Genomic DNA, 67,623 nt, shown 5'->3' on the forward strand with positions numbered 1-67,623 from the left:
CATCAAAGGCGAATGAATCAACGAGTGGTTTCATCAATTTCATTTCTTTGCTTTCATCTCATAAGAATTGTACAGAAAACCGAAATTTTTCTGCTGATAACAAATTTCAGATTTATTATTATTATTATTATTATTATTATTATTATTAATTCAAAGACGAAAAATGTCATTCGAATGAAAAAAAAAAAAAATTCCCGTATGACAAAAGAAGTTTCACAAATAAATATTTGGAAAAGAATCAAGTTGAAAAAATAACGAATTTTATCACAAAAATAAGAATGAATTTTCGTCCATAAATAGTGCGAAGATGAAAAAACAAATGGTTTCATAACTGCACGAATAAAAAATAATTGTAGTCGTACGAAAAATAATTTCAGAGATTAATTTCTATTTATGTTGTGAAAAAATTAATTAACGCGTTTCTTTTTTTTTAATAAAAAAAAGTTAATTACTGGGTAGATTTTGTTTGAATATTCTACGGGTCTGTGAGAAAATATTGCGGTTAGTAGTAAAAGCTCTTGTATCTGTCGGATCTCGCGTCGTGTACAGTCATTGAGTCGGCAAAACATTATTCCGGACCAACACGACGAAAGCGTCGTTGACACGCACGCGCTTGAGCTCTATTTTTGGGGAAATGAAAAATAAAAAATAAAAGGAAAATAAAAAAAAAACCAGAAAAACCAAGGAAAAAACAAAAAGATAGGGAAGAGGAGGGGGGAGGGTGAAGAGAGGACGAAAAAGCTTCACTGCTCAAGAGCTGTGCCTGAGCTGTGTACAAAAAAATAGGGTCAAGTGAAAAAAAAGAGAGGCAAAGAAAAAAGATGCCACACGAGAGGTGTGAATGCACGTGTTTACCGGTGAAACGAAAGAAAAAATACACACCTTGCTAAAAGCAACCCTTGTCCGAAGCTCCGGACGGAAGCAATTAACTGGAAATTATTAACCATCCTGGTGAAAAAATCGTACACTTATATTGTTGGTGTTTTTATTACTCAATTTTTTGTCTCAAATTAAGGTAACTCTATCGGCAAGTCTCAGTTCATAAGGTTTAAGACGAATTTCTGATTGCTGTAGTTAAATTTTTAATAATGGTCTGTGCAAAATTTCAGGGTCGATTATCGACCTGATTTCAGAGAAATTCATTATTAAAATCGGGTAGTTCTCGTGAAGGAATTTCAAAATTGCATACAAAAACCCAACTTCCGGTTGCTATAAAAGGATATATTTGCATAGAAATCCACGAAATGCTGGAATAAAACTGAAATTTATATACTTAAGATGTAACTCCTGTACTGCATGCTAGTCAAATGAGTGCTAAATTTTCAAAACGCTTTTAGACCAATTTTATCGTATCGATTAAATGTATTGTTAGTGAATTTGTATTACAGCATATCTTATTAAGATGTAAAAATATTAAAAATGCTAGTTTTGCAAAACCATCAACTGATAAATGCAAATTTCCACGCTGACACATTTTCACTGGCATTTTTCAAAGAATTACCTGTGTTTTTTGATCGATTTTATTGCAACAAGTCTCATTTTGTTCGTCAACTGGTCCTCTATGAATCCACCATGGAGTTGTTTTTTTAACTTGATCGTTTCACTGTTGCAGCTAATTGTTCATCAAGTGAAAAAACTTTTTCATTCATAATTTCTGAAGGAATGAATTTAAAGGAAAATCTACGTGGTGAACTCGTAGAGGATCAGTTGAGGAACGAAATGAGACTTGGTGGAATAAAATCGGTTGAAAAATCCAGATGATTCTTTGAAAAATACCTGTGAAAATGTGTCATCATGGAAATTTGCATCTATCAGTTGATAGTTTTGCAAAACTATCATTTTAAATATTTTTTCACGTTAATAAAATATGCTTCAATACATATCTACTAACAATAAGTTTAATCGGTACGTTGAACTTGGTCTAAAAGCTTTTTGAAAATTTAGCACTCATTTGACTAGCATGCAGTACAGGAGTTACCTTAACGCTCAATTATTCGATAATCATGTGGTAAAAAAATTTGAAAAAAATTGTATTTGCACATACTTGATGCCAAAGAATGTTAACACCAAATTTTATCAAATTCTGATTATTTTGATTTCGTGATCCACCCTCCTTAAGAACGAGAAAAAATATTTTTCTCGTTTTTTTGGTATTTTTTGGCAAAACAAAAAAATATTTTGGTTTTGCAAAACCATCTGCTGATAAATGCAAATTTCTATGACACATTTTCACAGGTATTTTTCAAAGAATGATCTGTATTTTTTAACTGATTTTATTGCACGACGTCTCATTTTGTTCCTCAACTGATTTTCTAGGAATTCACCTCGTAGATTTAAAAAAAATTCATTCCTTCAGAAATTATTGATGAAAAAGTTTTTTTACTTAATGAACAATTAGCTGCAACAGTGAAATAATTAAGTTGAAAAAAAACTACATGGTGAATTCGTAGAGGATCAGTTAAGGAACAAAATGAGACTTGTTGCAATAAAATCGATCAAAAAGGCAGATAATTCTTTAAAAAATACCAGTGAAAATGTGTCATCGTGGAAATTTGCATTTATCAGTTGATGGTTTTGCAAAACTAGCTTTTTTAATATTTTTACATCTTAATAAGATATGCTGTAATATAAATCCACTAACAATAATGCCAAAATTTAAATTTAGGGATACTACGCCAGTCGTTGGAGTGTTTTTTTCATTTTTATTACGATCACTACAAGTCTCAAATATTAGCAGTGGTATGACTAGATTGGAGCGATAGAGTTACCGTAATTTTTACAGATAAAGAAGAAAAGTATTTGGATTGAGAATTCTCAGACTTTTTTCATGAGATTTTTTCATTTCGGCTTGGATGAAAAAAAAAAATGAAATTTTTTTACTCTGACCAAAATTTCTAGTTATTTATTTGTTTATTGATTTTCTGAAATTGAATTGGGCGAAGGATATTCGTAGATAAGAGCAAAGTACACGAAAATATGAATTTGTTTGGGAATTCTGTAATTTTATGATGGGAAGATAATAATAATTTTTAAGCTTCTTCTTCAACGATAAATCGCGTGATTTTTTAATAATTTGGAAACTGGAATTTTTCTCCAATCCGTATACAGTCGGAATATTAAAAATTTTTTTTTATCCTTAGGAAAAAGCCGAGTTTGAATATTTCACAGACGAGTAGAAAATGAGAAAAAAGCCTTTGATTAAAAGAGTAAATGAAAAAAGGTGTTTTGTGTAAGAACAACGAATGATTGTAATAATTGCAGACGCCGAGATACAAGAATGGTACAAAGGCTTTCTCAAGGACTGCCCGAGCGGTCACCTTAGCATCGAAGAATTCAAAAAAATATACGGCAATTTTTTCCCGTACGGTGATGCCTCGAAGGTAAGACAAAATTCCTTTTTTTTCTTCTTATCTCCGAATGAATCCTTTTCCCTTTTCAGCACATTAGTTCTATTGTTAAGAATAATTTTTTTTTCCTTCGACAGATAAATTACTGTCGATTATCATTATCGTTGTTATTGACTTTTGTATTATGAACAGCTTGTAACTAATTGCTGAAACAAAAAAAAACACATACACACACAACAACAAAACGTTACTTTTCAAATTATTTTCAATTCGATTGACAACGCGACGTGGAAAAAGGTAACAATTGTCAAATTTAATTCAAGCTGGGTGCATGTCTCGATCACGTTTTTTATTCGATTCTTCATTTTTTGTACTCCAACTTTAAACGCTCACTTCACTTTGATATTATTGGCTTATTTATTTCTTCATCACTTCATTTCACTGCGATTCAAGGATTGTAAGAAAACATTTCACTCGAAATTTTTAATCCAATGCTCGATCCCTGTAAATCTTTATAATTTCTTCGTTTTTTCGTGAATATTCACAATCGTGATTTACGATCACGACTTTTACGAAAATTCTTGCAATTAGAATGCATTTTTTTTTTATTTAAAAAAATGGTTTTTATATGCACCATTTTTCACAAAAAATAAGGTGACGCGAGTTTCAAGATTTATCGATTTGACATATATTGTCCGATGACTGACGAAATTGTTTTTCGATTTTCTACAATTCAAGTGGTTCTTATAGCTGGAAAAAAATGAAAAATCAATGAAAAAGCAAATGGGATAAAAAAAATCATTTTTTTTTCGCTGTACGAACAATTCAAGAGATTTTGCTTAAGGTATTACTTGATGGAAAGCCCATAAATTGTACCTGATCGGAATTTCCGTACTTTGTGATGCAATAATAATCTAAAAAAATTCAGCAAGATTTGAAAAGTTATGAACTACAATTATCAATAATAATATTGCCCAAACGCTATTAATAAATTGTTTAAATATATAATTTTTTAACAATTTTACAGTAAACCCTTGTTTTTTTTTTACGAATCGAATGTGCGCATTTTTCTGAATGCTCATGATTTTTTTCAAAATTTTCGTGGATTTTTGAAATTTCCTTTTTTAAATTTTTAAGTGGCTCTATTTGTAAATTTTTGATCCAGTAACCTTGAGACTTTGCAAAACTGATGGTAAATATGTCTTCTAAAATATATCCAAAATTCAAATTTTTTAAAATTTGTTTCAAAATGTTTTCAAGAAATTTCAAAAATCCACAAAAATTCTGAAAAAATTCATGAGCATTCGGAAAAATACACACATTTGATTCGTAAAAAAAAACAATAGGTCACCGCAAAATTATTGAATAATTAATTGTTTAAACAATTTGTTATTAACTTTTGGGTAATATTATTATTGATAATTGTAGTTCATAGCTTTCCAAATGTTGTTGAATTTTTTCAGATTTTTATTGCATCACGAAGTACGGAAATTCCAATCAGATATAATTTTTGGTCGAGTTATCCATCCAGTTATACCTTAAAAATTTCCGTGCATCTGAAGTTAGCAGTCAATTTTGGACGTCGAAAAATAAAACACTGAAAAATCCTTAAATCTGATTTCGGAAAAAGGATCGAAATTTTGGAATGGAAATTTCACATTTAGATGCAGAACGTTTCAGCCCTGAATTTAATCTTGGTAATCCGGAGTCGACGTGACTAAATTACGAGTTTGAGAGTTCGAACGATTTTGAGATCACCAATTGCTACAGCTCACCAATTGATCAATAAACTTGACGAATCCGCGGACTTTTATTGCACGTAGCGCCTTAACGATCACAGATAGACCAGAAATGTATAAAACCGATTTCGTAGAGCATCAAATTTTCTAAAAAAAAAGTCTTTAACCTAAATTTTCTATCGTTAGTATGAGTCATGAGATCCAATCGCAAAAGGATCTTGAGGCACGTTTCTACGCTCGAGTCTGGAAAACCGAGTCATTTTTAAGCCACTCCCAGCGCTAAACTATCGAAGATAGAAAAATATCACCGAATACTTTTTTCTAGGAAATTTGATGCTCCTCAAAATCACTCTCATGCATTTTTGTTCTATCGGCAACTGTTTTCGAAGTAAACCACATGAAAGTGTCCGGATTCGTAAATTTTAATTAAATTTCGATAATTTCGATAAAATCAAAGGTTTCGCATTGTTCAATTATTACAGTTCCGAATGAAAGTTAGTACCCTCGACTATCGATGATCGGACACCCTGTATAAGTGGGTCTGACGAAAGTTCGTACCTTCATTTCGTATTCACAAAAACACGAAATACGTTAAAACTTTAGTTCGAAACTATAAAATTGAGAAAAATCGTTTTCCTTTATAGTAACGAGTTTCCTCGTTTTTCTCAGATCGTAAAAAACTATCGCAAAACTAATAAACTTTCCAGCGTTGGAAGTTCCACGTCTATATGTCTATTATTCGTTATTTTATTGCTCCAATTAAATTCGCCTCGTTGCACTGTGCATCCTCTCGGAATTGGAAAATAATATAAATTAATGTTTGGCACAAATCCATTAAAAATAGACCGTCTGAATAAATTATCGAATAGCGAGTCAAATAATCGAGGCCACTGCGATTATGCTGTTCTTGCTTAAAAATTCATTTTTTTTATGTGAAAATAAAAGTCTGTCACCCGACCCAGTTGACTCGGTTATTTATTTCACCGTTTTATAAATAGTTAATCAGAGGAATAATCGATTTTCCGAGCAATTATTCACAGCTTTTTAATGATTTCATGCCTCACGAATGATCGTGCCAAAATCTTCACCGTTTTCATTTTATTTTTTCTTTCATTTCTTCTTTTCTTTTTTCCTTTATTCTTTTTCTTTCGAATTCAGTTTGCAGAACACGTATTTAGAACGTTTGACGCAAACGGCGACGGTACGATCGACTTTCGGGAATTTTTGTGCGCCCTTAGCGTAACGTCACGGGGCAGATTGGAACAAAAACTTCAATGGGCGTTCAGCATGTACGATCTTGACGGCAATGGTTACATTTCGCGACAAGAAATGCTCGAAATCGTCACGGTACGTTGAACATTATTCGTCAATTTTTTCTTTTTTTCTTTTTCACATAAAATCGTATAGAAAAAACGTAGTGTTTTTGTTAAAAAAAAAAAAAAAAAAAAAAAAAATTGAAAAATCATGAATGAAAAACATTTTTGTTAAAAAAAAAACAGTTTTCTTTTGATAAAATCAAAAAATGTTTGATTTTTTGTTAATCTTTGGGATTGTTTTGGTTTTCTCTTTATTATTTCAGGCGATTTACAAAATGGTTGGTACGGTTATGAAAATGCCTGAGGACGAGTCAACACCGGAGAAACGAACGGACAAAATATTTCGACAAATGGACAGGAACAGGGACGGGAGATTGTCATTGGAGGAATTTATCGAGGGTGCTAGGAGCGATCCGTCTATAGTACGGCTGTTGCAGTGCGATCCAAGCGCGCAGGCTCAGTGAAGCCCTGGTCATTAACGAAACACACAAATAACGAGTCGAGTAAAATTTTCGAAAAAAAAAAACGACGACGAAACAAAACGAGTAATTATAAAAAAAAAAAAAATGTTTCAATGCTGTTATGCCCATTAGGGAAGAGGAATCGGGGCCCGGCCCAATGACCCATCCAGTCCAAAAACCCAACGAGTCGATGGTGTCATAGAGGAATTGTTGTAGCCCCCCCCCCCCCCCCCCCCCCGCCATTCCGAATCTCAATTATTTGCGAAAAAAAAGTTTCAATTGAAAACGGTTTTTCTCCGTTCGAATTTTACTACCTGACGACTCCCGAATAAACATATTCGGGAAATAAAAATTTGACTAATAATTATTATTACTTTGTGAGAAGGAATTTATATTTTATCGTTTTTTCGAGCATCGAAATAGCAAATTTTGAAGATTTAAAAGATTTTTTTACCGTTTTTTCAGACTCGATTGAAACTCTTTTGATGCTTTACAGAATAAAAAACAAAACGACCCGATCTCCCAATTTCCGTAGAATCTCTACTCTCGACCTGAAACAAAAAAAAACAAGTGTAAACGTCGAGCTAAAAGAACGCACGGGAAAGATTGCGACGAAATGATTAGTTTTTTGTGCATTTTTCGAAGGTGACATTTGAACGAAAAAAGACGAAAGCTTTTGCATCGGAAGTAAGCGTAGTTATCGGCGGCAAATAGGAAACATTGGAGCGCGTCTTCAATGAACAAAATTTCTGAAAATAAGACGAAGAGGAACAACGAAAAAAATTGACAACAGGCAGATTCGCCTCGAAATAGGGCTCGAACAAGACAAAAAAGCGTTTCAACGAAAGAACCAAACCGAAGATTCCTCCTTTGAGTCCAAACAGGAAAAATGTAAAACTTCTCTATGATCGCTCTCGCTCATTGGGTTAGATAGGCCAAAACGAGGGTACAAAAATAAATAAAAAAAGGGGGAGGAAGTTGATTAAAAACAGCGTAATTGTACCGGGACCCGAGAGGTCCAGGGTCACTGGGCCTAGCGCGCTTGCGCAGACCGCAAGCTAGTCTTTAAGGCTAGTCCAGTCGCTCCGTCTCGTCTAACGAAATCAAATAATAATAATTAAACCAACAAAGGGATTAGACAGAAAGAACAAACGAAGCTACAAAAAAGCGGAATTAAAATACGAAAAATTGCGAAAGCGAGAGAGAGAGAGAGAGAGAGAGAGAGACAGAGAGAGGGAAACGTTTTTTAGATTATCATTAATATTATAATTGTTATTATTACGACGTAATTTTTAAGGTATTTTTTCTCCCTTCGTGAATTTACATTTGTATCTTTATAATTTAGCATGATTTGCATTGGTCTCGTGAGAAAAAGAACAAAAAAACGGAAAGTATCGTTGATTTTTGTTTGACTTATTCAAACTCTTTTTTTCTTCTCTTTCATGTTGAATTAACATATTAACGAGCGTTCGTTGTCCTTGGAATTTTCTTCAGGAGGAAAATGTTTTTCCATCCTTTTTTTTGCTCGCACGACACCGCGCTGGCGTTAAAAAAGTAGCACAAATAGAGTATCGGCCGTTTCCCAGTTGTAACAACGCCTGCGATCGCCCGAATTGACTTTCCGAACGCCTTTTCTTTCTTTCATTTTTGACTGAATTTCGAAAGGTTAAAAAAAACAAACGACGAAGTTCGAACTTTTCGAACGGAGCCAACGGCGCTCAGGACGCGCGAGCCAGGCTACTGAGATGACGTTAAGTACAAATTAGGCGTTATCGGACGTGATTGAAAAAAAAAGAGGAGAAAAACGAAGAGGACAAAGAAAAAAGACAGAATGAGGAGTCAAAAAATGAGAAAGAACCGAAGAACAGCGAATAACCGAGAATGCGATATTTGTTAAATGCCGAGGAAAAAAATAACAATATTGACGAAAATAAATAATAAGAGTAAATTTAAAAGAACAACAGTCTAAGAATGAAAAACAGAAAAACATAACGAAACATAAAAATGAAACCTCTTGGTCTCGAGGCTGGCGTGCAGCAAAAACAGTGACGACGTCAGCACCGACAAATAATCATTGAAAGTTTATTATTATCCAATTAATTGTTTCTCTTTATATCAATTTTTATCAGGTTTTGACCATTATTTCTTGTTTTCTTCCGCACGAAAGCTACTGATATGACAACATTCGTGTGTATGTGTGTGCGAATGAATTTAGCTGTGCGTCAAAAAAGGAATTAATTCATTTGATCAATTCTCATTAAAATTAACGGCGTGGGAAGAAAACAAAATGGGTTTATCTATTTTATGAATGTGTATGATTTTATTTTTATCGTAATAATGCCTTACCACTCATGTCTCTAGTATTTAAAGTAAACAAAAAACAACAATCCAGCGCTCATTAATTATTAAGTCCCAGTAGGATTATTATTCTTATTATTATTATTATTATTATTATTATTCTAATGTTTTTTTTAATTGTATGAAATTGTTGCTAAGATATTGAGAGTGAAAAATAATATGCACGCGCGCAGCCTCACAGAGATATTTCAATAAAAGAACGATAAAAACAAAATGGACGAAGAAAGATACAAATTTTCCGATTTGCTAGAAAACAAAACGACAAGAAAGCCAAAACGAGTCGATCGATCGCTCATTGGCTGGTTCTTTCAACAAAGTGCTTTCTCCTTCGTGTCGCCCAAAATCTCCTTACAATTAAAAAGAAAATAGAAGAACAACCATTTTGGTTGGAGAATTTAATAAAATTTTTCATTGTGCTCTTAAAATGATGAAAAAGAAACGAAGAAAAAAGGGAACCCTAATTCTTTAATCAACGAATCCGTGAAACGTGATATCGATTAAATTGTAAGCTGGTTTCTATAATCTCGTCGTATCTACGAAGCAATAAGAGCGATAAGAGCGAATTTGATTTAAAAAAAAAAGTATGAGAATAACAAGATTCCGTAAGAAAAATTTAACTATTCATTCTGGTCTTTTATGCATACGGGAGGATTTGGCAGGAAAATGGAAAAGGGATTCTCCGAGATATAAAAGCTCCAGGAATTTCCTGTTACTTATTCCTAATGGTTTGGCTGAGAAACTAAAAAAAGGAATTTCCGAACATTTACATCCTCTGAAACTCCTTTCGTTTTCTTATTCAACGAAGAGTCGCTGGAAAGTAATGAGGATTTTTTCACGTCTGGGACAAACACATGGATTCTTTGGGAATCTCTTTTTCGCTCACTTTAACAGAAAAGCGAGGGGGGAGAGTGAGTTTTCGAAAATAAAAATGAAATATGATCGAACGAATGTGGAACGAAAGATGGGGCGGTAGAGACGAGAAACATTTCAATTAAATCTTAACTACTTGCATGTTTACGATAGAGATTAAATACACTCGTTCTAGTGTCCTTTCTCTTCTCAGGAACAAAAAAATTGAATTCAAATTAAAAAAAAACAACGTACGTAAGAATTGAGAAATGTGATGACAGTGAAAGTTAGGTTAACTCTCCGTGTTTCAAACTTCCTCGTAGTCTTTTCTTATCGAATTTCGCACGCTTTGCTGCTCCAATCGTCTCACCCAAACTTTTCTCCAAGTATTTTTAAATGATTGGGAAAAAATGGATAATACATTTTTCCTGGGTGGAATAAAAAAAGAAAAGAAATAAACGTGGTAAAATCTTGTCCTTTTGCTCTCTCATCATGGAGCTTTTTGAAGCTTACAGCGCCTGTCAGCGCCCCCTGATGACCAATCGACGAAGCTTGCTCTGCGACGATCTTTGCTAACTCAATTCCAGTGTTTTAAAAATTTTCTTTCCCTTGTTTACTTTTCGTTAATCAAACTATGTTTTTCTCCAAAATATGTACTGATATTTTCCTTGTATATTCATAATCTCTTGAAATTCGGACTTATTTTTTTTCCATTTGAGCCGTTCATTTTCAAAACTATAACACAATACTTTTTGAGCTGATGATTTTATCAGCGCTTGGGAAACTCGAATCAACTGGAAATAAGAACCATCTTTGGGATATTACGAAATTGATTCTCCCTCATAATTTTAATCAAAAAATTTTTATCTGAACGAACCTTTTGCTGGCAGAATTTTAGAAATTTTCTTATTTGTGTTTTACGCCTAACAAAATATGTATTGGAGTCGTTTTTTCTGCATTTTTAAATATTTAACAGTTTTTTCAAAATCTGTTTCCCTCTGTGAGAATGTTTAATGCAAAGATGATTTAACTGTTCCGGCTTCAAAGTGGGCAGCGAGATTTTTTATCATTATTTTTAAGAACAATAAATAATTTAGTTATTTTTTTCTTGAAATTCGTCAACGCTATTGTGATAATTTTTCAAATATCCGTAGCAATCCAAAAGTTGTTTTTTTTTTTTCGAATTCGTCGTAAATTTCCGAGTGCTAAATTTCGACGAATAAAAAAAAAAAAACAAATAAATTCAAAAACTAGAAAAATCGATGGATTTTCGAAGTGGAATATTTGCGTATCGTTGTAGCATCGTTCAAGGTGTAATATTTAGGTATTTTGAAAGAAAAGCAAAATAATCGAAATGAAGAAAAACAATACGAATACGAGCGCTTAATTGATTAATTAATTTTATGAAAAAAATGTCCCTAAAACTCTGCCACTATTTTTATCATTATTATCGAATATAAATTATCGTTAAGTGCGGCTAGTCTGGAGAGGTTTTTCAAAGGGATAAGAATAAGTATCGAAATATCGTTGCGGAGTGCGCTGTAAAGGGCGTTCGAAAGAAAATTTTTAGGCCAAGCGAGAGTAGTCCGAGTTCCAGTAACGAAGATAAGTAAAAAAAAAAAAAAAACAAAAAAAAAAACAAAAAATAATAAAAAGTGAAATAAACGAATGCACATAGAAGTACGAAAAAAATGAACATTAAAGAGGAAATTTCACTATTGGAAAGGTCTAAGATAAATAGAAGTGAAACCGATTAATGAAAACCATTAAAATAGCAAAGAAAAATATTAAAAAAAAAAAAAACGTCAATAAATCGAGAAAAAAACGTTCTCCGAACTTCCCATTTCTTCCTTGACTTTGTCTCAACGTCCTGTCACTTTATTCTCGCTATCATCGACAATGAAATTTTGTATAAACCCAATTGAAGCTCGATCGTGCAAGCAATTGCGCAAGCGAAAAAAAAAGAGAGATAGAAAAAAATAAAATATTAAAACTCCAAATCGAACGAAAACAATAGCTATATTATTTCGAGAATGTACATTCGTGTCTTAACGTGCATCATTCTTCTTCATCTTCAATATAATTCTTTACCTGTGGAATTGTATGTGTAAAGAAAAAGAAAAAAAGAAAAATCGAAAAGTCCTTAAAGATAATGTTACTTTTTGAACGAAAAAAAAATTAAAAAATAAATAAATAAATAAAAATAAGTGAAAAATAAAAATGTTTAAAAAAATGGCATTAAAATCAAAGCGTGCTTCGAGATCTTTTGATTTTTTCATTATGCCTCACTGAAAGCAAGCTGTCTTGTTGTTTCATTAAGAATGAGAATGAGGAGGGGCAAGCACCGGCAAATCAATTATGTATAAAAATAATATATATAATACGACGAGATCCAATGAGACCTCGGAAATGTTGAAAATTTTCTTTGCTTTGTGACTTATATATATATATATATATTTATGACGAACGATAGTTATTAATAGTTGTTTATTATGATGCGAAAACGAAAGCACTTGTGTACCAGTTAAATTGCTACATTAAAGTGTTGAAATTATACCCGCTCAACGTGCGTGTCTCAGTTAATTACTCGTAATTTTAGTAAATCAATGACAAATATATTGCGAGATAGAAAAAATGAGAATGCGGGGAGAAATAAAAAAGAGATCTGAAAATATGAAAAATGGGAAAGGGAAAGAACGATTTGAGGGGAAAATGAAAAATTTAGGGACTTCGAGGAGGACAAAATTCGGTCTTTATTCAATGGAATTTCGGCAAATTTGTTTGTTTCATTTGGGAAAATGGTTTTTTTTTTATTTTTTTTTGTTTCGGTCACTGTGCGATGAGGAAAATTGGAGTAAATTTTCGAAAATCGTTCGATCGCTCCAATGTTTGTGTGGGAGTTTTTGAAAATGGGTTTTTTAAAGTTTACTTCAGAGTCGCTAGCAAGCTTGTAGATAAAATGGGCCAAGTGACAATGTGCGATTTGGTTGAACAGTGAGATTTTGTCCTGCAGGAAAATAAACGAAAATATTTGGTTGTTTTGTGAAGACGATATTTGTTTTATTTTCAAAATAATTCAACAATGCTTTACGAATCTTCAGAGAATCTTCATGTACTTGAGACTGTAATAAGCGCGTGTATGATAACTGTAGTGCTGAGGCACCGTCCTGTAACCCTCGATCCATCTCAAATCCGACGTGCGTTTGAAACTTTTGTTCACGTTTTTCTCGTAAGCGGTGCGGAACATTCGCTCGCCCCATTCCTGGGCCCTCGGCTCCTCTCGCCAAACGCCACGCTCCTTCTTGTCCAGCCAGTCCATCACGTCGTTGTAGTAATTTTGCCTGTAATCGGTAACCAAAGAATTTTTTTGCTCCAAAAATCGTTTAATTCTTCATTTCTCACTCGGAGAGCCTTTTCTGAGTGAAAATCATTTTCAAGCATTTTTCATCGGCTCTGACAAATGTCACGAAAAACCGAACGATTTCGTTTCTATTTTGACCTTGAATTTCGGACTCCGTGACCTCGAGTAACGTTCGGACAGTCGAAAAAATCATCTCACGGTTTGCCTTGGCACCCTCAATCAAATTACAATATTTTTATGATATAATCATCGGTTCATGGACGAAAAATACATTGCAGTCGAATTTCGGTCAGTTTAACCTTGACGAAGAGTCGAAACTGTTGGACCAATTATCCAATAACGATTTTCGCGTTTTTATATCAAGTAATTTATTTTTTTCAATTTGTTTTTTTTTTTTAATTAATTTAAAAGTTTAATTTCTCGTGTATAAAAATCCTTTAACTTTGCAGCATTTAATTTTCCAGTTGAATCAATGATTTCAATGTTTCGAACCTTTGCGAACTTTTGAAAATTGTACATCCGATAATAAGACACAAAATATTGGAAACAATTCCTTTTTCCAGTGCAAAAGTCCCTTAATCCCTGAGCTACTGTGATAACTAAAAAAAAATCAACAATCTCAGTATTTCCAAATATTGTGACGTTTCGAAAATTCGACTTGGAGAAGCCAAAATTTTGGAGACTTTTTTATTTTATTATTGAAAAGCCCCTCAATCGAGAGGGATCGAAATGCTTTGATTTTGACTGTGAAAAATAATCGAAAAAATTCCACGTTAACCAAGGAAATTCAAAATATCTGAGATTCGATTTTCGGGTGGGGATCAAATGATGGAATGGCTAAAATTTCGAACAGCTAAAATCTCGAGTTTATAATCTTCGAATGATAATATGGAGACAGATAGATTCGACTAGAGCTTTGAATGCCGAAAATAAATACAGCAGAAACTGCAAGGTTCGAAGCACGTTTACATCGAAAATAGAATGTAATAATCGCCCATAGGACGATGACTAAAATATCGATTTTTCAAAAATTCGACTATCACTCTGTCGATTCATAAATTACTACGGTCAGCGATACTGTGAAAATTCACAATTTTGAAAATATAATAACGAAAGACCAAATATTACTGAAATCGAAATACTGAAACACCAAAAAGTCGAACAGTCAAAATAGCGAAACGTTAAAAAGTCGATCGATCAAATTAAAGAAATGCAGTGGAGCTCCAAATATACGCGTCTCACTCACTCACTTACTCAGACCGGTGATCTCCAATTTGAAACATCGCCATTTTGACTTTCGCCTTTTCGAGCTATCGCTATTCTGCATATCCAAGTTTTATAGGCTCGAAAAATTCACTTTCGATTTTTTCCTACTCTATATTCTGGTCTGTCTGTAAAACAATTACTCTCCATTTTGAATTCGAAAATATGAACTTTTGACATTCGGATGGTCTGTTAAAATTGCATTCGAAATGAAAATTATTGAAATATATATTTTCGGGTAAATACGAATTCAAAGAAGGAATTTTTGATTAAACGCGCAATCTGCTGAATAATCCATCGGGAATAAGAATTTCGAATTATTTATTTTTCTCCAAACTGATATTACAACTTTAAAAATTTCGAAATATCGACCGTTCTACAATTCAGTTATTCGACATATTGAACCCCACCCCGATTTTCCACTGGCAAAGCCACCTTAAAGAAAGAATATTCGAATACTCACCTGTAGTCGTAGAGATAACGATAATTGAGGAAGAGCGGTCGAACCCAGTGGAGGGTGTATTTGGGTTTGGGAGCCTTGGGAAAGCCGGAGATGTCGAGTCGCGGTTTTTCCACTTTTTCGGCCTTTTTGCCATCAGCGGGGGCGGCTGGTGCAGCGGGAGTTTCGACGGTTTCCGCTGGAGTTTCTTCGGTGCCGAGGTCGTCGAGATCCCACGCCGCGGGTTCGTCGTCAGCCATATTAAGGAGTTTATCGAGCTACGAAGAGTCTGTGAATCGAGAAAAATGAAAAAATCGTGGGGGCGATCGAGAGTTTGAAATGGAATATTTCACGAGGCAGGCACTTTGGTCGCGGCACCCGAGCAATGCGGGTGCGAATGGGAGCACGGGGGAGAGCCAGAAAAGAGACTTTAACTTAATTAGAATCGCAGCCGGAGCGGCGGAGAGAGGGAAGGAAAAAAGTGGCGAAAAATCGCACACCCTCGTCGGCTCTCCGGGCCCTCGGGATTGAAAAAACTACGAGAAACGAAAAGAATTTATTCGAGTTTCTGGTGGCCCTCGTCCTCCGATAATAAAGCCTCAATTTCCGTGACTTTCTTTCCCGACAAAAATGCGTCTTTTCACTCGACAGCTTTGCTTAACTTTCGCTCAAAGAATCGTGGCTCTTGAGGCTACCTGAAATAATGTTCCTGGCGACACGAAGCACCTTCGTCGACTGAGAATCGAATGCCACTTGGAAACAATGAAAGAAGCTCGACCCCCCTTAAAGCCCCGCGTGCACTCCTCACTTTTCTCACTCGCACACACTCTTCTTCTCTCAATCAGAGAAGTGCACACCTTCGACAGCTCAACACGTGTAACGCTTTTATTTCGAGAGCCTATAACATTTAAAGCACTGCCGATTCAACCCCCGCAGCCTCCCTCGATCCCTCCCCGGCGCAGCGGGATTAAAAAATAAGAAAAACAACAGCGACGAGACGAGAGAGGCCAGCGAGACCCTGGCATCGACGATCTGTTGTAATTCATCCTACAAAACCTTCCATCGATTCTTCCTGCGCAACTCTTTTATCGAGTGTGTGATCGATCCCAAGATATTTTTTGATCGTCTGAGCCAATACGAGGTAGGAAGGTCGGTTCTCTATACACGATCGTTGCGATTAGTCATTGGTCTTCCACTGGCGAAATTCGAACAATTTTCTTCGGAATTCTATCGAAATTTATTCCATTTAGCGAATTAGAATAGAAAAGAAGGCTTTGGTATTTTTTTTTTTTTTTTTTTTTTTTTTTTTTTTCAATTCGTTCGTGAAGTTTTTAGATTTTTTATATTTATTTTGGGTTTTTTATTTATTTTTATTTAATGTTAGAACTTTTTTCATTTTAGATACTTGACTTCCTGCTCGACGACAATCGGCTTTCGTTAAGGTAGAATACAATCCCCGAAGGATCGTATTTTATGGGTCTCTAAATTGGATCGATCTTTACATGACAAAAATTAACACCGATAATTTTAATTATATATTATAATTTAAATTGAATCATTTATTTATTTATTATATTTTCATGTGTAACAAGAATTTTTGGAATTAATCATACAAGTTGAATATTAATTAATTTATTAACTAGACAATTATTATAAACTTTATATTTCACTTCTTATTTAATCATTAATTTTTCTGTTATAATAACATTAAATATTTAAAATATTAATATTCAATTGAAGATATTATTCGAAATTGTAAATACATTTTTTCAACTTATCTTTTGGCGGATGAAATTACAAGCCATTTATTAATCGGGGATCAATTACTGACCGAACCCCAAATTTCATTCGTCCCTGGCGAAAATACTATTGTTTTTTATGCGAAAAATCGCTTTAGCGAGCGCAAAGGGAAAGAGACACGAAGGAAAATGGATCAAGAAAAAAGTACTAATAAAAAGGCAGAAGGCTGTGGCAGGAATGGCTCGAGCCAAGAAGAAACAAAATGGTGAAATAAGCAAATGTGTGATTATACGAATGCTCACTATTAATTTCGTTCAATCATTAACGCAATATATTTTTATTATTTTTCACCAGAGCTTCATTATTATGCTCAATTGTTATTGTGTAATTTTTCATAAACTTCGTAAGAAGCGTTCATTTGTTGTATGGAATAAAGACAAACGATTTTTTCCTGTCCCTGAAACCCTGTGATTTTTCTTCATATTTAAACCTTTCACGAACCAGAATATTTTACAAATAACTGGTTTTAAACGACAGTAAAGTAAAAGTGCGTGCGAATAGATTGACGAAAATTCGGGTCAGGTTACCCAACATTTAAGAATTAAAACTTGAAAAATCGTGAAATTTATATGGGAGCTTATGGAGATTCCATCAACACCACATTTTATTCAATAATTCATGTACTAAAAATAATTTTAAATTATTGATACAAACTGACTCACTGGTAGAAAAAAATTGAAGGAATTCATAGCGACGATAAAAATAAAGGGTTGCCGAATGCTTAAAAGAGATATTAACGATGGAAAAATGGCAGAAACAGAGAAGCTTTTCCCATATAAAAGCGACTTCCCAGAGGTTAGGAATCGGTCCAAATTTCGAGTGCCCCAATTTGCGTCACCAAAAAATACGGTCATGCGAAAGGAACACCTTAAATACGTTTATCTCGATGACCAGTATGACGAATTCTTTAAAATTTGATATGCGTGTGACTACTCATTTAAACTCTGTGCAAATTTCAAAACTTTCTTAAGAAAATCGTTTCGTGCAGGAACTACCTTAACGAATTATTTTGGAATATCAAATGTGAAATTGTTCTTTTTCGAAATATGCCAACACCCAGAAATAACGATCCTCAAATGAGGATTAAAAAAGGACTGCGAATGGAATTGGGAAAAAGCATTTCATGATTTTTTTGTCCTTTTTTAATCGAATAGTCGAGTGCAAAACTCCTCGAGCTTGTCTGCGAATTCACGTTTTTCATAGATGGCTCTAATAAATCTTTGTTCTCTTTTCAAAGCTTTTCGAAGGCTTACAAAAATAAAGGGGCACCTGCCAAAGTTTTGGCCAAAATTTTGTGGCGAAACGCATGATTTGAATAAAACAGAAAATATAATTTTTTCACGAATTCAAACGAAGCTACCAGCAGTCGAGCTTTTTATTTGTCTTTTTTTTTCATATTTGTCCCTCGGATCCTAATGAATTGCCATAAATAAATGCAGCAACAGGACGAATAACATTTTGTAGATTTTTCTGTGAATAAAAACAGCAAAATCGAGGTTAACTCTTCAACCAAAGTGGCAAATAATGAAAAATGAAATTTTTCAGATTACAAAATAATTTTTTAATAAAAAGTTCAAATTTTCACATTCGAAATTCTCGGCTATTTTCACGTTAAAAACTAATAAAAAAACTACGCTTCCAATAATTCCTGGATTCGTTGGAATCTACAATGACTAATTATGAAGGAAAATGAAAATTCGTATCTGATTATTAGAAATTTCAATGTTTCACATTCTTCAACATTTTTTTGTATCTCCATACTTTCAGGGAGAGTTTTGAGCTCCAAGTTTGCGCTATAATTCTCGGAGTGTCGGGGGTAAAAAAAGTTAATGGAAGTTGACGCCGGAGCCAGAAATAATAAAAGTGAAAAAGCTCATTTCAGGCACGGCCCCTGGTCGAGTGCTTCCGGAAAAATGTACTTGATATTTCTTTCTCCATGCGCGCTAATGAAACGTCATGCATTATTCGCACTCTCGTACATTATTCTTCTCAACCGGATAATAATTTAATGGGAAAAAGCAATATGCGATGAAAGACGATCGTGGTCGATGACACTAATAAAGAAAGCGATTAAAAATTCGTCGTGCAAAACATCGATGATCCCTGGGGATGGCAATGATTCGTTGAAATTTGTCCGGATCTCTTGATGCATCGAAAATCGAGAGCGACAAATTCTCTCGCACATTAACTGAATTAATCGCGGATGGAACGAGAGACTTGAGCCAATGCTACGTGCCGGATAATTGTATTTGACTTTTGTTCCAGCCATAAATTCACCAGCACCGGTGTAATCGAATATTCGATCCTACGAGTACGTCGTCAAGCCTCAATTGTCGATGGACACACGATCGAAAATTCGAGACAATATTTGTTCGACAAATCGCAATTTCGCCGAATCCACATTTTCGGTTTTCATGAAAATTTCATCATTCATTTATCGACGATCTTTCGAGGGTACCAAGCAATTTTTTTCGTTCGAATAACCATGGAATCGTTGCTCAAATATGGTGTCAAACAAGTTTCGTGCTGCTGAGGGTCCAACATTTTTTCTCTAGTTTTTTAATGCTTCATGATAAATCAAAAATCACGTGAAAATATTTTACGTTATTTTCATTGATAATACGTGATTATAAAAATTTTTAAAGTTGTAAATCGGAGAAATCACAATTTCGGTTTATTAAGGTACTTTGATCTTCATTCAAGAAAAAAAAAGACACAAAAACAAAATTTTTTTTTTAATTTTGATCGAATAGTGTTGTTCATGAAATATATTTGAATTTTTCGGCTAACAGAAGTTTGGATGCTTTTCAAAATCAAAAAGTGTGAATCGATTATGATGAATCTTTGATATTAAAAATCAGATTCAAGCCAGGTTTGTCATTTTACGGAATTTTCATGTTTTGCTTTTAATGAAAGTGCATAAATGAGTGGAAATATTTTTTTGGGGTACTGAGCCTGAAAAATTGGTGAGTAAAAGTATCGATAACTGATGAAAACGAATCAGCAATTTGGAGATTATACGAAAACGAATAAAAGTTTAATAGGATAATAAAAAAAATAAGTAGAACGTTTTTTGAGATTTTTTTAATGTAAAAAAATTTATTTCGATTCAAATGATTCGAATTCGATGCAAGCTTGGATGACATTTGGACGAATCATCGACGAAGAAACACATTTGAAAGCGATTCTTTACAAAATCGGATTAAATTCTTTGAAAATTCAGCCATGAAAGCTTCTTTTATTCCTCTTTCCAGTTCGTTGAATCCGCGCAAGAATTAGCGGTAAATAATTCGCGTGTGATTTACAGCTCCGTTGGATTGAAAATTCAACATCAATGAATTCTTTTTCTCGATTAACGAAGATTTCGCAGTTTTAATCTACGTACACCTGACAACGAGCGGAGTAAAAAAAATTTTTTTTTTACGCTTATAACAAACCGATCGACTCTGTTTTTCTTAATTTCTACCAATAACGAAGGAAAAAGTCTTCAATTGTATCTTGAAACGATTCCACACAAAGCCAGCATCCGAGGCGATTAAAACAGACGTAAAACTTGAATATTTTATAATTAACAACTCAATTAAATTAATAAATTTATACAATCCATCGTTTCAATTCCCAATGTAAATGTACCAAAAGCGAAATTTTTTAAAAGTAAAAAAAAAAAAGTTAAATTAAAAAAAAAAAAAAATTTTTTTAAGGAAAAGAATTATTTTAATTCCTTTCACAACCGAACTACGTAGACGTACATAAGGAATGTATATATAGATGGATGTGGAGAGAATGAGTGGCTGTCCCGGTTGAAAAATTTCGCAATGACATTCCAACACTGACACCCTAATCTGGTTTACTTACTATAAATCAATCAAGCGTGTGTCTTGTCCGAGATGAATCGAGGGAGATGAAGTTTTTAGCAGTGACAGATCGAGCATTGTCGTGTATACAACGCACATCGTCGAAAAATCGCGAGAGACGTGAATGAAAAAAAAAAAAAAAAAAAAAAAAAAAAAAGGCGGTGAGGATCAGGGGGAAGAACTGAAAAATGGCGTTAGCATGGTTCGTGGAGAAACGAAGGTAGAAAAAAAGTCGAGAAAATACGAGCGAGAAACGATTTTTTATTCGCGTCTTTTTATTCCATGGCGCACGTTTTGCACATACGAAATGCGAGAGTAAATAAATAATCGAGGAAGTGATGATAATGAGAAAGTGGCGGTGAAGAGGAAGAAAAACGGGCGAAAAATGAAAGCGAGAGAGAGAGAGAGAGAGATTCGAATGCATTTTTGTGCGTATGCATTTTCCGTGAACAAACGACTTTTTCAATCTCGTTCGCCATATTCATTCGATCGGAATATTTTATTGTTGGGAGGAACCATCGAATGTTTTGAATGGTTTTACGTCTCGTGCATTCACAGCTCGAATTTTATTCGATTCAGTGACCGAATTTTCTTTCACGTTCAACAAACGTCCTTTTCGTTACGTAAAATAATAAAATTTTTTTTTTTATGCAAGACGAATTCACTACTTTAAAAAATTTAAAAAAATGTTTACAAAGTTCACGGGGCAGCTTGGTTTCTTTGGCTTGGGAACTCCTCAAATGTCTCGTCGAATCGATTTTGAAAATGAAACAGCACAGAGCGCGTGATATTTTTTCAATTTCAAGGAAAAACATCAAAAATTCAATTCACGAAATGTTTTCAAAGAAATAAGAAGAAATTAACAAATCGATTTGGTACGCAGTGAAAAAAACTGTTGTGGTCCAATAAATTTTTCTATACTCGTTTGGAAAAAATTATTTTCAGATGATAATTTTTGACGAATATTCGAAAGATATTTTACTGTACGAATATTCATCTGGCTCGAGTGAGACTTTGAAGGAGAGAAATTGAAAAAAAGTAAACTTGTGTTTTCGCAAAAGAATCGATAGAATTATTGCATACAAAAAGGATCTGCTGGTTGATTATTTATTGAAAAATTTGTCCATGGTTTTTGAATGATCGAGTACCGAAGTTTCGAGCCGGTGAAAGGTGTCGCCGAAAACTGCAAAAAATATTGAAAATAGAGAAAAAAAAATCGTCAATTATGCCATAAAATATTTGGATTTAATAAGTTTTTTGTTTGTTTTTCAATATCGTTTAAAAAGATACACTCTTCTTTCTTTTTTGCAGGGATCGTTTTTTCTTGGTTTTTTCTTTGGGGGCTGAAGTGATTTTGGATCGTGCAGGCTCTTCGGGTGGTGTCTCGGTGATGAGGTCATCAGCAATGATGGAATTGATGCGGGCGCGTCTGTTGTGAATGCCGTTAATTAATCCAGCGGGATCTTGTTCAATTTCCTCCATTTTCGTCCACGTGAACGGCCTCATTTTTTTGAGCCTAGATTTTTTCTCTTTGTTCTCCAAGATGATGGCCTGGATTTTCCGACTTTTTTCTATTTTCTCGGCCATTGTTTTGGCCTCGACTTCCGGCGGATCGTTGTTGTCGAATTTAGTCGCGTGCTTCGAAAATGCAATATTCGCACCCTCGAGGGTCAGTTTGGCCCGCTCGATCTCGGCGTTCATGTCGATCATGTCGAACATTTTTTCCTGCATGTCTCGCCTCTTTTTTCGCAATTCAGCGAGGTCGCGCTCGAAAGCCTCGGTCTCTTGCTGCTTTAAACGACGCTGTGACATTATTAATTCATCCACGGTAGATCCGTCGTCCAAATTGGAGGGACTCTCCCCGTCAACGGACTCGTCGAAAAATTCCTCCATATGGGAACCTCCTACGCTTCGGGAACCTGGAATTATCATTTTTTTCATTTAAACATTTTCTCTCCCTTCGCTACTCACATTTTGTTTTATGAGGTCTACCCTAATTAGACGCCAAAAAAGAAACTATTTTCACGAATTTTTTTTCGTTAGTATAAATTAAAATATGGATATAAAAAGTGTTAGGACTTAAGAGTACACCCTTAAAATACACAAAACAATTTTTCTTTGTATTTATTTTACTCAGTTTTCGTACGGAAAAATGGAGGAGAAGACAGATTCAAAAAATGGGTGTACACCCTGTTGATAAAATCTCTGGAATGTTCGGAGAAAAAAAAAACAAAAATGCGCTTAGATTCAATAAGCGCATATCGTACGATTTTTTATTTTTTCAAAAATGACAAAATTCCGGCGATTTTTCCAAAATCTACGAAAGAGCAAGTTTTTTTTTCATCGTTTTTTTTTCAAAAAAAGCAGTTCCGCTCAAAATTTCAAAATTTGTGGGATATGCGCTTTAGTTATAGTCATAAAAAAACATGTGGCCAAATTTTGGTAAGGATCGGTTGAATAGTTTCGGAGATTCGATCAACGAGCCGTCGGAAAACTTAATTTTGAGAAAAACGTGTTTGATCTTTATAAAATTTTAATATATGATACTTTTAAGTACGTATACTTTTGAAAAATGCAATAAAAAAATGAACTTTTTGAAAATTCCAATTAGGGTAGACCTCTTAATAATCGAGCAATTCAACCGATTTTAATCGTCTACTCGAAACGACTAAGTTTCATTTTTTATTCATTGACTATTTCATCCAATGAATAAAAAAGTGATAATTCATTTGATTTTAACTGCGAAATAAAGAATTTTTCATGACTTAAAGTGAGTTTATGAGCCAATATATCCGATGACGAAAAAGTGAGGACTCAATTAATTTGAAAACTGAGAGAGAGAGTGAGAAAAAAACTTTTATTCTGAAATACGATGAAATTGGCATACGAACTTATAAGAATTTCAAATGGGATTAAAACTCCATGGAATCAAGATATTCAGATTAAATCTGTTTCTGTACAAAACAATGAATTTTTCAAACGTTTTTTCAAATACCAAAATCTCCAAGTCAAACGTAAGAATAAGGTCGAGTTGTGCAAAGAAACAATTGAAAAAACTATTCGTTCCAAGTTTCAAAACGACAAAATTATTTTCAATATTTTTCGCACTTCACGTTCTTTCTAATAATTTATTTTTGTCATCATTTCAAAATACTAGTTCACTGAACATAAAAACAAGTTAAAAATGAATTTCCGTTTTCCGGACCCCAAACTCTAAAGTGAATTCGTTGAAAAATTTTTGTCCCCTTTTCAATAATTTCATAAATAAATAAAATCAAACAAATTGAACATTTTTTTATTTTAATCCCATAACAGCAGTCCATCGTTCACTCGATATTTTGCAAATTAAATAACCGAGAAACGAATCAAATTTCTTGTAATAAAAAAAGTAAACGTACCTGGTCGAGTGAGAAAAAAAAAACGTTGGTAAGCATGCTTCTATTTTCTTCTACAAATCCGAGTAAAAAAAACACATCCATCCCACGAACAAGGGTCGAAATTCAAGGATCCTATTAGTGAGACTACAGTATGAGAAACAATACGAAAATCATGCTTCTGGAGAGGGCTGAGGGAGGAGGAGGCAGGGTAGTGATCGCAGCGGACAAATGAAGGTTAAAAGAAAAAAATAAAAACGTCCAAAAGTGTGGTGCACTTGAAGGAATCATCATTTATTCGTATCAGAATATATTTCATATAGGAACTATACGTATTTGATACACGAGTATGTAAACATGTATAGACACATATATATGCGAAAAGACAACAATTTAATGCTGTTGATAAATAAATAAATAAATAATAAATAAAAGTTCGTGAAAAGATGGACGATAAAATGGTGATTGGATGGAATAAATTCACCTTTGCAGCTAGCAACTCTGCTCACTTCCGCACAAATTGAAATTTTAATAGAAAATAATAACAATGAGACTAAATTGTTGTTGTAATAATCGTAATATTTCGGTTGTGGTAAAGTTGAAAATGTTCGTCTCAACTGGAAGAGCGATGGATTTAAATGAGTATTGCAGTGGCTAAAATTTTCGAATGACTTTGGTCACGGTAGGGTTTTTTTGAGGAGCAAAGCGAGCGACGAGCTTTCTAGAAATTGCACGAAATAATGAGTACAATAGTTTGGGAAGGACGAAATAGGATGAACAATGGAGGAAAATCAAGGTCGACAAAAGATGGTCGTTTCTTCTTGTTGCTTTTCTTATAAGTTTGTTTTTTCTTCGTTAATATATTGAACATTGTAAAGTTAGAAATTGACGTGTTTTTCAGCTCGTACGGTGAGCTTTTTGCTGCTGACGGATGATTGTTGTTGAAGAAGGTCCTCAGAGCCGGAAGTGGCAGTTTCGTTGACGAGAGCCCTGAGGGCAGCGCTCCTTCGTTCCCTCTTGGCCTGTCTTTCGGCCATTTCTTCCATTTCGCTTTCAAGGTCATTGAGTCGAGCTTTGGTTTGTTTTGCGCGTCCAGCGGCTGCGCTACCAACGGCAGAGGTCAAGTGGTCGTCATCGACGAGCTTGGACCATCTCGTCAAGGCCGATTTTTCCTCGCTCATACGATCGAAAGCTTCGTCATTGAGGAGCTTTGAGCGACGCTTGAAGCTGATTTCGGCCTCTTCGAATGCACTCTTCGCGGCTAATCTAGCGTTCTTATTGATCTCAACTTCCGGTGACTCTTCCAAACCGAAATTAGTGTGGGCCTTAAAGCGACGCGTCGTCGCTGCAACCTCATTCGCAAAATCGTCCGCCAATGTGCGACGAGTGCTCCTCTGACCTCTTATGTCGTAAACCGTTTCCTCCTCGTTGTTGTTATCCTCTATTCCGGCAATCCTGTGAGCCCGGGATCGCGGGATATCGTATTCGAGGTCAAGGTCACGCAGGGACGAATGGGCAGCCGACTGATCTCCGCGACTGCCTGGAAATCATCAAACAACAACAATTCAGGAGTCCGGGATTTTTCGACAATATTTCGATTGCTTTTCCCTTTCTATTTACTGTTAATTCCGTTGTCATTGTTTCATTGTTTAGTATTTTTCTCTTTTATCCAATTAATCGGTGGGTTTAGCTCCTTCACATTTTTTCATCTACGCCCTCACATTATTATTATTATTATTATTATTATTATTATTTTAATCATAATAATCGTTAGTTCGACATTATTCAACTCTTAACGATTTTACCTCATTCATTTTGTTTGTTTTTTTGTTTGTTTGTTTGCGTTATTTATGATCTTCGTCATATAAATATACTCTGGGGATTACTTAACTTTTCACATTCTCATATAAAAGGTTTATCCTGCAGCTCTTTATGAGGAATAGTAGGAGAATTAATGCGCCTCGTCGTCTCAGCGTCGTTCGACAATTTGAACTTGGCGCTATGCGAGCCTGGCGGCGAACATTTGTACGATACAGTATGGCCGCCCGAGGAACAATTCAAATAAGCGCGGTAAACTTTCTGGCAGAGATACATGCGGGCTCGTTGATTTTATCGTTACATTTTTATATCCACAAACTTCATATTCTTCACCGATTTTATGATTCTTCGACGCTCAATCTTAAATGCTGGAAGGCTTTTGTGTGCGCACGTCGTTTTATCATTGATCGAGGGCATTTAACAGGGCAAGACCGGGAACGGATTTCTCGAATGTTTTTTTTTTTTTTTTTTTTACAGTGAACAATTTGAACGATCTCGAATATCCATCGATTGTGGCAATTGAATAAAAAATTAAACAAAATGGTGGCCAGTCGTTTGAAAAAAATTTTGAAACTTTGCTCACTTTTTTTTAACGTACAAAGTTCAATGGAATTCAACGATTTTTTCATTCTGTTCAAAGCCCTCGAGCGCAAACGGATCTCGGTTGGAAAAAAAATTTCGCATTTCTTTGTTTAAGGGGGCTCTCCGGTGTGTCTTTCTGCTTGTTCGTTTGATAATGCGGTTATACATAATCATGTATCGGGCGGTTTAGAAAAGAAATCATCAATTTTATTCAATTGCTTCAACAAGACAAAATGGCGATACAGTGTGACAATGCTTTTAAATATATTTTTTATATACTTCGATTTATTATCTTTTTATATCCATTTTAATGAAACTTTCTGCGCACGGCATTCCAAAGACGGACTAAGACAGAACAATTGTTGCAGGAAACAAATGAGAAGAACAATCAAGGCCAACAACGAACATTCAAAATACTAACTAAATAAACGTTCGGCTTGCAAAACGAAACATAAATATAATTCTTTTTTTAATCCATTGACAGGGGTGGCTGGGAAAAAAAATCTAAAATAACGTGCTAATTTGTGTATACAAACATAGAGAATTTTGAATTCACATCGTTCGAGCCAAACTAATCGAAACAAATTAAATCGATAATTAATGAGTTAACTGTGGAGCTAAATTGATTTTGTCGAATCATCGTGAATTTCGTTAATATCCTCTCAACAATTTCATATCAACGAGATTGTTTGGATTCGAAGATGGGAGATTTTGAAAAAAAAAAAAAACAACAAAAAAAAACCAAAAAAAAAAAAAATTTTACAAAATAAAAACATTCTAAACACAGAGACATTTATCATATACAAATATACTGAAATATATGTGCATGCCATTTTATACACATAGATTAGAGTTTATATGTATATACTCTGAAGAATTCATCTCAAAACCACTTTGGAATACGACTGAGGATGTTACCGATGTCGCTACGTCTAGCTGCGATCTCGTCCGCGAACGAGGTTCTTGGCTCGCTGAACAGAGGACGCGAGCTGTACTTTCGATCTAGATGATCTACCATCGGCTTGTAGTAAGATTCACCCTTGTCGTAGTTGCATCCGTAGACGCGGGTGCGCGGTCTGCTGAATATCGGCCTCGACATCTCTTTCTTTATTCCTTTTTCTCTCTTTTTTTTTTCGACGACTGCTCTCGCTCTACCAGCTCTTCGTGCCTCGGGAGCTTCGCGATTACTTCTTCACACCCTTGCGGCTCGGAGGTCTGGCCTGGGGAAGAAAAATTCCAGGGTTGAGTGCGATCGGATCGACGCAATTTTTCATCACGAGTTTTCATTTTGTTTTCGATTTTTCAACTTTGCGTAAAATATTCGTACAAAATTTTTCATTTTCCGAAAAATTTTCGAATTTCTTGTTTTTTGGGATTCTTTCTACTCGGATATATCAATAAAAAAAACTTTGATTAACCATGACATTCCATTTTATCAGTAGATATCATATTTTTCACTTTTTATTGGCTAAGATGCTTTACAAGCAGATTCATGGTCGGAAAATTCAATCGTTATTTCAGTTTTCGAAAGGTTTTTTAGCTTTTTTTGAAATTTTGGCATCTCCAGGCTGTGACATCAAGTTTGAATAATTGTGAACAAATTTAATTACAAAAATTAATTTGAAGAATTCGTAAAAGAAAAATGTTGTCAAATATGATAAAAAATTGCACAATGGCAAGGTGTAAAATATTTACAGAGCTTTTAAAAGCCGCGAAACAATGCTTCTCATTGATGTCGTCTTCAGAAAAAAAAAAAAAACAAAATGAATTTCACGAATGGCAGAAAATTAACAACGATCCCAAAAGTAATTGGAGTCAATTGACAGATTCTTTTAAAAAGATTCAACAAATTATATAATGATTGTTCGTTTGTCATCGGTTTTTTCGAATAGTTGTTAATTTTTGTTTTTTCACATTATCATAAAAAATAAAATGTCTTCAAAATTTTTTAATATTTTCAAGGCTTTTTTGCAAATTCTTCAAATTTTGGTTAAATTTCGACTGAATAAAAAAATGTTAATCGTAAATCAACGGAGGAAACATTTCCAAAATTTATTAAAAAATCGACAAATTTGTATTTTCGACTTTTGGAAAAAGTTTTCATTACAAAAAATGCAGTTTAACGGCAAGCGACTGATCCTTGATGAATCAATGAAATATCGAGTCAAGCAAAGCACAAAAGTTGAAGAATCAAAGTTACGCAAAAAATGGGATTAAAAAGCGAAAAAATAGGGGAATCAGAGCGAGCAGAAAGAGTTTTTTTTATCTCGTTCTTTCTCACATTTGATAGCTTGAGGGGCCAACTCGCGTCGAGTGCGCGGGAGCGCTCTAGTCGTTTCAAAAATAGACCAAATCTAATTTCGTTCGGCAGTGTGTAATTCGCCGGAGACGTGTTGAACAAGGAAGAAGATTTGAAAAAGCGACAAAAGATACGGAGAAAGAGAAAAAAGCTCGAAATTCGCGGACGATTTGTCAAAATGAAGAGCAGAACAGAAAAAAAATAAATGAAGCATCGAAAGAGCGCTCGCGAAACAGAGGCTCCGCAATTTTCATTGCTCAGAACCGATCGAACTATTTTCTCCATTTATTCATAAAGAATTAGCAATAATTTGACGGAAAATAGGGAAAAATCGAAAGTTTGCATTTTTCACGAAAAAAATAAAAAAATTTAATTTTTAATACGAATTTTGTGATAAAAGTTTCAACTCGAGCCTCGATAATTGATTTTTTTCTTATTTTTTGAATTTAGCTAATAATCGAAAATGAATTTTCATTTTTTCCATTCGCTATTTCGACTCGATTCTTAGTAGATTTTTTGACATCGAAAATTTTGACGAAAAACGTCACAGGTTTTGAAATCCAAACAAGCCTTTTTTTCACTATCACAAATCTACGCTTTTGCCACTCTCATTTTTGTCGTTTTATTTGCCAATGACGTATTACGAATATTTACACAAGACGAATATAGAAATGCCATTAGCGTGCTTCACCGCTTGATTTTTGAGCCCTCCCCAAACCGCGGGCATTTCCACTTGAGAAATGAAATCGAATTTACGCGTGGGTAAAAAAAGACTAGTGACAAGCACACGTGTTCGCAGGAGGACGATTCATTTATTCGTATTCCATTGGATAATAGAAATTGTGATTTTTTGGAAAATGAATTTTTAAAGCAAACTTTTCATTGCTCCAAGTGAATTCATTTTTCAAAAATCGTCAAAATAACATAAAAATGTGAAAATTTTAAGTGGCTCAATATTTTTTTTGTTTTTTATTATTTCCTCATTTTTTATTCCATTAATAATTCATCCATTTCATTGGAACATTTAGTGATGTTGTGGGAATAAATAATTTATGCTTTTTTCATTTGAATTTATTGAATTGGCCAGTTATTTCGTTTGCATCTGCATTTTCGAAGGTTTCTCAAATAAAAAGTTGTTTTTAAAAAATTTTTCAAACGGAAAAAATGTATAAATTGACATTTTGGATGTTTAAACGAATATTGAAAGCGATTTTTGGATTTGAATAGTTAATTTTTTGAAAAATTTTTGTTAAACAATATTTTCGGATGAAATATTCATGGTTTTGATGATTTTTTAATCGATCGAGAGCCAAGAATTTAATTTCCCATTAATATTGTTTTTATGACAAGAATAAAAGGCAGATTTTGAAAAATAATTTGATTTTTCGATTTCAACAAGACTTTTCGAGTCGGACGAACTTCGTGCAATTGTTTTTCGACAAATTTATTGTTGTCGATTTATTGAAAATGACAAATTTGAGATTCGATCTTAATCGTGAGATTGGAGGGGGATATTTTGGCGTGGACGAAACCGATTGCGTAACGCGTTAACAAACGGGGTGCGAGAGATCGCGAGGAAGAGAGAAGGAAAATCCTCGTGAGCCACGGGGCCGCGGTGACGGACTCTGCCAAATTTAGACTTGAGACAAGATTTTCTTCAAAATCTCAGCTTGAGGATATCGATTACAATGGACCGCGCGCGCCAAACACGCCCAAACAAATGATCAATTAGTTTTTAATTTGACTCATTATTTTGCATCCCAATGAAGAGTCAAAGCCAACTAATCGGTTTAAAGTCAATGAAAATAATCGTCGATTTTTCAAAAATTTCAATTTATTCCGAAAATTCGAGCTAATTTGAAAAAAAAAAAAAAAAAAAAACAACTGCATTTATTTACATTTTCGGAGCTTTTGAAGTGAATCCTTAAATTTTTGAAAGTCAATACGCTCAGGACAGTTGAAGAGCAAAACAAATTAGTCGCTGTCAATTTTAAGTGTCAAAGTAATGACACGACAAATAAATAACAATAAAAATTAATTTCTGGCTAAGCGAACCACTCAAAAAAGTAACGTACCTTTATTCGTTCGGTTAACAAAAGTCAAATTCGAAAGAAAAGCACAAAATTCACACGAAAAGAAAACCAATTTTCATTGAACAAAAAAGCATCACCACAGGGAGGATTTATTAAATTTGTTATTAAGGTATGTATTTACATTTTTGTCAATATTTTCGTACCTAATATTTGTTTTGAAAATCTAGTTGTTTAAAAAAAATTTGTCTTTTTTTATTTGTATTTGAGAGTATTCCTTAAAGTGTGCGATGTCCTCGGAAGTATCAGCGCGACTCCCACGGTTTGCTCGAAGACGCTCTTTCGCATTTCCCACTCCGCTAACCCGGACGAAAGCTCTTTTACCCCTTCCCGAAGAACTCCACAAGAAGAACGAGCAGAATGACTTATGTGTCTATACATCTGACCAGACGAAACTCCGTTTTCGACAAAACTAGTCCTGACCGAGCGATTTTTAGAGCGAACTCGTTCAACGGCTCCCGGAAGAACTAGTTTCGCCTGGAATCGCGGAAATTCGTTCTCGGGCGAAACTAGTTTCGACTGCTCGATTTCTCGATAAATTTAGTCCGAAGGAGGGAAATTAGTTTCGTCTGGCAACAGAAAACTTGAGTGCAGGCAAAACTACTTTTGACCGGCACAAATTTCGGCTGAGAATCGTCAGTGCCTCCCCCGATTGTTAAAGAAAACTGGTCCGGAGTAAGAATTTACGAAAAAAATGAAATTATTTTTTCAAATTATTCGTCTAGACACTGGAAAACTTTTACCGTGAGATGGAAGCCGATTCGAGGGCCAAACTAGTTTTGACTCGCCGGTTTCGAGCGACGGACCAATTTGAGGCTAATGAAAAACTAGTTTTGCCTGAAAACGCGTCGACAAAAATTGCGACGAAAATCTCGAGGAAAAATTGCTTTTGACTGGGCAACATATTTGCTCGTGAGAAAAGGAGGAAATTTTAGGAAAAACTAGTTTTAACCGGATGGTTTTTAAGTTTGGACAAGGGGGAACTATTTTGGTCGGAAGATCGGGTTTGGCCTGATAAAGAGAAAGAGACCCCGGTGGAAGGGAGAATCATCGTTTGAACGAGGTATGCGTTAAATTGTAGTTTTAGTTTTCTCAACTTGTACAGCCTTCTCTCTTTACCGAGGGTCGAATATAGGCAGAGTTTGGTGCTACCGGACAGTCTTGGCTCATTTTTCCTTTTGGCACTCTCTTACTCGAGGCTTGTATTCACTTTATGCATAGATTCTCTTATTTCCTAGCGTTTTTATGTACCTTGGCGTTATTCGGGGGCTTTGTCACCGTTGCGAGCCTCGTATTCACTTGAAAGTCGTTTCCGCAGTGACCCAGAAAATAACCGGGTACCGATTTTCGATGTTTCTTAAAGTAGTTCGGCCGTTCTATGACTAGTCAAGTTTGCAACTACTTTAGATATGTTCATTAAATTCAACTCTGAATTATTAATAAAATTAATAAACACTTATATTGATAGCATTTTTATCACTAAAATGTAATAAAATGCTTTAAAAATATCATAAAAGATGAAATTTATACTTAAACTTGACCATGCAGTCAATGATTGAGTCAGTACCAGTGACACTCGAAATACACATAACCTAGGCAACATGTTTATTGTGCAAAAGAAAGTTTATATCTGTGTAATCGCACCAAGAAAAAGAAAAAAGAAATGGTCAATTCGTTAAAAAAAAGCGAAGCTACTAGACGAATCAAAGCACGCGAATCAGTCTCTAAAATAAATTTGATGAAATTCCCGCTATTCCCGAATTTGACCGAAGTTCAATCAGCTGTTACCGGCAGTCCAACTTGAGGACGTAAAAGGGGTTCGTACTAGTCAATGGATAGTCTTTGACCATATTTTTTCAAAGAAATTACCACGGGCAATCATATATAGCACAATATTATTAAGAAATCTTGTAATGATTTTTTAATGGTAAATAATATTTAAGTTCATTTTATTACGAAAAGGATTTTATGCATAGTTATTAACACGACTCGGTGGTGCAGTGTGAAAAGTTTACGTTTGACAACATCAGACGTAGTCAGTTGACAGCTGAGGTTAGAGCTTACCATAACGACAAAAAAGTTCCGTAGAGCATTGTACAAATGTTTACATTTATAGGTTGTGCGACGTTGCCACAACTTCACGGGGTTATGAACTTCTGAGGTTTCTTGAGCATTTGTCGTCTTTAAGGAGTTTCGGTACAGGCGATACAATGTTGCTATGCTAATCCATGCTAAAAAAATTTAAAAATTCAAAAAGTTCAGAATTTTATAAAATTTGGGTGAACATATTCTTTAGTGCCAAATTTGACGACACAAATTTTTTAAGATTTTTCTTCTACACAGTTATCGAGTAATTGATCACTAAAGTTCACGTGTATAAGCATAGCGTTTCCATATATATAGGTATACATTCCGGGCATAAGAAATCTGCTTTAATGCGTAATTACTCGATAACTAAGTAGAAGAAAATTTTGAAAAAATTTGTGTTTTCGCACTTGATGTTGAAGAACATTATCACCAAATTTGATCAATTTCTTAATATTTAGACTTCTGTACCGAAACTCCTTAACTTTATATTTCTAATTCAGATGTCCGTTGACCCCCCCTTTTTTTAACGAACCGTTAAAATCCTCAGGGTTCAATGCATATAATAGACGTTTTTTATGATTAACATCTGATATTAAAATACATGAAATGTTGAGTTATGCAGGCTTCGAAGTCATTGTGGCTCGACACGTAAAATTGTGTTCTTTTGACTAAGAATATTTCGATTAAACAGTCGTTAAAAGACCTTGAAATTTCACAGAGATTAAGTTTTAAGCTTGGATTATAATATATGAAAAAATTAGAGTGCCGTCTGAAATGGAGCCTAGTGCTTATACACCCTTAATGACTGACATTCGCTTTTGAAACGTCAAAAACTGAAGTTTTTCATGTTTTCTTTCTTAAAAGCCCCGGCAGGTAATGTTTTTAAAGAAACGGATTCTGTGATAAATTTTCTTCGCGATATAAACGTTTTCCGAAGCTCGAACAGCGTACAATTTTTTCACAATTAATATTATTGTGAGTTCTTCCATAGGGTACCGTGTTAAAAACTCAAAATTGTAAATGAAATAATTCAAAATTTCGCCCTGTAACAGGACCCCGAACTGTGCTTATCGGTATCAGGGGACCTTAAACTATCATTTATCGCAAAAAAGTGCGGACCTTCACCGTACTTTATCGAACGGTCAAACTACTTTAAGAAAGTTAAGCAAAAAATTGTTAGATCTTAATGCAAAAGTAATTCATACAAATTTTTAAGGTCCGAGGTGGGTTGTAACGCGAAATATCTATAATTATTTTTTCTGCCTCGACAAGCCACGTTAACGCAGCCTCTTATGAGAAATCACGGAGTAGCCGTACATTCCCCCCCCCCCCCCCCCCTCCCATATCTCTGTTATTAATGGATAGGCGATGGAACAAACTTTGGACAGTAGAGAAATTAAATATTTCCAATAATTTATCTAGCTTAAAATTTGTCGAAGGTGACTTATGACAGGAGAGATATTGCAACGTCGCATATTCGAAGTTATGTGCTAGTAATTCGATATTAGAATGTACGTATCAGCAATGTATGTGCAGATTGGAAAACGTGTTGGGAAAGTTTTTTTGCTAAGAAGATATGAGTCAGAATGAGTGTCAATATAATAAATTTACAAACAAATTGTGAAGTACTCTTTTATTTCGATACATATTTTCGTATAGACGCAAAGTATTTTGTATTTTTATTTTTGAGGTGAATGTAAAAATATTTCTATTTGTTGATGAATATCTTTTGAATGTACTGTTTCAAGGAAGACTGAGGTTACCGAAATCATTTTGGAGAAATTAAATGTCGAGGCTGTGTAAAAATGTAATTTCACTGCGTCAGTTGAATGGGATGAAGTCCATTAACACTTTTTAACAATTTTTTAACTTAAAACTTTTTTGCTTATATCAAAAAAAGAACAGATAGTTTACTGACTTAAATGACAAATAATCACCGAAAATATGTGGCTGCTTCACGATCATATGCAGAGGCATAGAGCTCAATGCATCCAACCCAACCGCTGAGTACGGAGAAATTTCGCAACGTTGCCAAACTTTGTCTTTATTTCAACGCAATTTTCAATAGGATATTAGACCTTTTTTTAAAACTGTTTTAAAGTAATACTGAGATAGTGATAAACCAGTGGAATTTTTATTTCAATTTTATAAGACCGAAAAGTGTCTTAAAAACTATTTTTTATTTATAATTTTCAAATTTCGCGCGGGAACGCTAGCCGCCGTGTTGTTTCGGTTTGTGACGTCGTTAGTAAACAAAACGATTGCGAAAGACCAAGTAACAGGATTTGTGAAAATAATGAGTCATAATGGTATATCATTGGTGTTTTGTGCCTGAATGCAATAATACGAGTGTATAAAAATGCCACAAAAATTGTGGATTCATCGCCACCATCAACGTATTTATCATTGGTAGATTTGTACTTCTGCTTTCACAAAACCGTCTTGCATCATGCGATTTTAATAAAATATATGATAAAAGTCCACAAACGTGCACAATAACTTGTAAAATTTCAAAATATGTTAATACAGAACGCACGATAAGAATCTAGATTGTTTACTATCGAAGTGACGTCACGTTGGAATCCAATATGGTGGATGGCGTTTTAGACATTTGAAAAACAGATGAAGAAAGACGATTTTTAAAATTGAATTATCAAATTTGCATTGCATTTTTATGAATAAATATTGACGTTTCTTGTTTACTTTTTACGAAATCTATCATAAATGTGCATTTTTATATATTTTCTTACATGCTATAAAATACCCTACAACCTTAAGTGATAATAAACGTATTTTTGAATAATAATTAATATTACATTTGACACACTTGAAAATTTTCGCATTTTTCATCTGAATGAATAGTAATGATAGGTGGCATTGCTGACGACACTCAATGTACTAGCACAAGAGCTTCGTCTCTTACCCTCACCTAAAAATATTTAGCAACAACCTTAAAATTAATATTTGGTTTTCAAATAATCGATGGTTTTAGTTTTTACTTCCTTGCCTTTGGTTACACGAGAAAAATCATCAACAGCATAATGTGCTTGAAACCCTTGTATATTCAAGCGCTTAAAAATATTTTCTTATTTATTGTGTCTAGATATAGATATAGTCGATTAAAAAAACGAAATTTTAGTTTTTGGAAAATATCTGAAGAACTTTTGGAAATACGAAAAAAAGCGTACTGATCAAGTCGTACAGCATCGTGGAATTTCCACGAGTTTGGCTACTGCAACTAAATCCAATAATCTTCTGATACCGGATGTTTAAAGTGAAACCGATTTTAACGATGTATAAGCACTAGGCTCCATTTCAGATGGCACTATAATTTTTTTGTATATTATAGTCCAAGCTTAAAACTTAATCTCTGTGAAATTTCAAGGTCTTTTAACGACTGTTTAATTGAAATATTTTTATAGTCAAAAGAATACAATTTTACGTGTCATGTATAGCCACAATGACTTCGAAGCCTGCATAACTCAACATTTCATGTATTTTAATATCAGATGTTAATCATAAAAAACGTCTGTTATATACGCATTGAACCCTCAGGATTTTAACGGTTCGTTAAAAAAAGGGGGGAAGGGGGGCCAACGGATATCTGAATTAGAAATATAAAGTTAAAGACGACAAATGCTCAAGAAACCTCAGAAATTCATAACCCCGTGAAGTTGTGGCAACGTCGCACAACCTATAAATGTAAACATTTGTACAATGCTCTACGGAACTTTTTTGTCGTTATGGTAAGCTCTAACTTCAGCTGTCAACTGACTACGTCTGATCTTGCCAGACGTAAACTTTTCACACTGCACTACCGAGTAGTGTTAAGGAGGCTCGGTCGCGAATGCCTGCGCAACAGAAAAAAATAATTTTTTAATATCTCATAGTTAGATTATCAATAATGACATGTGCAAAATTTCAGATGGGGTCATCGACCATTTAAGAACAAAAAAAATAGTACACGGGTCTTATTGGAAGAGTCACTCTCAAAACGCGTGTCCTAAAGGATATATGCACTTACGCAACAGAAATAAACAAAAAAATAGAGTATTGTTCTCCAAATCGTAAGGATTCAGAATATATCAAAAAAGTTTGGAGTTATCGACCTATCTAAAAAGATATTGACTGTTAAAATGTCTACAAACTCGATGTTCTGGGACGTTTCGTGACGGTGAGGCGATGATTCCGCAACGTCGCAGAAATCAGATGTTCAGCACAGCGCTGAAGCGCATGCGCGATATTTGGAGCATCGACTGTCTAACCTGGAATTTGTGAAAAACACACGCACGTCCGGGCGTGTGTATACGCGTACATAGAGGTTAAAAAACGAATTAATTGTATAAAAACGTCAAGTTTTAACGATTAACACACAATTTATATACTTATTTTTCAACAATAATAAATAATGTTATATATCACAGGTACTGAGACCGAAAAAAAATCGTAATAGATCGTTGAGTATTTCTGTATGAAATCAAGTCATTTTCAGCTGTTGAATTATTTTCTCTATATTTCGACGTTGCCACTTTTTTGTCAGCAGGATCGTAACGTCAAACTGTACCTTTTTTTCTGTTCTTTTTTTATTGATGTGTGACTGATTATTTCTGTTTTAAATGATTAATAATCGTTTTATAATGCATTGTGGTAATGCAAATATGCGCATTTAAAAAAAAAACGGGGTGCCCCGTTCATGCACCCACAGAACCCGGCCCTACGCGACCGAGCTTCCTTAATAACTCTGTATAAAATCCTTTTCGTAATGAAATGAACTTAAATATTATTTACCATTAAAAAATCATTACAAGATTTCTTAATAATATTGTGCTATATATGATTGCCCGTGGTAATTTTTTTGAAAAAATATGGTCAAAGACTGTTCATTGACTAGTACGAACCGCTTTTACATTCTTGGGATATTTTTTATTTCGATTATATTTCGGTCCAGTAATTTTCGATCGAATCCTTCCAATATTCTAATTACAAGATCTCCATGAGCCTTGGAATCCTTGAAAATTGATTTCTCCTATGAGTGATGTTTTAATAATTTTTTCAAGGACGATAGATGCACCAGCTTGAGTGCTTGATTTGAAATTCAGATTTAGCGATGCCAGCAGCGTCTGGGCTGGAACTTCCTTTTGTATAAAATACTTTTTTTCATCATTTTTATCAACGCAGTGTTGAATACGCCATTTTGAATTTTATATCCCTCGATAAAAATACGAAAGAACATTTTTTTTTTACATTTTATAGAAAAATCAAGTTGCTTTTGCAGCGTTTCTCTCAGACTGAGATTTTCAAACGTTGAAATTAATTTGTCACTTGGTTTCCGCTCGATCCATGACAAATTTATTATTCCTCGTACAGCCCTTTGCAAAGTCCATACGTATAAATAAATACATATATGCACAATACCGTTAGTCTCTTGAGTGAGACCTCTCCCATTTTATTTTAGCTTTTGTTATACGACCGCGCTATAAACTAGATCATTGCTAGACGACCTCACGCAGTAGGCTCTTCGTTACTTTTAGAATGGCACGAGTTTGTGCTCCTATAATTATTCAGTGCCTTGTACAATGACGAAACAGAAAAAAAAAACAAAAAATAGCATCCGGAATGTGCATCGGTGAAGTGCAGTAAAATTTAGCGTATTTCCTTGCTTTCCAAGTACTATGAATTTTTCTCTGCAACTACAAACTGTAGATTTCATCAAGTAGCGGAAGGGATGAGAAAAAATTTCGAAGGGCCAATATTTTGACGGGGGACTATGTCGATTGGGTAGGGGAAATTTGATTTTCAAGTTGGGAGTATTAAACTCCTCCATTTTGGGAAACTAAACACGAGGAATTGGGGAAAAATATTTTCAGTTTCACGTATTTTAATAAAAAATCGAAATCGATTTTAGCGTTGACGATTACGACAGAATTTTTAATTTAAAAAAATGTTTAAGGCATGAATGGTGTGTTGGTTTTTGGAAATAGAAAATATTAGAATTTTTATTATTGGACAGAAAAGACATATTTTGAACGGTGAAAATGACGTTTTGAAAATATTCGGAATGTTGAAAAACAAATGATTGTATGAACTTTTGAAATAGAGGAAAAACGAAAAGAAAAAAATCGTAGTAGTTTCACTACGCAGAAGAAAAAGAAAAAAAATACAAAAATTTAATTAAAAAATTACGATTTTTTACGTCTAAACGGTTCATAAAAAGAGATTAAATGTAATTATTTTTTTTTATTTTTTAATTGAAAATTAAAAAAAAAAAAACCCAATATAAAAAAATTATTTTGAAAATTCATTGATTTCGGAGTTTCTGGAGTTTGTGGAAGGTATGCAGAAATTGTATAAGCAAAAGGGAAGTGAGCTCCAATAAAGTAGCCTTCAAAATAAAATATAGAAGGAAAATATAAATGTTGAACTTGAAAAATGATCATTTCCCTTTTCTATGCCAATTGCAAACGAAATTTTCGGGTTATTTACGTGGATGCAACAAGTGCTCGTGCCTCAAATGACAGTTGACAAAAAAAGAACATCTGCACCGATGCATTTCTTATGCAAAAGCAATAAATAGACACAATAGAACGAGAAGGGTAATTTGGATGAGCACTTTCAAATATTGGTATCTCTGCCAAAAACAAATGATCTCTCATTCCGTCGTGCCATTCGTTGAATTAATGTTATTATCAAAATGCGTATCTCTGTGTTGCAATATTCACCTCTTTATTCTTCGTTAACATGTATTAAAATTGTGTGTATATACATATAAATTTGTTTTTGTTAATAATAACATTGTTTAAATATCGAAATTACGAACAATTTGTATTTACAGTAAATCGACGTTTCTATGATTCAGGAATTCACAGCGGTGGAAAATACGAAGATGCAAAATCTTATTTGAGTCGGTGAACAATGCACATGATTTCTATTCTGGATACAGAAATTTTTAAAACTATTATTTGGTACCATTTTCAGAATATAAACAGAAAGAAAAACAGCAAGAAAGTTAGCAGTTTTGTAGATTGATTTAAAATATTAGCTGGATTCAATGATTTCACACAATGCCGACTCAACGGTGAGAGTCCAATCTTTCTGTCTCTATTCCAAATTACGTCGAAACATCTCAATCCCCAGAAGTATATTAATTTTCAAATATTATTCTCCAAAACACCATTGTTCAAGAAATTTCTCTGCTTTGTTATAATTATCATGAAATAAAACTGTTAAGCCAACTATTACTGCTTCAATATTTAGCGTAGGCCCAGTTTCAAAAAGAATTCCAAAATGTCACTGCTTCAATGTTGTTATCACTGGACAAGGGTAACATAGAAGAAGTGAAATTATGAGCAGTCCCAATTCAAGATGCCTCGTAGGGGTTTGATGTTGAGAATTAAAAAAGACAGTTTGCGCGAGCCCTAGCGCAGTCTTCCACTCTAGAAAAGTAATAATTTACAGTTCTTTGTTGTTTTCAAATTGCTTTCAAGGCAGAGCGAATACCATCCTTTTTTTTAATCGAGAATTGCGCAATTTTTCATGTTCTCTGATGAACAGCGATAAAATCATTTACATTTTTAATAAGAACTAGTATAATAGTGGAAAGAAACTGATTATAGAGATATTCAAGAGGAACATTAATTTGGAATATAGAAAAACGATGAGAAAAATTGTTACACTGCCCAAAATTCTATGGTACACATGTCTGTAGATATAAGTACATTTCTTGATTAATCTCAACGAACTTAATGTGCTTTGATAATTGAGGTGCGTTGAATTCACAAATACTAGATTATTTTATAGCGATGAAACTCTCTCAAGCATCGAAATAGTTGCCAAAACATTATAGACATAAATATTGGAGGATCCTCGACCTGCACCACACTCAGAGACTTTCCACTCACCAAAAATAGTCTTTGTGCTTTGTATCCTAATTATAAATGCACGTTCATTCGACGTTGTCGACGCTAATCAATTGACGATTAAGATGTTGCAATTGTCGACGCGCTCGGACAAAGCGGCAGATGCCAAAATCAAAGGCGGTGGTGTTTGAATCATTGTGATGCATTGAATCTTTTGTTTCTAATTTCCAAGCAGAAGCCAAATGTATAGGTAGCTCTATGTTTCAAAAACTCACAATTTTATCAGAACGAAACGAATGAACAGCAGTGAAACATCAACAATCGTAATTTTTCAAAAATTGTCAATAAACGTTTCTTTCATTGCATTCCAACAATGCATGGTTGGAGTCTCCACAATATTCTTTATCGATAAAAATACTGTACAACTCTTTTGGTTGGAATATAGACATAGATTTGAGTTTACAAAAAGAAATGTTAATATTCGATAATACTATCTCGATTTCTGAGTTTCTGTAGTAAGATTCTGCGTTCGCCAGGAGATTCCATCGTGAGTTAAATTCGATTTTATGTATGGAACGATCCAAGTAAGATACCATCGGTCTCCAAAAACTTCGATGACATTTTTTCTCCATCCAAGATTGTATTTTCTGACTCCTTTGTTTTTCTCATTAGCAACAGTTCCAGAAAGAACGAGATTGAAGTGATAATAGGTGAGAACGCCGGCAAAGCACATTCCGATAACGGTGACCATGTAGAGCATGAGATAAAACTGTTTTATCGAGGGATCGAATCCAAAGACAAAAAAAGCAAGAGGAAACACTATTTTGAGGAGCGACATTGGAAAGTCAAAGTCCAATTTCCCCCAAATGAAATAATTGTTGTAGAAGAATGCATAGGCTGTTCCAACGAACAGATAAAATACAAACATGAGGAAATAACGGTGGTTGTAATGACCGACGCAGCATCCAGTAAAAATGCAGTGATGATCACGCTTCAGAATGCAAATGTTGCAATTAGGGCAGTGCCACGACCGAGGCGGTGCTACAGACTCGCAGACACTGCAATATCTCCAACCATCCTCAATTTTCGCTCTCTGCGTTGGCACAACTATGTATCTTGTGCTTGTGTCGCACAAGACTGTATAAGTGAAATTTCCGACGATATTTACCATAACGAAATTACCAAATACGAAATGAACCACATAAGGCAATGTGCCAGGCTCGAAAAGTTCTGGCAAAACTACCCATAACTCGAACCAATACAAGAGCGGAACGATTATTAAAACAAATGTCATTGACACAAAATCACTTAACGTTTTCGGCCATATTTGTTTACGGATTATCATATTTCTCATTTTTTTTGTTCTATTTTTTGTAACGATTTCGATGACACTTGACATTCAAGTTGACATTCTATGAAATTTCGAAGGTTATGTTTTTGTTTTGTAGCTGTTTGGCTTCTGCGCTAACAATGTTTGGTTTTTGAGGTTATGTCTTGACGTTTCTGTTACTTTTGCCGAATTATACTAAAGTCGACACTCGCTCGCATGTTTTTTGAAGTTATGTTTGCATTATGAAGAACAGTTTAGACTATTTTACGGATATAAGCACACGATTTTCTTTTGCTTGAGGTTACTCGTGATTTTTTTGAATCTCGTGATTTTGTTCGACTTTCAGTTATTGATCACGGTCACCAGATGCCACAGCAGTTTGGTTGCTGTGTTGTTTGTTGTGATGGTGACAGATGGTAGCACATGCTTTTTCGAATGATGCATACTTCAAATTTCAAGAAATCTGTTTCGTTTTTTTAAAAAAAACGTTACGACCAAATTATATATTTTTCATGGAATCCTTCTTCTATTATTTTAAAGATTTCCAAAGCAAAAACCACATTAAACTGTAAGAAATTTGTGTAAAAGTTTATGTAAACAATGAGAACAATCTTGTGTAGAATTGATTCTATTTCAAAGCCAAAAATCATATTGAAATAACGCAGAATTTACAATGGAACAATTACTTCGAAAACTTTCACATCTTCCATGGCAATGAAATATAAAAACGACCAATCAATTTTTCAAAATTATAGCAACCATGGGTGACATTTTTGCATGGAAGAAATGTTGAGAAAGAGCAAAAATTTCGTATTTTCGCCAGACAATAAAAGAATTTTGCACTCTGTGATAAGTCTCAGTTGATAAGGTAGGAGGTAAAAAATTATAGTTTGCCTATCAAAGTAGTCGTTAGATAGCGCTGTACTGAAAATCCCCAATGTTGTCATTCGTTTAACCCTATGGGAAATTCACGAATCGTGAAGACGCTTGTGTCGTTCACAAGTATCGTCGTACGTCGTACTTGCGCGCACGCAGAGGCGAGAGTAGTACGCGACTAATTTTTATGGCATATTCATGTTGACCGCATGCACGAAGATCTCGCGTCATCGAAAGAAATATAAAACACGTGTGAGTGTGAGTGTGTGAGAGAGAGAAGAGAGAAAAAAATCAAGAATCGGAGTAAAAAGAGATAAAAAAATTATCAATGTCTGACTAATGAAGCAACGCGTTTTATTTTTAATTCCATCATCAATCGCGTCCTCAATCATTTCGTGACGATAATGTGTGATTCATAGGCTGCAATTCTTGGTAAAAAAAACATCCCATTCTCATTTAAATCCCCACTATTTACCTCATGCTACAATATATCGGGAGAACATTCTGCAGAGCAGAGAACGTGGTAAAACGTGTTAACACGCGATAGTTTTTCTAGTCGTTCGTTCAACTTTGAATAACAGTCCATAAGGATCTGAATACATATCGTGTTTTTATTTTCGTTCTTTTTTACCGTGTGTCAGTGAACGGCAAACGAGTTTCGGGAAGAAGCGGCTGCTCAATCGTAGGCCGGGTTTGGGAAGGGCGGACAGCGGGGCGAGGGGAATTTCCACCGTGCCCAGAGACCGGCACGCGCGCTTCGTCTCTAAGCACGACCGGAATTTTTTACTCTCTTACTTTTTTCACCCAGGCAAGGCTATTTTTGAAGGCCTGAAGGTCAAGAAGATTTTTAAGTATATAAACTCTTATATATGCGTTAGCTTTTGAAAAAAACCTTCATCAATGTCATTTAATTTTTTTTCATTTCTCGTGAAAAGTGTGAAAAATGTCAACTGCACTCCTCGCGGTATTCGCCGTTGTTCTTATAATACTATTCAGAATATTGAACGTAAACAGTTCGGCTTTAAAGCCGGTTCTTTACTGTCAAGATAATGCATTCGTTTCCACAATCCTCAAGATTGCACCTGTTATCGCCGAGCCGTAAGTTTTTCTATCAACATAATATATAATGTTACATAATATTGCTGTAAGCTTCGGAGTTCTGTAATCAGTTTTATATTCGTTTTTCCTTTATTTTCATTTTGAGAAACCTCAAAATTTGATTTTTCAATCCTCATGTCTACCAGGACATATTTGAGTCTGACAGTTCCGAGAAATCAACTTTTTATCGTTATTTCAAGAAGTATACTATTGGGTCTGACAGACCCGACAAAAATTGCTTCGATTCGAAAGAAGCACAAACTCGCGGTGTTTCTGATGAGACCATTTTTTGCCGAATTATAAGCGCTTTGACACGACGTACCAAGCCCATCGTTGCCGGGTCTCACAGACCCAGTAGAATAAGGGTACAACAAAATGAGTGTATTTCTACGTTTTTCCATCGTCCTGGGAAACCTGTATCGATGAATTTTTGATGTGTCTATTTGAGCTGCTACTGTAATCGTCTAGTTTGATCAATGACAACGAGGGGTGGATTAGATCGATAAATTGCGATGTCTAACCTCTCGGTATGCGTACGGTCGTTTTGTACAGTCACGTCCAAAACAAGTGGAACACTATTTTGAATTATTTTATGATTTTCAGTGTTTCATTTTCGGCTTTGAAATTTTTGTTTTTTCTTTCTTTTGGTCCGCTCGCTTTCAAAAACCGTTCGGATTCAGCCATTTTCAATGCAACGAGTCACTTTCGGTAGCTGACAAAATTTGCTATTAATTGTTTTTGTGGGTTTACAAAATTCTCTCCTTTTAGAGCGGCGAATGTTCGGACTGTCAAGGCTCGAGACGGGTTAATTGTTCCCTTCGTTTTGGACCCTACTGTACGTGTAGAGAAGCTAAATAATCTGCTTGCCGCACACGTTTTTAGTTCCCAACACTGCCGTAAGGTTCATGAATAGCGTAAGCTCGTAGGTTTTACAGGATAGTTACACAGGGCTCGGTTTTTTCCATTTTCATTGGCAGAATCTTGGAATAACTTTGGCGACGAAAAATAATTTTACCGAGACTAAGCGAATTTTTCTAAATTCACTTAGTCTCGTTCGGCGGTGCTAAAATAAATAAATTAATCTAAAAACAACGAAATATCTTGAAATATTTTTTAATTGAGTGTTTTTTTATCTACCATTTTTTGCACTTTCAATAAAAGGCGACAATAATCCAAATATTTGACCAACGTACTCGTCGAAATCACTCAACATTTTATAACCTATTGCCAAGTTTTTATAACCTATAACCAAAAGTTTTTGGCGAAGATTGATTGACTTATTTATTTTTTTGTAAAATATCACTCTCTTTACTCATTTAATTATTTTTTTGAGGGATCGACGAATATACTTGTTCAATATTTTTCGTCGAGGGAATTTTTATAGTCTTTCAATGGTACGTTAGAGACTGGACAGTCAGCAGCAGTCTCTCTTGTGTTTTTCTGGTTTCCGGCTTTTCGGGGTCGGGTTCATACGAGAAGAAAAAACTGCAAAAATTCGAATAATTTAGAATCGGTTGTTATGTCTGCTAGAGATTAGCAGGCAAAAAATCGCACGAGTCGAAACGGGTCAAGGTTCCGAAAAAACAGCGTACAGCCCAGCACGCTTTTAGTATCTGACGCCACCGTATCTTTCATCGCGGTCACTCATTTTCACAACAAAGAGGACAAAAATGGTGGCCATGCGACACGGATTCAAAACAAACGGTTGAAGCTTAAAGTTTGTTGTGTTTGTGAAGTTTTTAATAATGAAAAGAGAAACGAAGGCTTTTAATTATTGAAGAATATTTAATAAATTAATTTCATTCGAAAAATCGATTATTTTTGGTAAGGTTTGCGACTCACAATGGAAATGAAAAATTGACAGTTTTTCTTAGCCTGCCTGTACGAAGATGCTTCACAAAATTAAATACATTCCTCCTTTCAGGGGCGCGGGCTCGAAAATCGGACAGCAATGGAATATAAATCATTTTGAGTTTTGAGGTTAACTTGACAATAATAAAAGTGGCATTAGACGAAGACTCGGAGCGATAAATATTTTTCATAGTATGTAAATTCACAGTAAAATCGAAGTCCTTTATTTTTAAACTACAATTTGAATTCTTCAAGTTTGGAAAAAGTATTGTTCAATTTTCGTATCTCGGAACTGCAGATCAAGGTCAATGAGCTTAAGGTAGATGGGTGAATATTCGCTATCCAAGATTACGCGATGATATTTTTGGTATAAGCAAAAATGAATACGTACTGAATAGATTTGCAAAATTTCGACGCTAGTTACCGTGTAGTTTAGCAGCAAATTAATTATTGAATATCGACTTTTCTCTGACACTTGTCACTCCGGCATATGAAAGCCGTGCACACATCAAAAGTTAATGAATTTTTTCGTTAGTTATATCCAAAATTTCGCAAAAAAAAATCGATCGTTGTATTTCGTGGATATTCAAGAATACATGAGTATTTTAGTTTTTAAACCTTACCATTGAAAATCGGCTGAAATATGAAAAAATATCTGATGAGAAATCATTTGGATTACACGACAAATGGATCAGTAACGTTTGACAACGCTGCATTCAATATACGTTCGCATGTGACGTCAGTTCGATTTTTTGGTCATATTTTGTCGTTCGTTAGCTTCGCCACGTTTTTTTGTAAATTTTTACAAAACGACGATTTTTATCCCGGTAAACTTTTTGATCGTTCATTGTTTCATTTTCCTCCACTGCAATACTACTTTGGACAGTAAACTCACTTCATAACCTATAAAATTTGTGAACAAAACTGACAGCGTGACATCAACAGCAGCGGCAGCAGCTGCTGCACTACGCTAGTCAAAATGAACTCTTCAGACGTTTTTTTAATAATAAAATTGTATAAAAATGTTGGTTCTTTACCAATTATATTTCTAAAATAATAAAATTATTGTTTTCAAGCAAGTTTCGTCTTTTGAAATTTTCGAAAAATATAGTTGCTGCAAAAATCACGTAGCCGTTATCCATCAACCTTAAATATTTCAAATTTCGTCATTTTTTTTATCCCTCCATCCAAATTTTTCCAACTGTTTTCTCCGTTGGAAACCAGAGCGCGGCAAGCAGCGCTATTTTTTTCGTGTCCGAATAATCTCCAATAAGATTTGACACTCGATAAAGTGATTTTGAAAATCGAATAAAGCCTTAAAATATTTTTACACTCTCATGCAAAACAGAGTTTTGTAAAAGCACAAATGTCGTTTGAGCATCATGATTCCTTGACCGCGTGTAAAATCCTTCGTTCTCGATTGGAAATCAGCCAAACGTTTTTTCTCAACGAACTTTTTATGTCTACAGTTTTTTTTTATTTCATTTTACTTGACGTTCAATTTGGACTGGTAAAAAAAGCTGCATGCTCGTTTCTCACGAGTTCCATCTTGCTCCGCGATAAACCATAATGACCGTAACGCTTCGCGTGTGCATGTGTATGAAACAAGATAATGCAGTGTAACGATCGATTAAGGTATCGAGGCAACGAGGCCAAATAGTAGCAAACTATTTTTTCGCCCTATTCACTCAATCAATATGCATGTCTCCACAGCGCTACCTCGCTCAATTCGCGTCGATTCTGATCTCATTCTATCATGAATTTTTTATTATGGGTTTTGAGCATGACCTTGAAAATAAACAATTAAATGAATTTCTCGAGTTTCACTTCCCTTAGAATTCCGAGATTAATTATTTTATTTTCGTTTATTAATTCCAATTAAATTCAATGAATTTACACTAGGCTCAGCTAGTTGGACAATTTTCGAATTTTAAAATCGAATTGTTGGAAATTTTCGAATTTCGAAAATAAAATCAAATTCCGTGAATTTTCATATAAATAAAAAATGGCAAAATCGACTAAGAATGCTGATGAAAATTTTGCTTTTCTCGTCAAACTAAACTTTTTATTCAATAAGTCACAAATTTCAGTGAATGAAACATTGGAAAAAAAATGCTGCAAATTAAAATTTGCAAATTGCTTCCTCAAGATGGTCAAGATGCACGATGCTCAAAGCTTCCTCTATGAGAGGCTATATTTTTCATTTTGCTTTGAGCATCGTGCATCTTGACCATCTTGAGGAAGCAATTTGCAAATTTTAATTCGCAGCATTTTTTTGTATACAAGGAAATATTGTATTTTCTCTACCTTTTTTTACGAACTTTAATTTATCTCTTTGTTTAAATTCATAAAAAAAAACTAAATGACGAGCCATAAGAAAAAACAGTTTGCAACTTTCAATTTTTATCGTTTTTCTATTTAAATTGAAATTGAATAATTCCGAAAACTTTTCTGGAAAGTATAGAGGAAGTACAGACTTATACATAATATCTTACAAAATTTCCAAAAATTGAAGCCGTTAGACGATTTTTTTAAAAACTCATGTTTTCGTAAAATTCAAAAAATCATAAAATTTAAACCGCTCAACCGATATTCCCTAAATTCAATACCGATCTTCCTATTATGATAGTTTATTTATAAAAATAAAAAAATTATTAATAAATCTTAAAATTATCGAAAGTTAGAGCGTCGAGACCCTCTTTATGAAAAATTTAAAACGTCGTAGGATTCGTAATTTTTTTTACAAATTCTGACAAAATTATCAGAGAATGAAGAGCTTGTATAGATTAACATCTGTGCAAAACGGTAGCCCTGTATCTCAAACTGTTTCCGAATTATAAGCGTTTTAATTTTGCAGTGCCATGACATACACACACACGTGCACACACATACACACACACACATCCGGACATTTTTTCTAGAAATGATTTTTCGATGTTTTGGGACATTTTGAGCACATTGACATTGAAAACTGGAAAAAAAAAAATTTCCATCATCACAAAGTTTCCTTTATGAGGAAGCAAAAATCAATTTTGAAAAGTCACTCAAAAATTCGCTTCCACCGGACGAAAATTTAACAATTTTCTGACCACGAATGAAACATTTTTGAATTTACTGAGTTGCTGCTCTCATTTTTTTAGCTATAAACCCACGAGGTTGTGGGGTTTCAGCGGGCATGTACAGACCGTAGTGCACAGTATTATTGGTCGAGTCAGGTGTCCATGGCCCATAGGCGAAAGAGTCGTTATCCCTCTACCAGATGAAACTACTCTCACGTATGATCTTTACCAGCCTCTCACAAACGTTCACGAAGGTTTGTTATAAATCGATAAATTAATCCACCGATAATCCGCAAATTTATTATTTTAATTTTTTTGATTGACAGTTATCAATTATTCCAGTAAACTATACCGATAATTTAAATAATAATTTAATATTATTAATAACCGAAACAGAAATATAATTATTGAATTAAATTAAAAAAAAAAAACAGCACATTTTTATTGAATCGTACAATTCTGATTGAGCTTTTTCAAAAAATTGTTCAATTTCATTTCAGAAAATAAAAATAAAAGTTTTTGAAAAAGTTGTTCATTCAATCGCTCCAAAGTTTCTCGACTCGTGGAGTACGGGGAAAAATGATGATAAGGCAGCTTTAAAGCGTCGTTTTTTTTTTTAATTCCAAGAACGCCGAACAACATTTTATGAAAAATGCACACAGTCTTTCCGGTGGAAATGTTAGGGCAGATAAAATAGCCAGGAGTGCGTTTTGCTTAAAACTATTCCATGGGCGATCGTTAGCACAATAATTTCAATGAATTCAATTTTTTTTTTTTCGTCAATTGAATATTCGTTAATATTGAATATTTGGTTGAGATTTTTGTCTACAAAACATTGAAATGTTGAATTTAGAGGGAAAAATGGAAAATCTTTGTAAAAGTGTGACGAATTTTTAGAGTTTTTGAAATTCCAAAATTCATTCTCACACATTTTAGTTGGCTTTTTGGCTCTTTTGTTTCTTGTCCGAATAACTCATTGCATTCGCTTTCGAACATGGAATTTTACGAAGATATTTTTATGATCATTGATAATATGCAAAATAAAATGAAAAAAGAAAAATAATTTGAAAAAGTTCGAACTTTTAGTCGATAATTTGATGGTTTTTTGGTGTGAACGCTCTCAAATTCGATGGAAAATTTTATGTCTCGATTGAAAAACGGTGCAATCACTGGGGCCGATGCACTCGAGAGATTACACGAGAAGACTTTGGCAACCGAAGCAAAACGATAGTTGCACTTTGTTCTAACGAACGTTAATTTTTTTTCTCGATCACTCGATTCGGTTTTTGAATGGCAGTGAATTTTCAACTCGTTAAATTCATAAATCGGAAAAACATTTTTAGTGCTTTAAGAAATAGTGAAATATTCAGTTTTCGAGATGCTTCGAATATTTTTTTGTCCAAAAAAAAATTAATCTGCTTTAAAAATCATCAGTTCAATGCAACGCGATTGGAAACGAATGATTCATTTTTTTTTCAGTTACAACCCTATTTATGAATCAATGGAATTTTTTCACACTTTTGTTATAAATCGAGCGGAAAAAAACTGTATTTCCAGTGCGTTCGTCACGAATAATTTATTTTTTTTTTTATCTCTGTGCTTAAAGTCGAGCGAAAGAATTCAGATTACTCGGTTTGAGCGCAGCGAAATTGTTTCCATTTTAAAAATGATTTCATTACATTTAATTTCGTCAAAGTGAGTAAAAATTGACAATAAAAGTATTCGAAATTGGCTGAAAATATTGCATTCCAATGAGCTAAAATTCAGTCATTCGAATTATTGGATTTCACTTGAAAATTTGGAGTTAAAATAATGTAAATAACGATAATTTTTTGCTCGATTGAAGTACTGTTTGTGAAATGAAAAGCATGCAAATATGATCGATTTTCAATGAATTCACACCAACCATTTGTTCGTTACAGATGACATAACGATCGCAATTTGTCCGGGGATCGGGAACAGCTCTGAAAGCGTGTACATTCGAACCTTCGTACATTTTGTTCAATGTCACGGATATCGTTGCGCTGTACTCAATCACGTTGGTGCTTTGTCGAGTGTGAAGGTCACCGCACCCAGGATATTTACCTACGGTTGGTAACACCAATTCGTTCGAATATTTTTGAATAAAGATAATAATAGCTTGTTATCAACGACTTGAGATTTTATCAATCATTTTTTTTTGTTCACAGGCCACACCGATGACTATCACGTGATGCTTTCACACCTTGTGGAAAAACATGCTGGCACTAGAATCGTATGCGTTGGTTTCAGTTTGGGCGGAAATCTTGTTACGAAATACATGGGCGAACGTGGCGGAAAAACTTTGCCACAAATAATTGGTGGAATTTCTATCTGCCAAGGCTATAACGCGATCGAGTACGTAACCACTGGCCTCCTTTTTCAATCGGAGTTACAAACTTTGATGAATCTTTGCCTTTTGGATTTTCAAGAAATCGAATATTTTTCTTACGGAAGTGACTGGAAGCACAGTATTGAAAAGGAGCCAACTCTGCTGCACTTTTATATATTCGTATATGACAGCTTCGGAATTTTTTCTTTCATTTTTATTTAATAAACTTTTTTTTTTCATTTTTATTGGTTCTTGTTATCTCTGGAAGAATTTCGTCAAGAATATGCTGTAAAACAAAGTTGAGACAAGTACATTCACTCCCCCCAAAAGGAGGTTTTACTGCAAAATCGATTAATGACACGAAAACACCATGAAATGTTGGTACGAGAGAATTTGAGAAAAATTTAAAAAATATAATCATCGTACGAAAAATATCAATTTAAATTTGTCTGGAAAGTGAATTAAAATTTTAGAGAAAAGGATCAATATAATATCAATAATGATCGAAAGTTATACTTAAAATTTATCCATTTTCTGTAAAGAAATCTTTGTCCAATTAAAATACAGGCATTTTGCAGTAGAGCTTTTCTACATCTCAAAAATATTTATGAAAAATAAGCATGGAAGGGTGCGTCATGTTTCGTCGCGACCGTTTTGGCGCGGAAGTTTCGGCGCGGGGACGTTCTGACACGAGAACGTTTCAATAAATCAAGTTGTTTCAGTTTCGATAATAAATTCGTTTCCGTGATAAAATAATATCTTGAGCACTTTTATGAAAAAAGCGTTCTTCACAGAACGAAGAACAACAGTAAATTGGTGATGTGGGACCGAACAGTATACATTGCTACATCCGTGTTATTGCGAGAAGACTGCATGTAGTCTTTCTAAATCGTATGGAGGTCAATTCGCGTAGAATCTTTTTGAAAAACAGTATTCACGTTTCTCCCATTCGAAAATAAATCCACTGAATAAATATGGCATTCCATGCCAAATCGACCATAATAAAATAAAAGTTATTTCGCAGAATACGAGATGAGATGGTACTCATGATGATTAACTTAAAATTTTAATAGTCATTGTCGGGGGGCTTCGCCCCCTGCGACCCCCGTCGCCCGCGTTTCAATATTATGCGAGTATTTAACATCGACAAAGTGTGTGTGGGTAAACGGAGATGGATCGCGTTTGCTAACTATTTATTACCTTTAACGTGCTCGAAATAGTCATATGAAAAATTTTGGTTTCTATCTTCAGTGACAAGGAAAATATTCTACGCATAAGAAAAAAATCGTCATTATGATCGATATCGTAAAAAAATAAAAAAACACGATGGATTCGATAATTCGATCGCATGGGCGCGGCCGTACAGCCGCGCCGAACCGGTTGCGCCGAAACGTCCTGCTCCCGCATGAAAAGTCGTATTGGTTCGAACAAATGAAAAATGTAAATTGAAAATTAATTTCGTTTTCCTTTCTGTTGGCTCTGGTTGCTCAAGATCGTGTCTCATCTTGTGAGTTCAAATCTGATGTTTTCTTGACTAAAACTGTGAGAAAAGAAAACACTCGAGGTGATGGTTTGATTCATTCGACGTTTTGTGCGTACGGCCTCACGCCCACAATTCTGTTGGATGATTCACATACCCAATAACTTTGGATGATTAATAAAAATTGTCCTGTCGTTATGACCCTTCCAAATTCTCCGTAGGAAAGAAAAAAAGTGTTTGAAAATATATTCAGAGTAAAGCTTGACAAAATTTTTCGTGACCAAAGTGATGTTTTCTTTGCCAGTTTTTTTTACTAATTTTAATTTCTATCCGTTGCGGATGATTCCGACCGAAATTATTGCGTACTTTATACGTATTTTTACTCGTTCTTTCTGTGACAGATTTGGACAGCTCGGTTGTCGACCGAACAATCAACGTTAAAGCATTCATCGTTCTAATGTTTTTGCATGATTCGAGAGACGAAAAATCATGAAATTTCTTGGATAAAACGGTTTTTATAATAATAATGATAAATAATTTTTTTAAATCCTCTTTTTTTCCAGTGGTACAAAGTTCCTGCTTAATTGGACGAATTTCAGACGTTTCTACCTCTACATTATGACGGAGTCAGTTAAGAATATTATTCTACGACACAAAGATGTACTTTTATCTAGAGAAGTGCAGCAAAGATTTGGCTTGAATGAAAGAGATATTATTTCGGCGGCTACATTACCAGAGCTTGATGAAGCTTATACAAGAAAGGTAATCGAGACCACCAATTGGTTGAAATTAAACGGGAACGGGAAGCAAAATCCTGAAAAATCCACCATTTCCTACATTTTTCCCTCATTTAAAGGAAAAAAAACATGTAATCATTTGCTTGCTGGCGGGATAGAGAAGAAAATTTAGCTTTCGTTTTTTTTTATTTGTCTATAAAAAACATTCAAATATCGAGAGTCCAAGAAACTTTTGATCGGTGAAGTTTTACCACACGAAAATCAAGCAAATTTTAATTTTAAATTAAAGAAATATTCAATTTGAAAGAAAGTTTTAGTTGTTTTTGTGTTTCTGTCAAACAACAAAGTGTAAAATCAATCGACAACGTCCATTTCGTTTATTACTTTACTCAATGATTTTTGCAGGTACACAATTTTCGGTCCGTCAAGGACTTGTACAAGTGGAGCAGCAGTATTAATTACATAGGCAATATTTCGATTCCGATGGTCTTTATGAACGCCCTGGACGATCCACTCGTTCCGGAAATGCTTCTCGTACCCATCCGAGATTTCGCAGGTACGAATTGTGATCCAACAGCCAAAATGGAGTAGCGTGACGTACCCGGAAGAATAATCTCGTGTCAGAGTTTTTTTGTTGGTGTTTCAAAAAAAAGAATCAACTTCCACATATTTAGCATATTCACGATTCAAGTGTTGAAAAAAAGAACAATTATTTTCATTCAGAATTATGTTCGGTGACCCTCGAGGTTACTCAATATTTATATCCTCCAAGCGATGTATCGGCGACGCAAAAAAAACAGAGTTGTAAAAAATCGTTTCGATAAACAGTATTGCAAGATTCTTTCAAACAGATGAAACTTGAGAACGATTTAAAAATTTCCAGGAGAACGTCTTTAACGTTTGAATGGAGGAAATACTGAGTAAGATATTATTGTATGGAAAGGCGGCGATCCAGAAATATAAAAATTTACTGGATTATTCAGAATCCAATTCGCGCCACACCAATCGTCGTTTCTCAGGTCGCATTAAACGTTTCTAATGCGACTGAATATTCATGGGCGTTTTAAATTTTGCATATTATTTGTTGACTTCATCAAATCACAATCTGAAAACGCATATGCCAAAAACACTGCAGGTTACATTAAGATCCGTGGAACAAGAAACGGATTGAACTCAGATTAAATTTGTGGTACGTCATACCGACATCAACATTCTTTTCCTCGCCGAGAAATCAAATTTATATAATTAATGGTTTGTTACCGATAAAGTGTCTTTTTAACGATAAAATTTACAACTCTTAATTCAAAAATTTTACTGCGGATTGGATTGAAAGAAACTACGAGGAACTCCTATGACTTTGGATTAGATTTTTTTGTAAAGATCGTTTTGAGTTTGTGAATTTTTTTCACAGTAATATCGGGAATAACAACGATAATATCTGAATTGTAATTTTTAAAAATTTTAACGAAAAATTGATGTTTTACAGAAATAAGATCTCTCATTTGTCGTTATTCTGTCAACAGCGAAACACAAAAACGTGTTGTACATTGAATTGGCACACGGAGGGCATCTCGGGTTCTACGAGGGAGGATTGATTTATCCAAATCCGATAACATGGCTCGACCGAACGATAGTTTCTTTGGTAGGATCACTGACCCTGGTGCACGCCGATCGAACGAAGGTCTCTTAACCGCGGTCGGCGAAACGATCAATAAGATCGAGAAAAATCTTGCGGCAGTTGAACGACGGGAGCGGAAGAGAGGAAAAATAATTATTAAGTACCTGGCCCTCCGCCGAATTCCAAGGTTGTCATAATGCTCTCTCGAAACGTTTCTCCAGGGAAAAGAAAACGAAATACCGCAAAAGAAAACAAAATGAGAAAAAGAAAACCAAAAATTACCATGAAACTCCGTTATTACCTCCGAACGCACGATGTTTCAAAAGTGACTGATATTTAACTTTGGGAGCAATTGTCCTTGTGCCCTTGAAACTTTGAAACGACTTTACTCGCATTTTTTTCATCCTCCGAGAGAAGAAAAATTCATCTCGAGCATTTATCCTTCATTGTCACACAAAATTCGATCATTAAATCCAAGTTTCGATACTTTATCACTTTCCCCTTAACCATGATTATCGACCTTGCATTTATCTCTGAAAAACCAACACCGCGTAAGAAATCTATGGTATTTCTGCCGGCTCGTATTTTTTTATGATCGGAAATTCCAGGTTTTCACAATCATATTCAAAAAATTCTTCATAAAAACTTTTGTTTCCTTCTTTTTTCACGTTTCAATGTTGATCGGACATATTTAAATACGATAATATATGTGTATGTCGGGAATATATAACAATTATGGGGAAAAAAATGATACGAAATATAGAAGACAGGCCTAGAATTGTTATAAAAATAATAATGTGTCGCATTGGAAAATAAATATAAGGATATTAAATATTACAATTTTCGCTTTATTTAATAGATGTTAATATTTATTTCATTCGAGATATTTTTTTTTCGAAATATGAATATATATATACGTTTATGTAAATATATAATTGTTTGCACATTATTGTTTTTATGATGAATTTTTAATAACCGGTTTCGTACTTAGAAATGGGAAAATTGAACGAGAAACATTATCGCACGATTATTGTACTGGAGAGAAAAAAACGCGTTATGTAACAATTCCGTAAATTTCGAACTAAAAGTTTGAAGTTTCTTGATCGTTGAGCGGAAAACGGTTAAAAAAAAATAGTTAAATGTTGTTTTATTCGAAACATGTGTAAGTTTTAATTTCGAAGTATTGAAAATTTACTTCCATTTTCGTCGTGAAATCTGGTAAATGAATTTTGGCTTACAGAATGACTCGCAGACCGCACTTAAAGTGAAGAATAAAAATTTCGTTTTTTTCTGAAAATAAACGTTATTTTCCGGTTTTTTATCCAGCTATTAAACACTGTAAACATTAGGGTGGCCCTTAATATGGGTAAAAAAAAAATTGATCGCGCCGCCCCCCAAAACGATTCCAAATGATAAAAAAAAATCTACACAAAGCCGCAGCTATATCCGGTGAGAGGAACACGTGCCTGTAAGCATGAACTTGGATTCAAATATCAATTTTTCTTCATGATTGGAGAAAATTCGGTCTTTTAAATCTGGTTTATGTGTCAATTTTTTTTTCTACTTTCCAAAGCTATTGTATATTAGTATTCAATATCCAGATCAAATAATAAGGTCTTCCATACTACACTAACGCAAAAAGATAAAGGATCTAAAGATTTTTCCGAATTTTTAGTAATTTTTAAAAATGTTGTATTTCAGTGAAAAATGATCGTATCGAGGTCTAAAAAAACGCATTTTGAAGCTTCAAGTTTCTATTTTCAAGATCTTATGACGAAAAAAATGCAGAGCTACATGTTCTGCGCAATTTTGAGAAAAAAGTGCGAGAAAAAAACAGCAAATTTTTATGCTTTTTTATCAATTCCACAAGCGTAGATTTATTTTTTTCAACTAAGCCATGGTATGAACCGGATAGCTGGTTTATTAAGCTTCAATTTGCTTTTTTAAAAACTTGGGTAGGACAATTTTTTGCTGAGATATTGAACTTTGAATCAAGAACTCTTTTGTCTTTGATCGACGATATCTTGGCAAGCAATGGTCGCACAGGAAATTCAAAGGCAGTTCTGAAAACTAGAATGAATGTCCTACAAGATTCCGTTGCGATCTTGAAGATGAAATTTTCCATTCATTCCAGTTTTCAGAACTGCCCTTAAATTTCCTGTGCGACCATTGTTTGCCGAGATATCGTCGATCAAAGACAAAAGAGTTCTTGATTCAAAGTTCAACATCTCAGCAAAAAATGGTCCTACCCAAGTTTTAAAAAAAGCAAATTGAAGCTTAAGGAGGGTGGCTACACTCGTCAAAATGATAAGAAATTGATCAAATTTGGTTATAATGTTCTTCAACATCAAGTCCGAAGACACAATTTTTTTCAAAATTTTCTTCTGCTTAGTTATCGAGTAATTACGCATTAAAGCAGATTTCTTATGCCCGGAATGTATACCTATATGTATGGAAACGCTATGCTTATACACTTGAAATTTAGTGATCAATTACTCGATAACTGTACAGAAGAAAAATCTTAAAAAATTTGTATTGTCAAATTTGTCCCTAAAGAATATGTTCACCAAATTTTATTAAATTCTTATCATTTTGAAATTTTTAATGTATTTAAAATGGTTTAGCATGGCAACATTGTATCGTCGGTAGCCACCCTCCTTAATAAACCAGCTATCCGGTCCATACTATGGCTTAGTTGAAAAAAATGAATCTACGCTTATGGAATTGATAAAAAAGCATAAAAATTTGCTGTTTTTTTCTCGCACTTTTTCTCAAAATTGCGCAGAACATGTAGCTCTGTATTTTTTTCGTCATAAGATCTTGAAATTAGAAACTTGAAGCTTCAAAATGCGTTTTTTTAAACCTCGATACGACCATTTTTCACTGAAATACAACATTTTTAAAAATTACTAAATCATGCAGAAAAATTGATATTTAAATCCAAGTTCATGCTTACAGGCACGTCTTCCTCTTACCGGACATAGCTACGGCTTTGCGTAGATTTTTTTTTATCATTTGGAACCGTTTTGGGGGGCGGCGCGATCAATTTTTTTTTTACCCATATTAAGGGCCACCCTAGTAAACATTCTGAGGATAAATGAGAAAAAAAGATTCTAAGATTATAATTCTGATAAGAAATACGAATTGAGAATCGTCTGCTGTGATTCAAAACCTGAAATTTTTCGGTAGGGTTTCTCGAAAGTATTGAGGAAAAAATTGTAACAAAGTAGTTCGAAAAACTATTTTCACATTGTTCAAGGAAAATACTTGGAAAACTGGAAATTCCAATACTTGTAAAAATTTTTTAAATCGATCGTAAACTCTCAAAAACTCACGTGGAAATTACTAAAAAATACAGAGGATTTCATACTTTCTTATTCAAAAGAAAATCACTTATTCGTACTTTTTTACAAAATGATTTTCGTTTTATTTTGACCATTCTATAAAATAATCGATGCAGAAAAAGTTTTCGGAATCGATTTTTCGATAAAATTTCAAAAAACTGTTGCCCAATCGTTGTAGATTTCGTACAAAAAAGATTTTCAACGTACTTTAAAAAGTTTACACTAAATTTCGGGATCAAAGTATTTTAATGATTTCGTTGAATCCTTTTTTTCTCACTTCTTGGATAAACTTGAATTTTCAAAAACTCGTTGATTCAAAAAAATGCAATTTTTAGTCTTGAATCTTGAAAATTTAGAAGAAAAACAGTGTCGAGAATTCAAAATGAGTTCGGAGAGTGTACGAAAAATGTTGATTTAAAAAAATTTTCTATGCAGCCACTTATGAAAAGCTTTAACTTCTAGTGAAAACCTCTCGTTTTGCTCAGAACTGTACGATTCAATAAATGTTTAGTCGTCACTTTTTATCTTGAAGATTCGCCTACGATACAACGATATTCTCCCAATCTCTAAACAAACACTCGAAAGCAAACCCACACAAAAACAAGAAATTCATATCTTCGATTATACGTAATCTAATGAATTGAAGTGTGGACCTTTTACACGAAACACGAACAATGAAATCACAGAGACGATGATTTATCAAGCGAATAGTAGTGAGTAACAATTGTGAGCAACGCAAGTAAAATAATAATAGCGAGAATCATTTTTTATGATGTTCAAAAGCGGTAAAAAATTCTTGTTTACCTTCGAACATTTCAGTACGAAATACACTGGAAAGAAACGAGGTTTACCTATGAAAAAATGAAGAAAAAAAATCCAACGTTCATTTGAGATAAATCGAACAAACAAAACAAAAGTCTTCAATTTCGAAAAATGAAGATTCATCGAGTTGTTTTTTGTGTTTTATTTTCGGTTTCAGTCATTCATAAGTGCTCACGCGAAGGACATTTCTTTACACTCTCGCTCTCTCTCCCCACACAGTCCAACAACCGCCGAAGTTTTTGTTGAATTTATAAGACATTACAAATTTTAATACTTAAGACGACGTGAATAAATGATATCGAACCAAAATTGCGTCTGTACAAGTTTTTTTATTCGATTATTTCTTCTTCAGCATCCTGGATCCTTTTAAAATGTAGAGTTTGCGAAAAAATTCAAGATTTGGCTGTCAATAAACTCGCTGGTATTTGTCCATTCAGCAGGAAAGCGAAAAACGTGAGCGTGTACGAAAAAGTATCACGTTCCAAATCGTCGATGAAAAGAAACTTGCTGCATTTTTGATTCAGAAAATTACTGCAGCAGAACTAGTAAATTGTAATAAAAATAATAATAAAATTTTGAAATTTTTTAAAAAATTGTCCAAATTGAAAAATTCAAGAATAGCTAGAAAATTTTTGCAAAAAATCACACGTGTTCTTCGGTTGATTCTAAACATTTTTTACCCTATACAATTTTTTCGTCAAGTCGATACTTTTCGAGAAAAAAAATTATGAAAATTTACATCATGCTGTTTCGCAAAAACTATCATCTTGGAAAAATTGTGAGAGAAAAAAGAGTTCATAATCAGTGTTCTGGAAAGGTGAGACATCGAGGGTACCTGTGCTGGCGATAATATGGTTATTCAAGTACAGCCACTATATCCAAATTTTATTTGAAAGAAAAAAAACGTCAAAAATTTTTGACTTTTTACTTAAAAATACAAAAATAATAAAGATTTTAATTTTATTTTACAAAATAAATGCCAGATTCTGGAAGAGCACCCTCGATAACCCTTCAAACAAGATTTTGAAGAATTCTTCTTTTTTTCCATAGACTTTTTTTTTCTTTCGAATAAATTCTACGATTACAATCACTTGACTGGAGAGATTTGTTGAGATCAGAATGGAAGAAAATCTTTTGCAGGAAACATTGCAGGAAATAGTATTGATAATATGAACTCATTATCATTATTATATGATGATTACTACTTCAATATTTAATTATATAATAATTATTATAAAAATAGAAAATAATAATATAATTTAATAATTAGTGAATTATTTGAGCAATTAATTTTTAAATGTTATTCAATTTATTTAATCTTAATAATAAATTATTTTGATGACTAATTAACCCATCGATTGATCAATGTTTCTCTATGAAATAGGAAAATTAAAAAAAATGGGTGAAAAATAGTTTTTATAACGAGCACACGGAATTGTTTTTGTTCTGATAATGTGCATGCTGATTTTTAAACTTCGAGAACAGAATGATGCGGATTTATGAAAGAATGTTGGTAATAAGAATAATAAACATCAAATTTGATACTAATTTTCGTGAGAACGGGAACAAAGTGTAAGAATGTTGATTCATAAAGAATACAAGGGAATATTTGGAGGATCCGAGCGGAGTGGAACCGAAGTGTTTGCACTTGAAAGACAGAGAAGGCTTTCATGCTCCTGTGCCTCAGGGCCTCAGTCTTAGTCAAGCCTGTGAGCGGATACGGCGGAGTGATTCAACGTTCACGGGCTCGTCGAGAGGTCATCGAATTATTCATCGTGAATAACTAAGTTTTTTGTATTTTTTATTTCGTGGAATTATTCCCAGTGTCGAGTATGAAAAAATACGAGTTTCTAGTGACGTTTTTTTTTCTCCTTGCGAGCTTAACGAGTGTTAAATGCGCGCCCAATTATTGGGCCGAAAGAAGGGCCATTATTGTGGCTGAAAATATCGTCACCCTCGGAGGTCGGCTTCCCTTTGAAAAGGGAGAACGAATTCCCAATGATGTTTTGATGCAGGCGAAGAAAGCTGAAATTATAGCAGGTCGTTATCATTGTTTATAGTGTCAATTAAATATTATTGAGATTAGTAAAAAAAATCAACAAATAGGAAAAAAAATCGAAATAAAAAAATAGAAAAATTAAAATAAAAATACAGCTACAAAGTTATATTGGAGCTGTTATTATGATAAAACGTTTAGTAAAAATGTATTGGAGAGAAAAACAATTTTTTTCTTACATAAAATAGTGTTATGAATCATTGAATTTTTTTTTCTAATTTCTTCGTTAAAATATTTTTCAAAATAGTATTTTATAGATTTTTTTTTGTTCGGTGGGCTGAAAATTTTGTGAATTTAAAATTGTACCTTTCAACAAAAAAGTTACGAAATTCCTTCAAATATTCTCACGTATTTGGTAAATTTTTAAACTCGTATTACGTAGTAATGTAATTTGATTATCTGTCGTAAAAAATGTTTTTTTCTTCGTTATAGAAAAACTGTTGGTTAGTAAAATAAAAAAATTGTGAGCATTGAAAATCAACGATTGTGTAGTCACAATGCTGATTTTTTCTGACTACTAAGATTCGAAATTCAACTATTATCGAAATTTCAACAAAGATAAAATAGCTCACAACGTCATTTACAATAGACATTTTATACGAGTTGAGATATGAGTGATTAGCAAATTGTAACGAAAGATTACCGTGGTATCATTAATTTTTTCATCTGTTAGAGTGATTAAAACCTTTTTTATTATTATCATTATTATTATTAGATTATTAATACTTTATTATTATTACTTATTATCAAATTATTTATTAGAATAATTAATATGTGTGAATCTTTTAGGAACAATAACTCTAAATAAAATGGGTGTTTTGAGTTATTATTTAATACGATTATTGAAAAATAACGTTGAGCTAAAAAGTCATGTTTCTGATGACCGTTTTGAGCTATTTTCGGTGCTATAAATTCTCCTTAGGCTCTTATCATTCGATGTTATCTTAAATATATCAAAATTGACCTCATTTTTTATTTCACTATTTGAAAAAAATCCCCAACGTTTATACCGTTAACTCGAGAAATTTGCGATGGTCGATAATGCGATCTATCGAGTGTACTGTAGTTATGAGAATTTTAATTGGCATGTGAGAGACTCCACTGTTGACGATGAATTGTAAATAGGAACGAAGATTTTTTGTTCGTATTGTTACACGCATGTGATTTAACAGGTATGGTAATAAAATAGTTAAGGAGGTTGGATCACGAAATTAAAATAATCAGAAATTTGGTAATAACATTCTTTGGCATCGAGTATACAAATACCATTTTTTTCAAAATTTTTTACCACATGGTTGTCGAATAATTGCGCCTTAAATCGAAGTTCTTATGCAAGAGATTTATAACTCTGTAAATATAAATGTAAGCTCTATGCTTGTACACGTGAACTTTAATGTTCAATTACTCGAGAGCTATGTAGTAGAAAAATCTAAAAAAATCTATATTGTCATATATATTTTTAAAGAATACGTTTACCAAATTTTATTAAATTCTTATCATTTTGAAATTTTGAATGTTTTTAACATGGTTTAGCATGGCACCATTGTATCGTCGCGATCCAACCTCCTTAAATTAGCATCGCTTCATTTTAATCTGCGTCATTCGATGCTTTTTGTCGTTAGAGGTATGCAGATTTATTTAGCAATGATGCTTCATTCGTACACTTCTTGGCAGCAAAAATTGTCTATTGAGTAACGAAACTATTTTTTTGCAAGTTTCATTTTTTTTTTTCGAATTTTCCATACAAACTCGTCTCGATGTTTTTTTTGAATTGTCATTTGAAAAAAGAAATCAAGGCGTTTAATTAACGCACAATCGTATACCTCGACCTTGATTATCAGTCGTTTATGCACGGATATAGAGATATGCCTAAAGAGAGTTATTTTCGAAGATCGAAAAGTCGAAATAATGACTAAATAATGACAAAATAATGAATAACTAGGCACGTTTTGGCTTAGTAGTTTTTTTCGGTAATTATGCAGTTCGGCTACTTTTCCGAAAATCAATGGAAATTTTTTTTCTTCTCGAAGTTATTGATTGGACTATAGTAAGTGATATTTCGTCGGGGGAGGCTAACATTTTTCATAAAAACCATGAGTTATGGGGTTTTGAAGTTGTTGGAAAAATGCGGGGATTTGGCGTATATCAGACTATTTAGGAGTTCACATTAGGGCAGGTGGGGACACACACACACACACACACACACACACACACACACACACACACACACACACACACACACACACGCACGCACGCACGCACGCACGCACGCACGCACACACGCGCGCACACACACACGCGCGCGCGTGCGCGCGCACAGAGTAGAAAAGTAGCCAAACTGCATAATTACTGTTTTTTCTTCCACCGATGAAGAATAGCGATATAAATTTGGATTCAACCATCAAGATCCATTGTAGGTAAGATATTTTGGTCGATGGTGATTTTTCATAATGGACATATTTAGGAATGGTGATAGATTATTATAAAAAAGAGATTTAATTTTAGAGTCTTGAACATAGCGGTTTACCCTTAAAGATTGCTATTAAGATACTCCAAGTATTTTTACCAATTTTTTAATTTCATTCAACGATGTGTTTGAAGAGACAAATCAATATTATTTGTCTGTATACGGCTTCTGATTTATTATTCGAATCAATATCGATAATCGGCATGATGGGAAGCATTGGGATATTTTTCTCGATAGCGGATAGATGCCGCATGACCACTATCTTTGTATTCACCATGAATAAAATACAGTTGCATATTCATGCTGAGTGTACTAAACCAAGCCGAAGTCAATTGGCCAAATAATGATTTTACTAAATTAAAACGAAAGTTCGATGGGGTGCTGTAATCAAATCTCATTCCACGTGTTGCTATTTCGTGTATTAATAATCTTCGAAAATGATTTTTCGTCCATTTTCACCGAGCTATATTGATTCGGAAGAGCAGAAAAACCCAGCCTTGCAACAATGTTGACACTGATGACCGTTGCACAGTACACTTTATACAGTAAACTGTTAGCTCTGTCTAACAGAAGCAATGTTGATGCGAGGCCGGGTGTTTCTTTTCTTTCGAATCAACATTGCTCGGTTCTACATTGCAGTACTGTGATTCGTGAAAATTGTTATGTGATTCGTAAAATATTGTCTAATGTTAGAGATTTTCAAGAATTTCAGAAAAGTGCGAATATCTCAGAAACTATGAAATTTTTACTAAGCCCATATGTGGGTTTTCCGCATCTTCATGACCTGCCCTGTCACCACCAGCAATATTATCGTTGGCTTTCGGGACACCCTAAGCACGTAAAGTGGGAGCCCGTAAGACGATGCACCTCCCGCAGCCTCCCCTCGTAAAATCATTTTCAGTTTATGAAAATATAAATGTAAATTTGAAAAATCAATAAAAATAAATATATGCAATATATTTATAAATTTTTGTTGTTGTGTAATATTTGTCAGGTCGTTGGTCGAATCTTTTGGGAGCGGCTAGGCTCGTGGAGATGAAAAATTCGATTAAAATAAAACAAAGAAGTTCCTGTGATTCTGCTTTTCTTGGGGCACGGCTTGATCTTGTCCTTTTTTTTATTGTTTGGTTAGAAAATCACGTTTTACAAACATGGACGACACCGGTACGTAAATATTAAAATCTTAATGGTATCGACTTTATCGAGACCCACGGGCGACGAACCGAACTCATTCTCGTTTCTCCGGATACTGCCCTCCTAGGCTTATTCGCCTCGCACCCTCCCCTTCTCCAGAGTGTGAATACACCCGTCGCGATTATCGGCGCTACAATAATTCGCTAACATTTTGCTTTAAATTTTTTTTATGAAACCACTTTCATTAAAAAAACCTATGAAGACCTTTCAATATAACAAATTTTTTATATTCATTTTTTCCAAAACTTGATTCAAAGAAAGAGAGAGAGAGACAGAGATCATGGTAATGCTCATCGAACCCAATAAAATTGGCCGTTTTCGGATACATTTATCGCAATTTGAAGCTATAGAAATTTTCATTTCATTCAAACTTGTGCTTTTGATGAATTTTTGTAACATTCTCTTCAATTCATGTCACCATACTCAAAGATGCAGAGTGGAAATACTCAACACAGGTGTCGATGCACAAAATTTTCAAAGTTTGCACATTGCTGACAAGGTCCAACCAGAGAAAGAAAAAGTATAAAGCTTGTCAAGACCAACAGAATTGCTTATCTTTCAATGCTTACATTGCATTCTGAAATCAGAAATCCTAATGCCATCCAAAAATGAGCCACCGATGACTTTTTGTAGCATTTTTTATAATCCATATTACCTTGATCAACGATATGAAGTGATTATACACAGCTCACATATCAATGCACAGAATTTTCTAAGTTTGCAAGTATCCACTGCAGTATAATCATCTACATTTCGATACCAACAGATAAAGTATCACAGACTTTTTAAATTAATTATGCTAAAATTAAAAAAGGAAAGCAAAAAAAAAAAAAGACAGCGCAATTAAAAGTCAATGGAATTCAAAATTGTTTGATGTATCTGCGTTTGGTTTCAAAGACAGCAATTTCATACCTATTTAGAAATAAGCAGCTAAAGACTTCAGTAATGAATTTCTTAGTTCATGTATTAAAGTCAAAACCAAAAAGGGAAATGATTGCCACACATACCACTTCGCAGAAATATTAAAGTTTACAGGGACTTCCTGCATACCAATAATATAAAACTTTATTTTTGTATGACCGACATTATTGGCTTCATGAAAAATTCCAAAAGTAAAATTTCGTACGCCAACGTTTCATCAGTCCAGAAACCAGCAAAAGTAGTGGCTGTCGACAAAACCGTAACTACCGAACCGATTGATGTGAAACTTTCTGATGAAGAGATAGTAATGGAGGTTGATGAGATCTATCAAGCAAAAAGTTACGAGGATGACGATTCCTTCCCAGATGATGGAAGGGAATTCCCTCCCCAAACTTTCAACCAAGAAGAACTGAATGATCACATACGAAATTTAAGACTGCCGAAAGATGAAGAAGAATACTTGACGACAATGTTGAAAAAGAAAAATTTGCTATCAATAGAAACATTAGCTTACTTTTATCGTGACAGGGAAAAGGAGTTTCGGCAATTATTCTCAAACGACGAAGAAAATTCATTGATGTACTGTTCAGATGTGAAAGGCTTGGTAGATAAATTCAAACCGAACATATACAAAAACGATGAGTGGAGACTCTTCATTGATTTGTCAAAAAGAAGTCTCAAAGCCGTTCTACTCCACAATGGAAACACATGTGCTCCTATTCCAATAGCTCACTCGACAAAGCTGAGAGAGAATTACGAAAATTAAAAAATGGCATGGAAGATAATAAAGTATTCGGAACATCAATGGCAAATTTGTGGTGATCTCAAAATTGCAACACTACTCTAAGATAAACAAACGTGTTTCACAAAAAATCCCTGTTTTTTATGAGATTAAAGGACAGTAGAGACAGGAAAAAAACACAACGTTCAGAAAGGGTGGCCAACAAGAACAAACTTCGAAAGTATGCATGAACGGGATTACTAGCCACCGGATTCGGATTGAGCCACTCGAAATTCGTAAAAAAGATTTTTAGCCGGTTTTTTTTCCATGAAAGCAAAATTTTGGAGACGTACGAGTTAAATAGACTCTGGATTCGGTTTCAGCGCCTTAAATACAAAAAAGCGCGTTCGATCTAGATCAATAAAACTTTTCCCACACCCATGATGGCAATTTGTACCCATTTTTAGCAGTTTTTTTTACAGTTTACTCGAAATTTTGAGAGTGTATCAGCCAATCTGACCTGAGATTAAAACTCGGTGCATCAAATTACGTGAAAAACACCTACGAGTAAGGACAACGATAACTTTTATCATGCTTTCGACGGCGTTTTTTCGCAACTTTTGCAGTGTTTTTTGAATTTAATTAATATTTTGAAGATATATTGGCCAATCTGACTCTGAATTCGGATTCAGTGGGTCAAAATACGTAGAGATTGATGGGTCCGGTTCAAGGTACAGACCAAATTTTTTTTGTGTGCTGGTATTATTTAAAGATTTCATTTGAAAAGAGAATTAAATTTTTAAGA

General features: G+C 34.1%; 5 protein-coding genes across 12 annotated transcripts in view; 2 read left to right on the plus strand and 3 right to left on the minus strand.

Moving 5' to 3' along the window:
* Nca (neurocalcin homolog) overlaps window positions 1-13,117 on the plus strand; it is a 114,829-nt gene extending 101,712 nt beyond the window's left edge. Inside the window, exons 3-5 of the mRNA XM_043432469.1 lie at window positions 3,262-3,380; window positions 6,245-6,433; window positions 6,666-13,117. Coding sequence (XP_043288404.1) covers window positions 3,262-3,380; window positions 6,245-6,433; window positions 6,666-6,866 — 509 coding nt within the window. The 3' untranslated portion in view covers window positions 6,867-13,117. The remainder of the gene's footprint in view (window positions 1-3,261; window positions 3,381-6,244; window positions 6,434-6,665) is intronic.
* On the minus strand, window positions 13,106-15,983 carry fln (flightin). Its single transcript, XM_043432470.1, has 3 exons — window positions 15,829-15,983; window positions 15,158-15,422; window positions 13,106-13,411 (listed from the first exon to the last, which is right to left on the minus strand). Exons 2-3 carry the CDS (start codon window positions 15,391-15,393, stop codon window positions 13,168-13,170), a joined length of 480 nt encoding a protein of 159 aa, XP_043288405.1. The 5' UTR covers window positions 15,394-15,422; window positions 15,829-15,983; the 3' UTR covers window positions 13,106-13,167.
* Window positions 15,984-21,880: 5,897 nt separating this feature from the next.
* LOC122418068 (uncharacterized) lies at window positions 21,881-31,253 on the minus strand. Of its 2 annotated transcripts, none has more exons than XM_043432080.1 (3): window positions 31,097-31,253; window positions 27,480-27,781; window positions 21,881-22,706 (listed from the first exon to the last, which is right to left on the minus strand). In XM_043432080.1, the coding sequence occupies exons 2-3, from the start codon at window positions 27,658-27,660 to the stop codon at window positions 22,066-22,068; spliced, it is 822 nt and encodes a 273-aa protein (XP_043288015.1). In that variant the 5' UTR covers window positions 27,661-27,781; window positions 31,097-31,253; the 3' UTR covers window positions 21,881-22,065. The 2 variants fall into 2 exon arrangements, with proteins under 2 accessions (XP_043288015.1, XP_043288013.1); XM_043432078.1 differs by lacking the exon at window positions 21,881-22,706 and adding an exon at window positions 24,430-25,701.
* Window positions 31,254-39,738: 8,485 nt separating this feature from the next.
* On the minus strand, window positions 39,739-42,575 carry LOC122418146 (probable palmitoyltransferase ZDHHC24). The gene has a single exon (XM_043432205.1). It carries the CDS (start codon window positions 42,291-42,293, stop codon window positions 41,385-41,387), a length of 909 nt encoding a protein of 302 aa, XP_043288140.1. The 5' UTR covers window positions 42,294-42,575; the 3' UTR covers window positions 39,739-41,384.
* A 652-nt stretch (window positions 42,576-43,227) lies between these two features.
* Hydr2 (abhydrolase domain-containing protein 2) lies at window positions 43,228-56,594 on the plus strand. Of its 7 annotated transcripts, none has more exons than XM_043432166.1 (8): window positions 43,228-43,352; window positions 44,036-44,198; window positions 49,190-49,362; window positions 51,031-51,198; window positions 51,298-51,484; window positions 53,502-53,700; window positions 54,081-54,231; window positions 55,199-56,594. In XM_043432166.1, exons 2-8 carry the CDS (start codon window positions 44,044-44,046, stop codon window positions 55,363-55,365), a joined length of 1,200 nt encoding a protein of 399 aa, XP_043288101.1. In that variant the 5' UTR covers window positions 43,228-43,352; window positions 44,036-44,043; the 3' UTR covers window positions 55,366-56,594. The 7 variants fall into 7 exon arrangements, with proteins under 7 accessions (XP_043288101.1, XP_043288099.1, XP_043288096.1 ...); XM_043432164.1 differs by having other exon boundaries at window positions 43,232-43,352; window positions 43,742-44,198; XM_043432161.1 differs by having other exon boundaries at window positions 43,235-43,951.
* The last annotated feature ends 11,029 nt before the right edge of the window (window positions 56,595-67,623 follow it).

The sequence above is a fragment of the Venturia canescens genome, chromosome 11 (genome assembly GCF_019457755.1).
Source record: "Venturia canescens isolate UGA chromosome 11, ASM1945775v1, whole genome shotgun sequence".
NCBI classification, from domain to species: domain Eukaryota; kingdom Metazoa; phylum Arthropoda; class Insecta; order Hymenoptera; family Ichneumonidae; genus Venturia; species Venturia canescens.

What these genes read in the sequence shown, in the direction of transcription:
- fln (XM_043432470.1), bottom strand. Translation starts at nt 15,393, where the DNA reads ATGGCTGACGACGAACCCGCGGCGTGGGATCTCGACGACCTCGGCACC. An exon ending in CGTTATCTCTACGACTACAG is followed by an intron (nt 13,412 to 15,157) that starts GTGAGTATTCGA and finishes TACCGATTACAG; the next exon opens with GCAAAATTACTACAACGACG.
- LOC122418068 (XM_043432078.1), bottom strand. Translation starts at nt 27,660, where the DNA reads ATGTCGAGGCCGATATTCAGCAGACCGCGCACCCGCGTCTACGGATGC. An exon ending in AGCTAGACGTAGCGACATCG is followed by an intron (nt 25,702 to 27,479) that starts GTAACATCCTCA and finishes GATGATTTCCAG; the next exon opens with GCAGTCGCGGAGATCAGTCG.
- LOC122418146 (XM_043432205.1), bottom strand. Translation starts at nt 42,293, where the DNA reads ATGTCAAGTGTCATCGAAATCGTTACAAAAAATAGAACAAAAAAAATG.
- Hydr2 (XM_043432166.1), top strand. Translation starts at nt 44,044, where the DNA reads ATGTCAACTGCACTCCTCGCGGTATTCGCCGTTGTTCTTATAATACTA. An exon ending in GCACCTGTTATCGCCGAGCC is followed by an intron (nt 44,199 to 49,189) that starts GTAAGTTTTTCT and finishes TCATTTTTTTAG; the next exon opens with CTATAAACCCACGAGGTTGT. An exon ending in TCTCACAAACGTTCACGAAG is followed by an intron (nt 49,363 to 51,030) that starts GTTTGTTATAAA and finishes TGTTCGTTACAG; the next exon opens with ATGACATAACGATCGCAATT.